Source organism: Helianthus annuus, chromosome 2, assembly GCF_002127325.2.
Source record: "Helianthus annuus cultivar XRQ/B chromosome 2, HanXRQr2.0-SUNRISE, whole genome shotgun sequence".
NCBI classification, from domain to species: Eukaryota; Viridiplantae; Streptophyta; class Magnoliopsida; order Asterales; family Asteraceae; genus Helianthus; species Helianthus annuus.
In genome coordinates, this window is record NC_035434.2 from 97,189,476 (window position 1) to 97,261,564 (window position 72,089).

Consider the following 72,089-nt stretch of genomic DNA (forward strand, 5'->3'; position numbering starts at 1 on the left):
CCCTCTCCCTCCTCTCGGCCGAGATCACCACCACCCCCACATCCGTTTTTCGGTTCAAGTCTTGACATTCCAAGGGTATACAAGTGTCGGTGGTTACGTACAACGGAGCTCGGAACAAACGGAACGCGGAGGACCTCTACCGTTTGCTATTATCCACGCAGTTTTCGACTAGTTTCTTCCCTAGCCCCGAGCTAGAGGTATAACGTTTAAAACTCATTTTTGGTCATGTCTAAAGTGGTTAAAAAGATATTTGTCGGTTGAATGTCGGTAACCCGCTTGATGGAACTTTAAAGTTTGCTAAAACGTGAATATCGTTGGTTAAAAGCTCAAAACGCGTGTAAATGTCGTAGTACTTGAATATGTTGATTAATATGGCCTGATCTACGATGTGGTGGCTCTCATCATCGTTTAACCCGACTTTGTTCGGATCGCGTATCTTGACATACACTTGTTTCTTGTGTACAAGGGTTAAAAGGTGAAACTCCACCACACGGGAAACATGAACTTGTGTAAAAATGTTTTAACATGAAAAATAGTATTTAAAACAAGCCGATCTACGTATGTACAAGTGGTATATTCGTAGGACCGGGTGTCGAGAAAATCATGTTTTAATAAAAATGGATAAAGTGTTAACAAATACGATTTCTATAAACTACAAGTATAGAAACACTTGTAGAATAAAAGATCCGACAAAATAACAATGTTTACAAAAATTGTCGGGAAGTTGTAAGAAGTAAGTTGTTCTAAAAACGAGGTTTTTGCAAGACTGAGTTATGCTATATATAGATCCACTAAAAATAACGAGATCTACACCGTAGTTTTTGTAAAAACTACAAGTTCATGAAACAACGCGGTTTTACATTCTAGTCTTCTATTTGATGTGTTGAAAATTGATTTGGTTGATTTGATAAATTGTTGAGATGATTTGTAAAAGAAAATGATACGCTTGAAAGCGTGGCCACCTCCAGTTACAGGGGAAACTCTGGCGAAATTTTCTAAAAATCTAACACTTAGAATTATTTAACAAGTGTTAGACTACTTTGACATGTTTTCAAAAATATATTTTCGCCACAACTTTATTTATAAATAATCGGAGGTGGGATTTTCACAAAACTAAAAGTGATAAATATTTATTCGGTAAATATATTTTGTCACTTCACTGTTTATGATTATTTTGTGAAAATGTATAAATATTATTTTTAGAGTAAAAATAATATTTACTAACCTTGTCAAGCCCGAAATAATACAAACGCCTTCACGGCAAACATATAAGTTACAACGGTAATTTCTATTACCACCTAATCACCAAAACGTAACTTACGCTTTATTCGGAAGTGTTCATAAGCACGTATATTGTCAATATATTATTTTGGGAAAATATTATGAGAAAAAGGAAATATATTATTTTTGAGAAAAATAAATATATTTTGGAATAAGAAATAAAATATATTAAGTGGGACTTAATAAAATGATATAAATACACATGTATTTAAATCCCCCATCCTTGGGAAGGAGAATGCGTATCAAATATATACACGGAACGGTTGCCTAACTGTTTCCAATGATGTAAACTATGAAGCTAAAGCACGGCCATCCGTCTAATAGAATTAGCACATGTAGGTCGTTGCACAGCACTTGGATATTGGATTGCTTGATTTTGTGACGCGCTCACTGTGAGTTCATGTCCCCCTTTTCTCTTAACTGTTTTCAGTTTTATAAACTGCGGGGGTGAAATACATGTTACAATGATTATGGATATGTTATACATGGTATGATTAGCATAAGGAGGGTTATTACTTAGATCATGTGAGTGGGTAGGCAGAAACTTGAGGCCATTAATCCTCGTTGAGGACCGAGGGACAGGAGCGGTAGATCTATCTGGGTGTAGCGAGCCCAGCCTCAGGTCCAGCATAACGGACCTCGGGGTGACTTAGTGCCCGACGCATAAATCCGCTAGGTTTGAGTCATCCCTACTTGCACTTCACACATATCAGTGGACTTGCAACCCATTGGTGATCTCTTTTATTTCCTTATTTGCTACATACCAGGGTTTTTGATAAAGATAAAGGTTTATTTACTCATTTTTCGCATGAACTCGCTCAACATTATTGTTGATTTTTCAACTTACATGTATTTCAGGGAATTAAGGATCTGGCACGGTTTAGCAGGATTTCCCGCTGCATTTAGATTCAGAGTCATCCGGGTTCAAGGCTTATGGCTCTTTCCTGGACAAGCCATAGCCCCTGAACCATGTTTATTTATGTTGCATTATGGTAGTAGTTGTACTGTTTAAGACAAGTAATGGTTGTTGGGTGTTTACCCATTTAGACAATGTTTGACAATTTTATTTTCAATGGATGACTTTGCATGATTTTAAATTCATATAGCTTGTTATGGTTAAGCTATGGTATTAAGAAGTCACACCAAATTAACCACGCTTCCGCAAAGCCAGGGTGTGACATATCCGACATCAAACACAAATCAAAATTTTTCCAAATTGCGGGGTTACGCTTGGTTTCTAAAATCAAAACAACTCCTTCTTCCGATGCCATATTGTTCTTCCGGGTTTGAATGTGTTTTACAGAGAAAGAAGAGTGATGGATTGGATGATGCAAATTGAAATGTTTGAGGAAAAAAATCGATTTTTATATTTGAAAACCGGTTCTAACGGTACAAATTAAAAAAAAAAACAGCTTTTTCTGTTAAGAACCGGTTCTTAACAGTAGTCGTCAGCAACTTTTCTGAAATACGCAGTGGAACCGGTTCCAAATAGTACCCGTAACCGGTTCTACATAGTACCCGGACCCGGTTCTATTGTACCCGAAACCGGTTCCACCGGTTATAAAAAAAATGATGTGTACCCGAGTTATACCCGGACCCGGTTCCACTGACAACCCGGTTCCATTCACTTGTATCCATACCCGGTTCCGGGTTGGAACCGGTTCCGGGTTTTAAAAATACCCGATAATGCCCACCTCTATTAGGAACAATGAGTAAGAATGTAATGAACTTATGGCGTGTTTAGTATCTTTAGATGATATTTTGGATATATTTCAATAAAAAAACTTGTAGGGCACAATTTTAAATATGTTTGTAATTTGTAATGACGTTTGACCTGTTTTTGATGATTTATAAATTTTAGTTTGATGTTCTTTTGTCTTAAATGATCCGACCTGACCTGCTATAAATCGATATTTTTATACAGGTAGGGGCCTAAAATATTTGAAAATATTCCGCACCCCCAGGAAAAATTCTTGGGTCCGCCACTGCTCTAGTAATCTCCTTATATACATCAAAGGGAAAACCTAATTTGTTAACAAGAGTAATATAATATAGATGATTATAATAGCTACATAATTAAATATAATATACCAATATATTTAATCTTACCAAATCTATAAAGGTCCATTTGTTACATAGAAACACAATATCAATAACATATGTATCCCATCCACTTTTAGACAACGTTATATCTATTTATTCACCCTGCTTCCTCATCACATATGTACACCCCTATTTTTCTCACTTCATATGGGCAATGTGCGCTACCACGTAAAACAACATAGAGCAACATGCCTAAAACAAGGGAGGTTAATGGATGCTCGTGGATGTAAATTTGATATGTACAACATGCCTAGTTGCCATTCGGTGTATCGCCCGAGTCCTGTCAATCAAAAACCGCAATCATAAATGATGTTTCCATATGATATGAAAAAAAAAATCATAAACTACTTTATTATTTTTGTACAGTTAACAACTATAGCATATGGATTAAACTTGTTATTTTGATGAGTAGTTTGTAGTTTTTGAAATTGTATCTCCAGGTTATATTGATTTTTGTGGATTAAATTGTAAAACTGATTCAACCGAATTGTAATTTGGTTTTGAACTGTTTGAATACATATTTATGTAATAAAAACTGTGGTGTGAATATTTGATACGTCACATTCCTATCATGAAATGTGTGATTTTAGCTAAATACTCACACCACCATAATGCAAACGTTCATCTTTGGAAAAGATTTTAACATGTAGGGGCGTTAATCTTGAGGTTGGTGGATTTCGGGTTGGCAGGTTAAACTATTTAACCTAAACACGACTTATATTATTATTTGTGTCGAAAACAACTCTAACCGGCACGCTTAAATTTAGGGATGAACGTTTTTTATCGAGTACCGGTATTCGTTTCAAACCGATACCGATCGTCCACCATCAGTATTGGTATTCTTTTTTTCATTTTTTCGGCTTTGGTATTTCCAATAACACAAGTACTGATCGGTACGCCGACAAAACATTGTATGGTATTCGGTTTGTACCTTTACTCATTTATACCGATCTCATCCCTACTTAAATCGTGTAAACCAAAGATGATATCAAAACGTGTCAAACAGGTTGGGGGGTTGTAAACATGTTAACCAAATTGAGTTGTAAAAAAAATGGATTAAATGGTTAGTGGGTCAACTTGTCTAATTGAACATGCCAAACAATTAAACAGGTCAGCTCAAACACGACCTTATGACAACCTAAAACCCGATTATTTTTGTGTTGTGTTTCGAGTGGTGTGAGAAATTGCTATCACTGGAGATATATATATATATATATATATATTTGGCCAAATGTTGTATTCATGGTCCTACTTTTGGTTAGTGGGTCAACTTGGCTAAATACAGGTGGTGCTATCATCGAGAACTTTAACTACTATGCCAGAAAAGTTGTCTACTTGCCTCTCATTTCCCAACCATTGCTGGTCCTATTTTCCTAATAAAGAAGAAAGTGTCCAAAAAATGTAGAGGCCTTTGTAACAGTTCATTAGATATAAAATGCAATAACAAAATTAATTATTTTCTCAAAAGCTATTGTATGTAACTACTAAGATTCCCCGCGCGATGTGGCAGTGTACGCATGAAACATATCATAATGTTTACAATAGTATCGACCTAATTAAATAAAAAGTTAAAACCACAAGTTGTGAGTTACAATATGTTGCGGACAATATCACATTGGTATCAGATTGGTAAATGAATCGAAAAATATCGATACCGACTTGTATGAAAAAAACCATAAACACAATAGCGGTACCAAAGTTGTTCAGATGGTATCAACTCGTTTGGGTATAAAAAACGTGTATCACAAAATTAAAAAAAAAAACTTATTTATAATGGTTTAATCACACAAATGTTGTCTCATGTATAACCCAAAGGTACTCAGTATCGGTTGGGTAAAAGATGATCGAAAAATATCAGAAACGACTTGTATAAGAAAACCATAAACACGAATAATGGTACTGATGTTCGATGTTCAGGTGGTATACGCTCGTTTCGGTAAAATATTATGTGTATTTTAAAATTTAAAAACTTATTTATAATGGTTTAGTTACACAAAAGTTGCCTCATGTAACCCAAAGATACTTGGTATAGTTGTGCTTTGTTAGTATATATAATATAATATAATTGTAAAGGAATAATGCATTATTTTTGTACTTTTAACAAGCATTCACATGATATTATACGAAAGTTTGACCTAAGAAAAGCCAAATGGCCCTTTTACTGAAAGAGAAAAAAAATTTTTTTTTGCACAAAACGTACCCATGTCGAGTCCCTAGTGTGTCTGTGTGGAGTGTGTTTTTCACACAGATTTTCACGTGACTGGCATTTTCGCCCTAAGAGTACATGTTCTTTTTTGGATTTTGAAAAGTTAATGTTTAATTTAGGCTAGTTGACTAGTAATATATTTCTTTTGGAAAACTTTCCCTTAAATGTGAATCAAGTATTGTTCATTTTAGTAGTTGTATATAGGGCTGTAAACGAACCGAACGTTCAGCAAACAGTTTGTGAACTGTTCGGTGGGAAGTTCGTTTATGTTCGTTCGTTTAATAAACGAACGAACATGAACAAGAAATTCCGTTCGATTAGTTAAATGAATGAACATGAACAAAGGTCTCGTTCGTTCAATTGTGTTCGTGAACGTTCGGTAAGGTGTTCGTGAACATTCTTTCATTTGCGTTCGTTTATGTTCGTATGTTCGTGTTTTAGTTAAAGATTTTTATACTTTCATATATTTTATCTATATTTTTTATACTATTAAACTTTTATTTATATCATTACCCTAACAATTCAACTAGGAAACTATCTTTCACACTGTTTATGCACCATTTCCCTTTCTTTTCTCATTATTTACATCGACGAATATGATCTACCTCCGTTCCACAATAAGGGATTCAAGCTCTAGTGCTACTCTCTGGGCCATCCACCTTTATCCTTCATCGCGTTGCCAAATTTATTTGTGTTCGCTTGCGTTTGTGAACCGTTCGTGAACACGCTCATTTCCTTAATGAACTAACACGAACATAAAATCTCGTTCGGTAAGTGTTCATGAACCGTTCGTGAACACATTTATTTCCTTAATGTGTTCGTGTTCGTTCGGTTCGTTTACAGCCCTAGTTGTACATATACAGAGGTTAAGGGAAAAATCATAACATTTTCGCAAGCAAAAGGGGAATATCAAGAGATTTTCATTTTCTCCTTATAGAAGAATATCATTAGGCCTGTATATGAACCAAGCGTTCAGTGAACCATTCATGAACGTCCAGAAGAAAGTTTGCTTATGTTTGTTTATACAGTAAATGAACGGACACAAACAACATTTTTTGTTTATTTAGTTATACAAATGAGCATGAACACATGTCTTGTTCTTTCATTTATGTACATGAACATTCCTTTATGTTCTTCAGTTTACGTTTGTTTAAGTTCGATACTCTGTAATTTCATTTAACTTTTCAGGTCCATTCAGAATTTAGTATAGTTATATGAAATTAAATTATTATCCATTACCATTTAGTTTATTTTTTTTAAATTTATTTTGACACAAGAGATTCATGTTCAAGTTTACTTTTAATTGGTGTTCACTTAGTTATGTTATGGTTGTTAATCTATGTTCATTTTTGTTTGTCCGTTTAGGTTCGTGAACCGTTCGTTTATATTATTAACGAACAAAGCTGAACACGTTCATTTCCTATACAAACGAACACAAACAAGAAAAACCCATGTTTGATCGTTTGCTAAGTTATTAACGAATGAACATGACCAGCCTCGTTTTGTTCGGTTCATTTACATGCCTAACGCGTGATTTTATCTGTCATTAATTATGTCAATCTCTTATTGGTTTGACACTTAAGATCACTCCACTTACATTACGACTACAACGAATATTTCTGTGGGTCAAATGACCATTTAGATGATTATTATGGTCAACGTGGCCATACGGGCAACTTTCTAATATTATTTTCTTCACTGTAGGAATAAGTTAATTACAAAGAGTTCCAGCAGTTTTTAGTTTTACCTGGATTTCCTGGAGGAGCCCTTCAAGTTCCATTTTGATTGCAGAAAACGGAAGGCGGTTATCAGGATCAGCATCCCAGCCTTTCTGCATCAACTCCACCAGTTTTGGGTGCGTATTCACGGGAACATCTGGCCGGAGGCCCTGCAATATTCATCAGCACGTCCGTGTCATATAATTAATCATTAACCTCTTAAACTAATATACACTACATGCTGCTTTTATTACGAAATACGTGGAGAGTCTTGACCTTTCTTACTCCCAAGGCTGCTTGCAATGGTGTCATGTTTTCATAAGGAACCTACAACCTCAAATATTTGTAAAATTTCTATGTATAAGAATAATAACTCTTAGTTTATCAAAACCATGATTAAACAAATATTAAAGTTGTGTGTTACCTTGGCTGTCACGAGCTCCCACAAAACAATCGCAAAACTGAAGACGTCCGCCTTTTGATCATATAGTTGATGATTTATAACCTACAAACCGAGATAATGTACAAGGACAACAATGAAATAAATCTAAAAAGTACAAAGGCAACAATGAAATAAATCTGAAAAGTACAAGGACAACAATGAAATAAACCGAGAATTTCTTAAATTTACAAACCAAACAAGATTTTTATGTCAACCATCACAGATTTGATTCCTTTGAAAGATTCCAACTCCTTCAAATTCAAAGAGCAAGAACGACAAACCTCAGGAGCCATCCATCTGTACGTTCCAGTCTCGGCAGTCATAACTCCCCCTTGAGTCAGAAATCGAGCCACCCCAAAATCTGCCACCTTCACAACCTAAGAAATATATAAAAATAATAATTAACAAGCTGAAAGGAGCTAAATACAACACCTTTACAGTGATGAAATGAATAACTAAGATTAATATATAAGCATTTAAGCTATTATCTAGGTTGTCGTTACCCAACATTAGTGATGTTTGCCTTATTGAAGGCCACCTGCTTGGTGTAAGCTGCATTTTACCTGGCCCCACTCCCTATTGGTGGGACCCATGAGTTTCCCTAACGGGCTCTCGCAGTACCAAAAAGAAATAGAGGTTTTTGAGTTTGATCCTTTTTTGGTGTGAACAAAGATGATTTGTCCAAATTAAAAGTAGCCAGAGTTTAGCTACTTTTACGTGCATTTCAATTTTTGGATACACAAATACTGTATGACTTTAGGAATTTTCTCTAGGATGATGTTCACTTTCCTCCAAAATGACTTCATTGGATGATGAAGTAGATCAGTTGACCAAGTCAAATGCCGAAGGTACCTGTTCAAGGCTGGCAGCAACGTCAACTGACAGGGACAAAAAGGTGATTGAGACAGGAGAGTCGTATAACAGCAGGCAGGCAAGATGGTCAAAAGAGGTGCTTTGTCTATATGGGGTCCAGAACGTCTCTTGCACAAAAAGGGAACGCAAGCCCAAGGCTATAAAGCGCACACCCAGACGGAGCAAAATAGCACCCACAGGATCTCCACAAATACCGAACCAAGGAAGGGATGTATAAGTGGGCGTAAGATACAACACTCAATCTCATAATCTATCACCAATACTCTCTCGTTTACAACTTGATATTAAATTACCGAAGCCCATACTTATTCTCACACCGGATGCTGACCGCAGGAGGCTCCTTCCTGCAGTGAGACTAACGGTGTTCTCTTCTTAGTAGGTTCGGCGTGTATCGGAAAACCGCGCACAACCCATCCTCCATATCCGTAATTCTTCAAACCCCATTTACGCAGGAGCAACATTGAACATGGCAACTTAAGCAACCATGTGCTTCATATCTAGCAGATGTTCGTACATCATATTATATCAACGCCTAATGATATACGAAAATAACTACATATGCTAAATGTACACATGTGCAGTTGACAATATACTAGTTTCCAAGAGCTGAAATATAAGTCTGGGAATACTTACATTTTGGCTGTCCATAAGCAAATTTGCAGTCTTCAGATCCCTATGTATTATGTTATTTTTGTGCAAATATTCCATTCCTTTGCAGACATCTATAGCAAACTTTACCAACTGGGGAAGCATTAATGTGTTATGGTTCTTATGAAGATACTCATAAAGACTCCCTCCAGACATGTATTCTGCAAGCACCATCAGAAATTATTTTGAATCCTAAAAGAACATGAATACTGGCTGTATCAAGCATTAGCAAGAATGACAAACATATGCACACACTTGTATAGGGGCATGCTTGTTTGAGAACCAATAATACGTTGAACCCCGAGAATAACATAATGCACTTGTACATAGTGCAAAAAAGATAAGTAGAAGTAGTGAGAGAGAAACAGACGTGGTTACATAACCGTCTTCTGTATCACATTCAAAGCATTAAAATGCATTATAAGGTTCTCAACATATTATTGGTTTTGAAAAGAACGTCCCTCTCTCCCTCTATATATACACACACACACACTTATAAAATGGAAGCAAACGAGAGTTCAAGAAGCTTTTACCTGTTATTATGCACAAAGGAGGTTGCTTTGTGCATGCACCGATAAAACGAACAATATTGCTATGATGAACCTCTCTGCAAAGACACACACACATAAGGCTTCTTATGAAAAAGAAACAAGTTATGACAAGTGCTATATCTATGGTCAAAATGTTTAATATTATGTGTTATGTGTAAATCATTTATAGCTATAAAACATGCAAAGCATAATTGTGTTGTGAAGATTATTTAAACTATAACCATTAAAGTCTTAATATGTAACCTCAGCTATGATGAAAACAATACCGGAGCATGGCTACTTCATGAGAGAATTCATCCTCCAATGTTTGATTTAAATGTTCAGATCTAAGAATCTTGACAGCAACATCCTGACCCAGGTACTCTCCACGAAATCTATCCAAAAGCATATTAATAGTATGTTATATCAAGATACTAACAAAAATACTGTAATGACATGCAGCAGTAACTGGAAAACATTATTCACTTACAAATCTCCACAGGATCCAGATGCAATTCTTTCACCAATGTTCAGTAATCTTCTATCTATCTCGGCATCTACAAAATCAGCTTCTTTCTCTACAGCTGATTTGGAATGTGAAGAACCAGACCATGAACCCTGCAAGAACATAACAAATTAACAATCCTTTTTTACCCTCAAAAAACATAACAATTTCTTGCTGTTGAGAATTTAGGTGACTTCAACTACAACATAAAACTAACGAACGTATTCTAAACTACAACAGAAGGAGCAAAGGTCATTCAAGTTTCCCCGCACTCATGCAGGTTCATTCCTAATAGTTAAAGAACTAATTCATCATTATAGTCCAAATGATAGATTCCAAATAGTATTCTAGTTTTTGAGATGCACATTTATGTCCTGATTACTGATTAGAAAGTGAGGATAGTTGGCACCAAGCACTAACTACTGTTTACTTAAATCATGTGTGTCAAGCTTAATGTACAACTTTTTGCCACTGACTAATAAGATCATTTTTTTAAACTTATCCCAATAAGCACATACAGTAGTTATCATAATATAGTTAGAGCATGAGCATATGGTGAATAAAGTACCTCGCTTCTAGCAATCGCTTTCTCCATTGCTTCATGTAAAGCCTCTGTTTCCTGACCATAACATTACAAAACCAGACACTTTAGAGCTCAGTACAGACCGCTGTCATAAAAAGCTATAAAAAGTACTGGACAATCTAAAAACACGTCATAATGAGGACCTGAAAGGGCCATCCATCCACCACAAATACGTCCAAAGAATAGCCATCGGTTGTTGAAAACACATGTGCTTCACGGATGTTGAGATCTATGTCAGAAAGCAAAGCTGAAAGCTACAAGAGAGAAAAAAGATAAGTTATGATCGTGTTTTAAGATCTATGTCAAAAATAAAATCACCAACTTTGAATTGAGCAGGATACCATTATTTCATCACTAACTCCAACTTCAAAAACTGAAATGAATCAAATTCTAGACAGATAAACCGTGGAAAATTAACAGTGACGTGAAAGGTTCAAGACATTTTGATCAATAGAAGGGCACACAAAATGCTGAATTGCAAAGCTGTCATGCAGCGACAAAATCTGATAGAGTAAAACATGTATTATTTCACCCAGATTACCTGACTGAGGAGCTTAGGCTTGTCAAGAGCAGAAAATATCACTTCATGAATTGGCATAACTGGAATATCCACTCTGCAGATATTCATGACATGGCAATTTATTCCCCTCATATAAAGATAAATCTGTAAATTTAATATAAAAAGAACAAACACAAACAACAAATTCACACTGGTGTGCAAGTTATGTTCAAAACAGGAGCCTATAACTTGTATCTAAATGTCATGCAAGAATGGGTCACCAACACCATATAATTTATACACATACACACACACATATACGTGTATGTGTGTGTATGGTCGGTTCAAAGGAGAACCACTAAATATTTAGGAACCACAGGTGATACACTGTATACTACACTACAATATGTTAATGCTTCTACAGATAGTGTATTCAACAGTGAAGAATACAATATAACTCCTAATGATTCAACAAACAATGTATTCACCCCTGAATAAATAAAATGGCTATAAATGCTGTTGGTTGTCATTTGAACCCACCCCGATATACATATACAAAGATTCCAAAGAACCTACTAAACCAGGGTCATTTATTTTTGTAATTTTCCAAGATTCTTTAAGAACTAAGATGGCTTTTCAACAAAACACCATAATGGTGAACAGTAAAAGAATGCATACACCAAAACTCTCTTACACAGTACCTTCTAGAAGATTCTCCTTCAAGATTCTCTCCATCCTTATCATCACAACTTTTTCTGACCTCCAAATTTAGGTCCTCAAGTTTAAAGCAAGGTTCAAAACCCCCCTCTGTTATTTCTTGTTGGTCACCATCATCGACATCTCCTCTAGTCCAAAAGTGCTGCAAGGCACAATTTTAGGGGCAAGCTTAGAAACGGTATTAGGATAAAATAAACTTGTTAAAGCCACACTTAAACAGTATTCAGGCTACAAAATGGATTAAGAAAGAGATAGATTTCAGACTGAATACTATATATGTTAAGTTGTTTGTTTTAATTTTTGGAAAGACTAATGAGGAACATAACATTCATAGCTTAATTGATGATGTGTAGTGTGAAACTTTAACTAAAAATCATTACCTCCAAAAGGCGAACATGGAAAACTAATCGATTCTCAGGATTTCTTGCGAGCACAAGAAGCTTCTGATGCAGAAGCACGTCTTCAACCCTATCCATGTTGACATCCAGTGCATAACTGATGCATTAAAAGTGTTAGAAACAACACATTTGCTTTGACTGGGCGATAACTACTTTTAGTAATTTAGTACATATAAATCTCAAATTAATATAAATCATAAATCAAAAACATAACCTAAACTGGACACATTATCCACCCAATTTTGGTGAAAAAAAAAAAAAACTCAAAGTAAGCTTACTGTTTAGAACAAGATTAAATCGGTACGAGTTTACAAACATATTACCACACCTTGCACATCATTAATTAATTCTCCCCAAAATAGATTAAAAACTCCAGTCCAAACATGAAAAACAATGCATTTGAGTACAAAGACATCACACACAATCTCCATTAGCTCAATAAAAACAAATTATTACCTAATTTGATTCCAATCATACAAACACAAAGCGTTAGCAACACATTCTCCAATACAAAATCAATTTCAACCAAAATTATGCACCTTGAAGTCTAAAACACATCCGTTAAGTAACAAACATATGAACAAATCGATACAAATCCGTAAAAAACTTATATTAATAATATACCTAGCAGGAAACCGACTAAAGTGAGCTTCCAACTCATCACGAAACTCAGGATGATTAGTAGCATCTTCGTTGCCAATCTCCACCAACCGATTATACACATCATTCACTACTTCATTACCGCTAAAACTTCCGAAACTCCGCGGCGGTGAACGACTCTCACCGACTCCTTCAATCAGATCCATAAACTCACTATGTTCCGTACGTATATCTATCTATATTATGTATTAACAGTGTATCTATGTGTATATATATTTGTTTGAATGTATAACCGTTTACTACATCATATACGAAGTTACGAACAATCTACAAGCAATATGAAGCTAAGCGATGAGAAATGTTACGGTAACAGCATCGCCAGCGGTGAGATCGGAGGTTCACCGGAGAACTTGGACGGTTAGTTGACGGAATCTACGAAGGATTTGGGAAATTGGACAACTGCTTTGAAAACTTTTTGGAAAATGGCAGCTTTTTTGAGAGCGAGAGAGAGAGGGGGGGCCTGCTGAATGTTGTCGTCAGTGTGTGTTTGTGTGTGAGAGAGAAAGAGTGTAGAGAGGGGAAGTTGACGTGAAAGTGAAATGACGAAAAAGGGCACGGTACTGGATTTTATTTACTGGGAATATAAGCACGGCTTCGTTTATAAGGTCGAAGGATTCGGGTTTTGAATATCTAGATTTTTAAAAATATCTAAATTTGTGGTGTATTAAAATTTTATTACTGGAGGATTTTTCGTGTGATTGATAAAGCACTTCAACAATTGTTTATAAAATTTTTGAAAACTAAATTATAGATAAATCTCCTACTAAATATCATTAACTTTATTTTGTTCTATTTAATTATAGATAATTATTATTGGTTTTTTTTTACATATTTCCTCTTCTTAAGATGCCTTATTACATATTTACCTCATCTTTAAAATCAATAACATATTTCCCCTTTTGATAAGAAATTACCCATTTACCCTTTTTGTGTTTTACATTAAAAAGTCGGCGAGGATTTGTTCTACATAGCCACATCGTTCCTGCGAGTAAACCTCCGGCAACGACTTGTTCTACCTGCGAACCAACCCTAAGGTGACGGAGACGACAACGCAACGAACATGGCGAACCAGCCATAACCAAAGTTTGTTCGTCTAAGGCATGGAGCGCTAATCAATTCGTTTTACACATTTTGCTCCGGTTAGGATTCTTGTGATTCTGGGTGTGCATTATTGAAGATCTAGGATAATTTTCTGCTATTGATTGCATCTGTTTGAGTGTGTTACGTCGTAAAAATCCTAGCAGGTGATCCTTCGGTGATGTGTGCACGAGGTGGTTATGTGCTGGTTGGTGAAATTTAAATTTGTTGATTAATAAACAGTATCTTAATTTCATGGAGCTAGAGAAAGTTATTGTTTTGTGTCAGTGATTGCAAAATTGTTATCTCAAGGCTTCATCGTCCATTGTCACTGATGTCATTAGATTAGCTCTTGAACCAAAACAAATATAATAATCAGGGATGGGTTTTGAAAAAGTTCATTAGGGGTAAAATAGGAATTTCATAGAGTAATTTTAATAAAAAGGATAAATATATAATATATATGACTTAGTAAGGGGAAATATGTAATATATATGAATTAGGAAGGGGAAATATGTAATTGATTTTAAGGGTTGGGTAAATATGTAATAAGGCATCTTAGGAAGGGGAAATATGTAAAAAACCCATTATTGTTTAGTTTAAATTTAATGTATACCTTTCATTTATAATATTACTAGGTTTGAACCCCATGTATTATACAGGCTGCATAAATGTAATTTTATATAATAAATAATAAAAAAGATATATCTTTATAAAACTCGTGTATTGCACGTGTTGAATAAAATATAATGTCATATGTTAACACGTACAGTCATCAAGATTTATCTTTTAAAAATGAACTGTGATGAGTAATTTACTTATTATAAAATTTTAGTTTGTTTTTTATTTATTATTAGGTAAAAAAAACATATGTATTACATGGGGTTGAATCCCGTTTTTTATACATTCAAATTATGGGATACAATGACTTTATTTAGTTTTATGCACCTTCATGCTTATTAGTTTATTTTATTCATAAAACACCCGTCTCAAATTTGTATTCAAAAGAGTTTACGGTACAAAAGTTGGAGATTGATCCTTTCGCTTTTATACATTTCATTATTTTTTATGAATTATACCGTAAAATCTATCCTAGATGTTAATGCAATGTGTGATAAATAATAGGTTTAAACCAATTATAACAGTACGCCTAACATTACAAAGATAAAACTAAGTTGTCTAGAATTAACATTTGAATGAATTGTAAAAACATGTATAATTTGATAAAAGCATATGCCCCGAACCTAAAATAATTATCTATTCTATTGAAAAAAAAAACAATAATATAATTATTAAGTATATATCAAACGGGAACCCTTGACTCCTAATTTACCATAATTTCAATCACCGAACTCCAAAATATATATATCTACTCATAATACGCGGGGTATAACTTTATAATTAAATAAAAAACAAACGTTTATCCTTATCTAAATATTTGTTTAAAATTATTTATAGAAAAACAAATATTTATTCTTATTAAATTTTGTTTAAAATTATTATTATTATTATTATTACTATTATTATTATTATTTCATATAAGAGATAAATAGAAAAGTAAGGTGAGAAAGCACCAAAAAGTGACATGTGTTCGAAAAGATTTTTGTTTATTAATATAGGAAGATTTATTTGATTTTCTATATCATATATTATATTTATTGTTTATATTAGTTAGCGTGTCATATAACAGTTACAATTTTTAGTTTCTTTTTACCTAAATTATTACTTTTTTTACTTTTTATCTGTAATATAAAAATTTACTCTTATCTTTTCCGATGATTTAATTATCTCTAATAAACTTTAAACTTTTACTATAGTATATATAGGGGAAGGTTCAAATGAAAACCACTAGTTATTGTGAAAACTCGAAAACTAATTAAAAAAGCTAAAAAATATACCAATTTTTTGTTTTTGCAAACCAATTTTCGCAGGGTTTTTTATATAAAAAAATTTCAAAAAAAAAAAATTTTATGTAGTGCACATGTGTAATAATACACATGTGTATGTGTAGTATGTGTACTACAATTTTTTTTTTGAAAAAAAAGTTTTTTTTATATATAAAAACCTATGATTTTTATAAAAAAATTGAAAAAAAATTTGTGTGTTTTTAGGCTTTTTTTAGTTAGTTTTCGAGTTTTCACAATAAAAGTGGTTTTCATTTGAAACATCCCCAGTATATATAATGCTAGACATAAAATTCAAAAATATTTTGGATGACATCAATAACTTAAGACATAATATAATTATATGTATAATATTCACTTTTTAATAAAATAAAACCAAATAAAATTACAAATATAAAATCATTTATTTTACTAACAGTTATAAAGTCTTATTTTTTTAATAATTCAAAAAATATATAACTAAAAACATATGACATTATAATAAAGTTAATCGATTTATCATTATACAACCTCCCAACTATTCAATCATATTTTTTCAATCTTATATTAACTAAACAAATAAAAAATAATATAAAAATCTTATCATACTTTAAATGTCTAATAGAATACTTCTATTTTTCTAATAAAATATTATCCTTAAATTTAAATTGTTAATTTAAGATATTTTTAAATAACCAAATTATTTATCACCAAAACCAAACTTTATATTAATATATTATTTATTTTTACTTTCATTATTAAAAAAAATTAATATATCGATTTTATTACATAATAACTTTTTTATTATTTGGTATATAAAATTACATTTATTAAACCCGTACAATACATATGTTTCTTATAGATATAATTTTTTATTATTAAATATATAAAATTACATTTATTCAACACGTGCAATAAATGAAGTTTTTAAAGATATATTGTTTTATTATTTAGTATATAAATTCATTTATATTCAACCCATGTAACACACGGGGTTATAACCTAGTATAAAATAAAGTAAATATGAAATTGTATAAAACAAAAATAGTTTTGACATAATTTAGTTAAATAGGAAATATTTCTTAATTTAGGTAAAACTTAAATATACATACATATATATATATAGGGAGGGGCTCATGCGAGAACTCCATTTATTGAGAGAACCGCGAGAACCAATGTGAACACAACCTAAAATAGCTAAAAAAACCTAAAAAAAACCTAAACCCCCCCCCCCCCCCAAAAAAAAAAAAAAAAAACCCTAAACCCCCCCAAAGCTAAATGCTAAAAACTAAAACCCCCAAAAAACCTAAAAAAAACCTAACCCCACCCTAAAAAAAAAACCTAAACCCCCCTCCCCCTCCCCCCCCCCCCCCAAGCTAAAATGCTAAAAACTAAACCCCCAAAAAACCTAAAAAAAAAATCTAAAAAAATCAAAAAAAAATCTAAATTTTTTTTTTAATATTTTTTATGCTCAAATCGCTACTTTTAGTAGCCAAATTTTTTTTTAAAATTTTTTTTGGCTTCGAAAAGTAGCGATTTTTATATAAAAAATATTAAAAAAAAATTGTGTGATTTTTAGCTATTTTTAGGCATTTTTGGTTGTGTTCACATTGGTTCTCGCGGTTCTCTCAATAAGAGGTGGTTCTCGCATGATCTTCTCCCTATATATATATATATATATATATATATATATATATATATATATATATATATATATATATAGTGGAGAGTTCAAATGAGAATAAATTTTTTGTAAGAATAAAAAAAGAAGAAATTTCAACCAATAAGAAAGCTTCATTTTACTTTATTTAATTTTTGCATTTAATATTAGTATAATGGTATATTGGTAAACTTAGATGGATCATGAATTGGTAGTCTTACTTTTTAATAGCCAACTACATTAAATATGCAACTTATTTTAAAAAAAACATATTTTTCAATATATATATATATATATAATCTAAAGTGTAGCATAAATTACGAGGTGTGTATGATGAATTACGAGCTATGTAGGATCAATTTCAATATGTGTAGAATAAATTTCAAAACGTGTAGGATGAATTTTGATGTGTGTAAGCAAAAATTTAAGTGTGGAGGATGATAGTGTTTATGACTAATTAATTAGTCAAAGATAATAATAAATGAGTTGAGAGAAAAACTATTTAATGTTTTACATTTATACCCTTTGTTCCTTTTCTTCTTAATTTAATTTTCTTCTCAAATGAGCCTTCCCCTATATATATATATATATATATATATATATATATATATTAATAAAAGTACTAGAAAATTTACAATAGAATGGCAAGCAAACGAGCAACAAGTTGCACGCAATCCCCTTTTGGATAGCAAACCCGATCTTACCGAAAACAAAACGTTGGTTCCTCGACGTCGAAAAATTGTTATTAACGACCCTCTGCACTATGTTCAAGAAACTGATAGCTTCGGAAGCAGTGGAACCAAATGTATCAAAGGCAAAAGGAATCAAGACATGTTAGTTCTTAGCACAAGCATTTCTTGCTTAGCAACTTTCTCTAATTCTACCTTCAACACAGCCTGGCTAGACACAAGTCTGTTTTCTCTCAGGCCAACAAGGGGGACACTCTAGTAAGATCCACACAGGCGTGTTTCCCACTTGCCCAACCAAACACGAAAACACCCACTAGGCGGAGAATGGACCTCCATTCATGCGAGTTTGTCAGGAAATTCACAAGAGCCTCTTTTTGGTGGAGATCTTTGCCCGCTTAAGCACATCGGGTAGGACATCACTGACCAAGTCATGTCTATATTTAAAGCCCAACAGCTCTTTGCAATGGACCACATGCTCCCCAAAATTTTCCAAGCAAACCTTTGTTTCCAGTCGATGAGCCTTACCCAGCTCCATAAATTTTTATAACTAGTCAGGCAAATCGATTTAGTTTGTCGTTTTCTTAAAATCTTAGTTAACAATTCAATATGGAATTTTCATGGGAACTTAAACACTGTACTTTTGAATTAAGTATCAAAAGTGTCTACTTGTTTATATTATAAAAAATCAACCAATGCATTGGTCATTTGTAAAAGATGAATAAGTCGAGCCTTATTTTGTTAAAATATGCACATCATGTATAAGTCACTTATACACAACATGTATAAGTTACAGATGCATATGAGGCAGAACTCATGTTTCTTAGGAGCATTTCCAATCTCCATGGAGATCAAGGTCCTTCACCTTGTAATTTTAAGGCGAACCCTTCTAAATACAAAAACCCCATGGGTGCAAAAATAAACCCACTTACCAAAACCAACCCCCACCCTCTCTTTTTCTCGAACTTCTCACCATCCTCCACGGAAGGCTCATGTGGATGGAAACCACCCCGTTCCTCACCATGTTGTCGTCCTCTCTTCCACCTCAGATCATAAATGTTTGTATGCTCACCATTATAATAGGTCTAATGTATCCATGGTTAATAGTTGTCATATGTATGTCCATGTATCAGAGTAATGAATATAGGGTTATTTCACAAACGATTAGGGTGCTTGCAGTCTGTTTTGACAAAAGTTTTTTTGTGATATTGGAAAAAGTGATAGACTAAGGGTTGGTCAGTTGGTTCCAAAACCATAATTGCATATTCAAAAACTGAACAAATAATAATAACAAAGGTAATCATTCGGGTTGGTTTACACGGACGGTTTAAAAGTTCTAAATCGTGAATTGGATCGTTAAACATGGGTTTTCAAACCAAAGTGATAAGTAGGTGATGTGTGGAAGATGTAGGGTTTCAAGGGACGAGGGTGAGGTGTGGGTGGTGGTCGTAGGTGATTGATGTGTGTAAAATGCAACATATAAATTACATCAAATAAGGCATAAAACTAACCCTTTTTAAGTACTAATGTTGGAAAAAGAGTGTTTTTGTCTTCCTTTTGTATTTTCAGGATGAAATAAGCTCAAATTCACAAAAGAAGCAAAAAGACAGCTAATTCTAACAAAAATACAAGAAAAGGAATAAAAGTAGACTGCCCGAACCCTCAACGGCATCTTCCCAAGCAAAGAAGAGAAAACAGAAGCCTGAACACGCCCCGTGCTCAGCCAGCACGGGGCCGTGCCCAAGAAGCAGCAGAAAAGACAAACCTGTAGAAGCTTCTATTACCCACCACGGGGCCGTGTCCAGTGGGCACGGGGGCGTGGTGAAAGTACAGCAGGCGCATTAATTGTAATTGCGAATTACAATTAATGAAGAGAGATAGTGTCAGACGGGCACGGGGGCGTGTCCAGCGGACACGGGGCCGTGCCCAGCCTTCTGTTCAGCCTATAAATAGGAGTGCTTGGTTTCATTCCAATCCATCCCTTGGCACACCACCTCTCTCACACTTCATCCACCACCCACCACCACCATAACACCATCATCCACCACCATCATCCATTGTCCATCGTAGAGTGTGTGAGTCGTCTCGGGATCCAAGATTGATAGTAAGAGTTCTTGACAATCAAGGCCATGTTTGCCTAAGTCTCTTACATCACTTGGTGAAGACAAGTGTTTAGTATAATACTTTTTATTTTTAATCTTTTGCACTTTTTATTTGGTTTTGTATTAATGACTTTAATAACTAGTTGCTTATGTTGAAGGTGATCTTTCCTTATCGTTTGTCCGTGGTGTCTTGGCATTATTTTACTGTCTATATAAAATAAAAGATTTTCACCATTCATATCTCTTAAGATAATCTCTTAAACAAGTGCAAAAGTGCGAAAATAATCAAAGGTTATACTAATACACGAGTCGGAACCAAGTGATTCATCTTGTCTATCTGTTTTTATTTTATTTTTCTTTTTCAGCATTTACTTAGTTTTATTTTCTTAGTTAAAAACATTTTTTCTAACTTTTGATTTGATTAGACGTTGAGGATAAACCGGTATTAAAAGCTCTTGTGTCCTTGGATGACCTCGGTATCTTACCAACACTATACTACGTCCACGATGGGTGCACTTGCCCATATGTGTGTTTAGTGTTAGTGAATATCGTGTTTTATAAATTTAAAACTTGGCTAAAGGTGTAAAAAGGGCTTAATTGTATATCTAAATTATATTACACTACACACGCATCAAGTTTTTGGCGCCGCTGCCGGGGACACAAGGATTTTAAGAAAGTTAGGAATCAACGGCCTAATCATATTTTTATTCTTCTTTTTAATTTTTAGGATTTTCTTAGTTTTTCAGCTTCTGCAGAGCTCAGCACGGGCCGTGCCCGCTGAACACGCCCCCGTGCTCAATCATTGGAACTGGCAATCCTGTTTTAAGTCAGACAGCAAGCTGAACACGGGGCCGTGCTCACTCAACACGCCCCCGTGCCCAAGATTCTCTTAGTGAAAACAGAACCGTTAGATCCCGGCGGTTGGTAATTTCTGACACAAACATGAGTGATAGTAATTCTTTTTACTTTCGGCACTCTTATGGTATGTGGTGTCAATTATGTGGAGGCGAACATGAAGAATTAAAATGTTATTTTCTAAATTACAGGCCCCACTATATAGACCCACCAATTCCTTATAACCTTAAGAGGGGCGAAAGTAAAAATAAGCACCATCTCTCCCTCGAATGCGCCCAACCAGATATTCTAGGAGAAATGCTCCTTGACGAGTTATTTCAACTAGAAGAACTAATTCTAAATTGGTCAAAAGAACTTAGGAAGGATTTTATTGATCCGCCCCAAGACGATGACCATGAGGAAATGTTGGAACCGCATTCCGACAACCTCGTTGCTCCCGAAAATACCTTCATACCTAGAAAAGACTTGGACGATAGTAGTCCCTGTGCCGATTATGCCGTGAAGGACTCTCCATCGACTTCGTTCGATGCATACATAGACCTGAGCGATTCGGCATACACCTTCTTTAACGAGAGCCCGGGAAAGGGTTGGACTTGTCCACCTAGAATGAAAATAGGAATTACCCTCACCGACAACCTCTTGCGTTCTCGCCTTAGTATAGGACAATTAAGGTATCTTAGGCATTTTGAGGTTGTTCCATCCAGTAAAGAACCACCCGATATGAATAAAATCCTTAGGGACAACAAAACTACATAAGACAGTCTCCAGACACGGGGCCGTGTCCGGTCAACACGCCCCCATGCTCACCCAGAAGATTCTCTGCTGATTTTGTCAGAATACGGACAAAATGTGTCAGGATCTTCTCTGCACACGGGGCCGTGTCCAGCGGACACGGGGCCGTGTCCAGCGTGCTGTCGTTTTCTTTAAATGCAGCCTGATTCCTGCTCATTTTTGACCACTTCACTAGACAGAGATTCCTGGGATCTTCACATATACCATCCTAGGTAAGTGCTAAAAGAAGGTTCCCAAGGACCATCTTGTCCCTTCCACTTTTGTTCATTTCCCCTTCTTTCAAAATTTTTTCAACATCTCCTCCATGGAAGCTTGGAAACTCCATGATTCCAACCTTCTATGTAGAGTTTGTAAGATTATTTGCTACGGATTCTTGTTTGAAGTTAGTTGTATAACTTTGTTTTAAATTATCTAAGCTTAAACCACAGTTAAAAATTATGAAAATAATTTAAAACCCCAAGAATCCTTAGCCAAAAATCCTGCAGACAACTGAACACGGGGCCGTGCCCAGCGAGCACGGGGCCGTGTTCGAGGTACTGTTTTGCAAAAATTTAGCTGTCTTCGGTTTCTTTCACAGAAAATGGCCAGCAGAACTAGCGGATCATCTTCAAGAAGTAACCGAAATAGGAGAAGGTCGTCCACAGCAGAAGACTCCCTAGTGAACTACGTTTACGCCTTAAGGGAGGCCATAGATGAAATGACGGGAGTAGAAGAAGCGTTAGTGGACCGTATTAACCATCTGACGGTGGGGTTGGAAGGCTGTCTTCGAGAAGTGAACCTCCTGCACCAGAGGTTAAACCTTCTCGCTTCCCCGCCTTTGGTTCCCGTAATAACCCAAAGAGCGTGGAATGTAGTGCCCGAGGTCATCATTCCGGCCGAATGGTATGCCATGCACCAAGTACCTCAGCAAAGGGTGGTGCAAGGAGTCCCGGTGAATGTTCCTCCTCAAGCCGCTGAGGAAAATGAAGCCGCTTTCTTCCTTCCAAGGGAGATAGAAGAGTGGCTTTGAACAATAACCGAGGAACCATTGGCTAAAGGTCTTACTACATCGGGAAACTATTCCCGAAATTTTCTTAAATAAGTAGAACCCTTTATGATAACCTTGTGTATCCCCCTAGTTATTTAGTTAAGTTTTTAGAAACTATATGTATTTCTCTATGTTTGCAATGAATTGATGGTTTCTAAGGTTTGATGGTTTATAATAAATAAAACACACTCATGGTGATAATGGATGAAAAAGGGAACGAGAAAAATGGCCCCATGCACAAAGAACGAAGCAGCCCGACACAAATCTCCATTACAAAAGGCTCAACACGGGCCGTGCTCAACCAACACGGCCCCGTGCTGAGCCACCTGCAGAAAAACGCCCAGTTCAAGTAACTGGACACGGGCCGTGTTCACCAGACACGCCCCCGTGTCCAGGCTTCGGTCTCATTTCTTTAATTTTTGTTACTGGCACCTGAACACGGGGCCGTGTCCAGACTGATAGTAACATAAATCTTTGCTTTTTAATACCACATTACACATCCAATCAACCTAAAAATTTATTTTTGGGACACATTGAGGACAATGTGTAATTTAAGTGTGTGGGGGGGAGGTTAACACTTTGAAATTTTGCAAGTCCTAATAACAAGCCTTAAACAAAACTCTATTGGAACCGCTAAACACCCCAAATTTTTTTATAAAAATTTTTCAATTTTTACTTGTCTAAAGTTTAATTAGGAATCACAAGATTAATAAGGTTATATTTTTATAAAATTTACAACCGAGAGCGTCGTGATAACAAGAACCAACATAGGAAAATTATGAAACGGCATAACAAGTCTCGTTAAAATTTGATTATATATACTTGATCACATTAAAAACCCATTCCCACAAAAGTGAGTTTTGAGCCTTTATTGAGCATACAAATTTACATCTTTAGACTAAATGCTCATTTTTCGTTTCTTGTGTGAATAGCTGCTTGGTTCTTACAACTCTAGAACTTTCCACGACGATTCATTCCCGGTCCTTACCAACTTAAACCCAAGTAAGTAAATGATGGAGGCATTAGGACTAACCATTTTTCTTTCTACACCATTATTTTTCATTTTTTTACCACCTACCCAAGAATCCCCCTAGTTAACCCCTTTGAGCCTAAACCTTTCGTTTCTTTACCCTAAACCCTTTTTACCCACCAAAAACCCTTTTTATTTTTCACCCTTTATTTTAGTATCAAGCTCGGTTTTTCGCAAGCTCGTTCTTTTATGTGACTAAAAAAATATATATATATATGATGAAGTTAAAAACAAACAAGGTATGCAAACAAAAGCTTGTTTGGAGAAATACTTCAAAATAAAAAGTCACTAAAAACAAAGTGTGTTACGAAAACCGAGGCTTTTTACGCTTTTCGCCCTTTTACTAACCATTAACCCAACCACCCACCTTTAACCCAAGCCTAACCCTTCACCCAAAAAGTCCTCTTGATATTTACAAAGGTATAAAGTTAAAAAGGAGGAGGATTGATTGCTTGGCAAGCCTATGGAAGGCGTAAGTTCCATGCCGCTCTCGAGTGATTCACTAAAAAAATACACCTTCGGCCGAGTGTTGAGTGATTTCTCCCGTGAGGTATGTGAACTTGTATATAAATGAAATTTAAAAAAAAAGGCATGTTATGCCCAAATAAGTAATTTATCCTATGAAACGTTCTAAATAAATTATAACGAATAGGATTGTAAATAACTAAAAATAAAACCCAAAAAGATCTTGGATTCCCGACACTCTATGACAAGCCAAAAACCTTCTCTTCTACCCATTCCATTTGGGTGTGTAAGCCACATTTAAAGAGTTTTGCTTGAGGACAAGCAAAAGTTCAAGTGTGGGGGTATTTGATGTGTGTAAAATGCAACATATAAATTACATCAAATAAGGCATAAAACTAACCCTTTTTAAGTACTAATGTTGGAAAAAGAGTGTTTTTGTCTTCCTTTTGTATTTTCAGGATGAAATGAGCTCAAATTCACAAAAGAAGCAAAAAGACAGCTAATTCTAACAAAAATACAAGAAGAGGAATAAAAGTAGACTGCCTGAACCCTCTGTGACAACTCGAATTTCTAAGATTTCTATTTCGCATTTATTGCACGTTCATTGTTTGTGTAGTTAATTATTTGCACAATTGATTGCTATGGGATTTTATACGTTTTGATACAATGAATCGTATTGTGTGATTGTGCATGGTTGTTTGTTAATTGTGATAGACTTGTCAAATATGTGAACTTGGTGGTGAAACTGTGAAATTGTTGTGAGATGGTGTGCTTGTGTAAAATATAATAATTCAGGGTGTATAGAGTAATTAGTGAAAATTTAATTATACTTAACCCTAATCCTTCACTAAACCACACACAAAAATCCAAGCACGTAGTTCACATTCTCTGGCAATCATCACCAAATCATTGGCAAGACATTCATCACTTCTGTTTCCACATTCTCTCTAGAATCATCCAAGGTAAATTGTTAATGTTTGATTGTTGTTTTAATTCTTGATTCTTGATTATGTGTTCATGAAAACCCTAGTTCCTTATGTAATATATTCTGTGATTTTGATTTGATTCTGGATAATTGTGATAATGATGATGATGATTAGTTGCATGCTTGATAGTTTGTCCTTGTGATAATTGTTGTGGTTAAGTATCTGTTGATTGATTTGATCTTGCACTATGAAATCATGAAATTAGGGTTTCTCTAGTCGTAAGAATGTAACTGTTGAATAAAGAAAACGTAACTGCTTCGATTGCAGAGAATGAATGATTGAATGTACATGATAGTCTGAGTTTTGGGTAAAGCATAAAGGTCCGAATTTTATATCATGATTGTTGTCTGAGGTTTAAACAAGCACATGGTCCGATTTTTGGTAACATGATATGTGGTCCGAATTCTTTTGATATATGTGATACGAACTTTATGTAAGATATAAAGGAGGTCCGAGTTTTATTGAACAAGCATAAGGTCCCAACTAAAAACATGATGATGTCCGAACTTTGCTAGATCCCATGATGTCCGACTTTTGACAAGAATGCAGTCTCATCCGAGTTTCATGAAAACTAAAAGGGTCCGACTTTTGAAACCCTTGTAGTCCGAGTTTTGTATGTTGTTATGTAACCGAGTTTTGCTTGTAACATCGTCTGAGGTTCCATATGTTGAAGAGTCCGAGTTTTAGTAATGTTGTCTGACCTTTAACTCTAATAGGGGGTCCGAGTTTCATGTTGTTTGAATGTGTCTGAACTTTAAAACAAACTAAAGGGGTCCGAGTTTTACCTTAAGGTCCGAAGTTTTGGCCCCCAAACCCTTGTCCGACCTTTATGCTTGAAAGGGGGTCCGACTTTGTGACCCTTGCCCTCTTTGTCCGACTTTTAACCCTTCACACCTCTTATCCGAGTTTTAAACCCCCACCCCCTATGGTCCGACTTTCATGACTGTTATCTTGTCTGAGTTTTGAACAGGGGAAACCCCCCCCCTCACTTCTTGTCCGACTTTTGAGGGCAAGGCCCTGTCCGAATGTTATGTGTAATAATAGTCCAACTTATGTATGCTTTGTACAGGATGCATGATCATGTTTCTGTTAGTTCCATTAAGTGTGTAACCCTGATTTAAGTGGGTTGTGTTGTTAAAGTTATCGACTCTGTACGTATGAATAAATAAATAAGGGTGTTGGATTATGACAAACACCAGTAGTTAAGCTTTCTGAATGCTTCTGTATATAATTGCATGCAACTGTTCATTTCTGCATATAACTGTATGATTCGATATATGATTGTATGAAGTTGAATGCAACTGTATGATCCTGCATGCGTGAACATTCTATGTGATATTATCATGTACACAATAAACACACAAAACACAGTTGCTTGAATATCAAGGCTTTGTAAGCCCTAAGTGATGCAAACACTTACATCGTATCATGTGAAACATATCCTAGGTCTTGTGTAACGGACTTAGACATTTGGTAAACCCTAGAGCATAGCATACCGAGCAAACCAAGGTGAGTTCACACAGCCAAGGCATGGGGTTCCCAGGGTGGGAATGGGATTGATTTATTCATTTGTACTTCTCTAGATATTGGAACGTAATGATATGATCCTCGGGTGAGGAAGGTGATTGGTTAAGATACTGCTAGACTAGTGATGCTTATAGAACTGATCTTCGCACACACACCGGGGTTGGCTGCGATAATATGACTGATCTTCGCACACATGCCAGGGTTGGTTGCGATAATATGACTAATCTTCGCACACATGCCTAGGAAGGCTGCGAACTATACACTAAAACTTCGCACAGGTGCCGGGTGGCCGCGATACAAACATACCTAGTCTAGAATACTTGAGAACTTTCCCTAATCTTCGCATACATGCCTAGAGGGCTGCGATACGAACTATTACGATACATGACTTAATGAACGAATACAATGCTTACTATACAATTACAAATACCGAACTTTAAACTGTGAACTCGCTCAACTAGTTGTTGATCCTCTGTTACATGCCTTACAGGTCGTTAGATACATGGATCTTGCACAGGGAGGAGCATGTCGTTGTGGAGCATGGATCGTGGATGCCATGTTAAAACATTTAAACATTTGAACTTGTGTTACACATTGGGTTTTCATACTTACGCTTCCGCTACACTTTGAAACTATAATCATGTTTTGAACACCTATCGTATTGAATGACTGGTTTACATTTATTTTATTTGATATTAATTACATGTTCTATATGATTGGTGGCTTGATCCTGGTCAGTCACGCTCCCAAGCGGTGATACTCCGCAGGTGGAATTTGGGGGTGTGACAGATTGGTATCAGAGCCATTGGTTATAGAGAACTTGGTTTTAATATGGGAAAACGTTTTTATTAAAACCAGACTATAACCAGAACAGTGCTCTCAACGATCCACAACGACGCTTCGCTCCACGTGCAAGACTCAACATCCTAGGTAATAAGGTTTATATTTATTGCCTACATGCTAGAATTGCATAGAACTTTGCTCGTAGTATGCTTAGATTTCCTTGCTCATTACTTGTTATTGCTTGAGAACACCTATGTGCTTACACTCTTCTGTCATCGCACTACTCGCGAACCATTCTCACTTACGTTACATTTGCTATGAAGATCATGGCCGGATATATCAACATGACACAAGCCCAGTTGACGGCTCTCATTAACGAACGAATTGCTGCGGCACTTGCAGCCATACAAGCAGGAGGTAAACCCTGCAGTCGTAACTAGGATCTTTAGATCCTACACTCTTAAACCAACTCTTATGTTTAACCTTGCCCTATTCTCTTACACAATAGGTCAACACGCTCAGTCACCTGTTTACACCTTCAAAAACCTCAAGGATTGTCGATCTAGCACCTTCAGTGGTACTGAGGGAGTTGTAGGCCTCCTCCATTGGTTCGAGAGGCTCGAAACTGACTTCGAGGTGCATGATTGCCCTGAGTCACGTAGGGTAAAGTTTGCTACTGGAACACTCGAAGGTGATGCATTAACCTGGTGGGAAGCACAGGTTCAAATGTTAGGACTGGCAGCTGCTAATGCTACTCCCTGGAACAAGTTCAAGGACCTAATTAAGGAAGAGTTTTGCAGTAGAGAAGACATCCACAAACTAGAGGTAGAGTTCCTCAACCTACAGATGGTGGGGTCTGAAATTGAAGCTTATACGAGGAGATCAAACGAATTAGCCACATTTTGTCCTACTATGGTAGACCCTCCCACCAAACGCATCGAACTGTATCTCAAGGGTCTGGTGCCCGAAATTCAGAGTCATATTACCGTAGCTAATCTTGGCACTATCCAGCAAGCCACTCGACTGGCTCATCGTCTCACATACCAGGCTGTAGAACAGAACAAACTACCGAAACGTGCTAAGACTGCTACTGCATGTGCTTCCAGAGATAACAAACGCAAGCGGGATGAAAACCTGAGCACGGGATTAATTTTGGTCCAGCCTCTGACGCAGCAGCAAGAGATAGATGACTACCAGAGCCCCAGACAGCAGTTTTTCTAGTAGTCATGGGCTGAAAAGATATCAAGGAATTCACCCATGGTGCAACAATTGTAACAGACACCACGGTGGCCAGTGCAACAAGGGTCGTTGCCAGCGGTGTCTCAAGATTGGTCATGAAGCTAAGGATTGTCGAAACTCACGTCCTGTAACTCAAGAACAACAACGACCGCCTCAATCTTCCCAGAACCAGCAACTGCAACTACCAGCTCCACAGAACACACAGCAGCAGCCATAGCGTGGAAACCGGGGATGTTTCCAGTGTGGGGCTGAAGGTCATTTTAAACGCGATTGCCCTCAATTAAACCAGGACCAGACTCAGAACCACAACCATGGAAACAGGGGCGACAGTAGGGATAGCGTTGGGGAAATAATGGAAACAATGACGCCGGGGCAGCGTGTACATGATTGGTCAGGGTGACGCAAGGAACAATCTTAACGTAATAATGGGTAAGTTTCTTCTCGACGACTTTTATGTTACTGTCTTGCTTGATTTGGGTGTGGATACCAGTTTGCTGTTCTTAAAAGATAGTCAATTGTTGCAACGTACACCAACTCCCTTGAACACCAAACCTGTCGTAGTGTTAGCTTATGGCACAAGTCTAGAGGCCACACATAGTTCAGGGTTGTAATATTATCCTCGCTGGGTAGACGTTCCCTATCGACTTCATTCATATAGGTCAGGAGCAGCACCTATAGCTCGCGCACCGTATCGTTTGGCTCCAACGGAACTGGAAGAACTGTCTAAGCAACTACAAGAGCTCTTGGATAAGGGCTTCATTCGTCCAAGCTCTTCGCCTTGGGGAGCTCCAGTATTATTCATGAAAAAGAAGGATGGCACTTTCAGAATGTGCATAGACTACCGCGAGCTGAACAAGGTCACAGTGAAGAACCGTTATCCTCTTCCACGCATTGACGACTTATTCGACCAGTTGCAAGGGTCGAGCTACTACTCCAAGTTTGATCTACGGTCTGGTTACCATCAGCTGAGGGTCCGGGATGAGGACGTCTCCAAGACAGCATTCAGAACTCACTACGGTCACCACGAGTTTCTAGTCATGCCATTTGGGCTTACGAACGCGCTTGCAGTTTTCATGGATCTTATGAACAGGGTGTGCAAACCCTATCTAGACAAGTTCGTCATTGTCTTCATCGACGACATTCTGATATACTCCAAGAGTCAGGAGGAACACGAGCAGCATTTACGTCTTATCTTGGAACTTCTTCAAAAGGAGCAATTGTACGCCAAGTTTTCAAAATGCGACTTCTGACTTCGTGAAGTCCACTTCTTAGGCCATGTGGTGAACAGGGATGGGATTCATGTCGATCCATCCAAGGTAGACTCGATCAGGAACTGGCCTGCACTGCGTACGCCAACAGAAATACGCCAATTCTTGGGTTTGGCGGGGTACTACAGACGATTCATCAAGGATTTCTCGAAGATCGCACAGCCGCTTACTATGCTAACACAGAAAGGTGTCACCTACCGTTGGGGAGATTCCCAGGAAACCGCTTTTCAGTACTTAAAGGATAGGCTTTGCAGCGCACCTATTCTATCATTGCCAGAGGGCACGGACGATTTGTAGTATATTGTGACGCGTCGATACAGGGGCTTGGTTGTGTATTGATGCAGCGGGATAAAGTTATTGCCTACGTGATGTGCGTAAAGTGTGTTATATTTTTGATGAGTATTTAAGCCCCTTTTTTTTTACACTTTTAGCCAAGTTTTAAATTTATAAAACACGATATTCACTAACACTAAACACACATATGGGCAAGTGCACCCATCGTGGACGTAGTATAGTGTTGGTAAGATACCGAGGTCGTCCAAGGACACAAGAGCTTTTAATACCGGTTTATCCTCAACGTCTAATCAAATCAAAAAGTTAGAAAAATGTTTTAAACTAAGAAAAATAAAAACTAACTAAATGCTGAAAATAAAAATAAAATAAAAAACAGATAGACAAGATGAATCACTTGGATCCGACACGTGTATTAGTATAACCTTTGATTATTTTCGCACTTTTGCACTTGTTTAAGAGATTATCTTAGTTATTGTAGTAGGCCCCTCTTTTGAAGGCGACGTTACCCTCAACCCAGTAGTTTGAGTCAGCAAGGATACAATCCTAAAGGGTCGGATTATTGAAAGATAATGAATTAAGTTATTAATGCAAATTGTGGTAGGCCCCGCTTTTGGCGGTGACGTTACCCTCGGCTAAGTAGTCTGAGTCAGCAGGGATACAGTCCTAAATAGCCGGGTTATAGTATTAATAGTAGTTAACTTATGAGGGGGTCAAAGAGTTTGGATCCCCGCCATCCAATACCTATGGGCATTGAAGGAGATCCTACTAAATTTGACCCAGGTCCCAAGCAGGACCTCTAAACGCTGAACAAGGGCAAGACCCTTACCAAACCGTTCCCTTAACCCCTGACCAGGTAGCCAACATACCTCCATATAGACCGTGGAGATATGAATGGTGAAAATCTTTTATTTTATATAGACAGTAAAATAATGCCAAGACACCACGGACAAACGATAAGGAAAGATCACCTTCAACATAAGTAACTAGTTATTAAAGTCATTAATATAAAACCAAATAAAAAGTGCAAAAGATTAAAAATAAAAAGTATTATACTAAACATTTGTCTTCACCAAGTGATGTAAGAGACTTAGGCAAACATGGCCTTGATTGTCAAGAACTCTTACGATCAATCTTGGATCCCGAGATGACTCACACACTCTACGATGGACAATGGATGATGGTGGTGGATGATGGTGTTATGGTGGTGGTGGGTGGTGGATGAAGTATGAGAGAGGTGGTGTGCCAAGGGATGAAATGGAATGAAGCCAAGCACCCCTATTTATAGGCTGAACAGAAGGCTGGACACGGCCCCGTGTCCGCTGGACACGGCCCCGTGCCCGTCTGACATTCTCTCTCTTCATTAATTGTAATTCGCAATTACAATTAATGCGCCTGCTGTACTTTCACCACGCCCCCGTGCACGGCCCCGTGGTGGGCAATGGAAGCTTCTACTGGTTTGTCTTTTCTGCTGCTTCCTGGGCACGCCCCCGTGTTCGCTGGACACGGGGCGTGTTCAGACTCTGTTTCTTCTCCTTTGCCTTGGGAGGTGCCGTTGAGGGTCCGGGCAGTCTACTTTTGTTCCTTTTCTTGTATTTATGCTAGAATTAGCTGTCTTTTTGCTTCTTTTGTGATTTTGAGCTCATTTCATCCTGAAAATACAAAAGGAAGACAAAAACACTCTTTTTCCAACATTAGTACTTAAAAAGGGTTAGTTTTATGCCTTAATTGATGTGATTTATATGTTGCATTTTACACACATCAAATACCCCCACACTTGAACTTTTGCTTGTCCTCAAGCAAAACTCTTTAAATGTGGCTTACACTCCCAAATGGAATAGGTAGGAGAGAAGTGTTTTTTTTTTTTTTTTTTTTTTTTTTTTTTTTTTTTTTTTTAGCTTGTCCTAGAGTGTCGGGAATCCAAGGTCTTTAATAGGTTTTATTTTTATTTATTTACAATCCTATTCGTCATGATTTATTTTGAACGTTTCATAAGATAAATTACTTATTTGGGCATAGCATGCCTTATTAAAATTCCATTTATATACAAGTTCACATACCTCACGGGAGATCACTCAACACTCGGCCGAAGGTGTATATTTTAGTGAATCACTCGAGAGCGGCACGGAACTTACGCCTTCCATAGGCTTGCCAAGCAATCAATCCTCCTCCTTTTTAACTTTTTACCTTTGTAAATATCAAGAGGACTTTTGGGTGAAGGGTTAGTCTTGGGTTAAAGGTGGGTGGTTGGGTTAGTTGGTTAGTAAAAAGGGCGAAAATCGTAAAAAGCGTCGGTTTTCGTAAAATACCTTGTTTTTAGTGACTTTTTATTTTGAAGTATTTCTCCAAACAAGCTTTTTTATAGCTTTTGTTTGTTTTTGACTTCATCATCATTTTTTTTTCACATGAAAAGGCGAGTTTACGAAAAACCGAGCTTGTTACTAAAATAAAGGGTGAAAAATAAAAAGGTTTTTGGTGGGTAAAAAGGGTTTTTGGGGTAATGAAATGAAAGGTTTAGGCTCAAAGGGGCTATCTAGGGGGATTTTTGGGTAGGTGATAAAAAATGAAAAATAATGGTTTTGAAAGAAAATGGTTAGTCCTAATGCCTCCATCATTTACTTACTTGGGTTTAAGTTGGTAAGGACCGGGAATGTATTGTCGTGGCAAGTTCTAGATTTGTAAGAATCGAGCGGCTATTCACACAAGAAACGAAAAATGAGCATTTAGTCTAAATATGTATATTTTTATGCTCAATAAAGGCTCAAAACTCACTTTTGTGGGAATGGGTTTTTTTAATGTGACCAAGCATATATAATCAAATTTTTAACTAGACTTGTTATGCCGTTTCATAATTTTCTTATGTTGGTTCTTTTTTTTTTTATCACGACGCTATCGGTTGTAAACTTGTAAAATATAACCTTTTTAGAACTTGTTATTCCCAACTTAAACTAAGACAAGTAATTAAAAAAAATGAAAAAGTTTTTGAAAAAATTTGGGGTGTTTAGCAGTTCCAATAGAGTTTTGTGTAAGGCTTGTGTTTAGGATTTTGCAAAATTTCAAGGTTTTAGCATCCCCCCCACACTTAAATTACACATTGTCCTCAATGTGTCCAAAAATAATGTTTTTGGTTGATTAGAATGTGTAAAAGTGGGTTTAAAAGCAAAGTTTTGTGTTACTGGCATCCTGGACACGGCCCCGTGTTGACCGGGCATGGCCCCGTGGTCAAGTGCCAGTAACAAAAATTAGAGAATTGAAACAGAAGCCTGGACACGGGGGCGTGTCCGCTGAACACGGCCCGTGTCCAGTTACCTGAACTGGGTGATTTTCTGCAGGGGGCTCAGCACGGGGCCGTGTTGGTTGGGCACGGCCCGTGTTGAGCCTTCTGTGATGGAGATTTGTGTCGGGTTGCTCTGTTCTTTGTGCATGGTTCCATTTTTCTCGTTCCCTTTTTCATCCATTACCACCATGAGTGTGTTTTATTCGTTAAAACAACCTTCAATCTTAAAAACCATCATAACATTACTAATCATGGAGAGACATTACATAAAGATAAAGATAAAAATTACCTAAATATTAAACTTATGGAGTTCTAGCCCTATGTTTTATTTTAATTTAGCAAAATTTCCAAGAAGCTACTAATCTTGGTTAGATAAGGCTTTTTTAGAACTCCTACTTCCGGGTGTGGTTCTCCTCATATGTCGGCAAGCCACTCCTCTACCTCCCTTGGAAGGAGAAAAGAGGGCTCGTTCGCATTGGTTTGAGGAGTTTCAACTTCCGCTGGAACTTCTTGTGGGTTTTCCATGGGAGGTTCTGCGGGAAAGTCTCCCCACCCGGTAGGGTTGTTAACACCGAGTGCCAAGTTCCAGTCTTGTTGTGGAAGGACTGGTTCCATAGGAGGTGCTACCAAAATGTTTAACCTTTGGTGCAAAAGGTTAATCTCTTGGAAGCTGCTTTCAAGTCCCATTGTAAGATCGTTAATACGGTCAATGAGGACCTCCTCTACTGACGTCATTTCGTCGAGAGCTTCCCTTAGTGCTATCACGTAGTGCACAAGTGTAGCTTCAACGGAGGGCCTCCTCCCCCTTCGGCTGTTTGAGGAATGAACGGATGATGTTTCGCTGTTTTCACTCGCCATTCTACGAAAAATAAACCAAAAGCAGTTTATATGACGAAACAGTTTCTGGACACGGCCCCGTGCTCATTGAGCACGGCCCCGTGTTCATCTTTCTGCAGAATTTTGGAGCAAGGAATCTTGGGTTTTTAAGTTATTTCCTGAGTTTATGCAAGCTTTTTGACAGTAAATAACTCTAAACAATGTTACATAACATGTTTTTACCAAGATTCCATGATCAAAACTCATTGTTCCCTACCACAAAGATTGAAAATTCAAACTTTTCATGGTAGTTCTTGAAGAAAGATGAAGAAGAAGGAAATGTCTAGAAGAGGAAAGGACAAGATGGGTTGTTGGAAACTTCTTTTAGACTTACCTAGGATTGTTTGAGAGAAGATTCCTTCAAATCTCTGTCCCAAGTTGGTCCAAATGTGCAGGATTTTTGGCTGCATTTATAGAAAACGACAGCCTGCTGGACACGGCCCCGTGTCTGCTGGACACGGCCCCGTGTGCAGATAAAATTCTGACACAGTTTGTCCGTATTCTGACGTTCTGATCAGAAGGGAATCTTTTGGTGGACACGGGGGCGTGTTGGCCGGGCACGGCCCCGTGTCGGAAAGCTGTTTTATGAAGTTTTGTATCTACTAAGGAGCTAATCTATATCGGGTGGCTCTTGACTTGTTGGAACAACCCCAAAGTGCCTAAGATACCTTAATTGTCCCATACTAAGGCGAGAACGCAAGAGGTTGTCGGTGAGGGTAATTCCTATTTTCATTCTAGGTGGACAAGTCCAACCCTTTCCCGGGCTCTCGTTAAAGAAGGTGTATGCCGAATCGCTCAGGTCTATGTATGCACCGAACGAGGTCGATGGGGAGTCCTTCACGGCACAATCGGCACAGGGACGACTATCGTCCACGTCTTTTCTAGGTAAGAAGGTATTTTCGGGAGCAACGAGGTTGTTGGAATGCGGTTCCAACATTTCCTCATGGTCATCATCTTGGGATGGATCTAAAAAATCCTTCCTAAGTTCTTCTGACCAATTGAGAAGTAGTTCTTCTAGTTGAAATAACTCGTCAAGGAGCATTTCTCCTAGAATATCTGGCTGGGCGCATTCGAGGGAGAAATAGTGCTTATTTTTACTTTCGCCCCTCTTAAGGTTACAAGGAATCGGTGGGTCTATATAGTGGGGCCTATAAGTGAGAAAATAACATTTTAATTCCTCATGTTCGCCTCCACATATTCGACACCACAAACCATTAGAGTGCCGAAAGTAAAAAGAATTACTATCACTCATGTTTGTGTCAGAAATTACCAACCGCCGGGATCTAACGGTTCTGTTTTCAGCAACTGAATCTTGGGCACGGGGGCGTGTTGAGTGGACACGGCCCCGTGTTCAGCCTACTGTCTGACTTAAAACAGGATTGCCAGTTCCAATGATTGAGCACGGGGCGTGTTCAGCAGGCACGGCCCCGTGTTGAGCTCTGCAGAAGCTGAAAAACTAAAAAAAAAATCCTAAAAAATTAAAGAAAAATAAAAATATGATTAGGCCGCTGATTCCTAACTTTCTTAAAATCCTTGTGTCCCTGGCAACGGCGCCAAAAACTTGATGTACGTAAAGTGTGTTATATTTTTGATGAGTATTTAAGCCCCTTTTTTTTACACTTTTAGCCAAGTTTTAAATTTATAAAACACGATATTCACTAACACTAAACACACATATGGGCAAGTGCACCCATCGTGGACGTAGTATAGTGTTGGTAAGATACCGAGGTCGTCCAAGGACACAAGAGCTTTTAATACCGGTTTATCCTCAACGTCTAATCAAATCAAAAAGTTAGAAAAATGTTTTAAACTAAGAAAAATAAAAACTAACTAAATGCTGAAAATAAAAATAAAATAAAAACAGATAGACAAGATGAATCACTTGGATCCGACACGTGTATTAGTATAACCTCTGATTATTTTCGCACTTTTGCACTTGTTTAAGAGATTATCTTAGTTATTGTAGTAGGCCCCTCTTTTGAAGGCGACGTTACCCTCAACCCAGTAGTTTGAGTCAGCAAGGATACAATCCTAAAGGGTCGGATTATTGAAAGATAATGAATTAAGTTATTAATGCAAATTGTGGTAGGCCCCGCTTTTGGCGGTGACGTTACCCTCGGCTAAGTAGTCTGAGTCAGCAGGGATACAGTCCTAAATAGCCGGGTTATAGTATTAATAGTAGTTAACTTATGAGGGGGTCAAAGAGTTTGGATCCCCGCCATCCAATACCTATGGGCATTGAAGGAGATCCTACTAAATTTGACCCAGGTCCCAAGCAGGACCTCTAAACGCTGAACAAGGGCAAGACCCTTACCAAACCGTTCCCTTAACCCCCGACCAGGTAGCCAACATACCTCCATATAGACCGTGGAGATATGAATGGTGAAAATCTTTTATTTTATATAGACAGTAAAATAATGCCAAGACACCACGGACAAACGATAAGGAAAGATCACCTTCAACATAAGTAACTAGTTATTAAAGTCATTAATACAAAACCAAATAAAAAGTGCAAAAGATTAAAAATAAAAAGTATTATACTAAACACTTGTCTTCACCAAGTGATGTAAGAGACTTAGGCAAACATGGCCTTGATTGTCAAGAACTCTTACGATCAATCTTGGATCCCGAGACGACTCACACACTCTACGATGGACAATGGATGATGGTGGTGGATGATGGTGTTATGGTGGTGGTGGGTGGTGGATGAAGTGTGAGAGAGGTGGTGTGCCAAGGGATGAAATGGAATGAAGCCAAGCACCCCTATTTATAGGCTGAACAGAAAGCTGGACACGGCCCCGTGTCCGCTGGACACGGCCCCGTGCCCGTCTGACATTCTCTCTCTTCATTAATTGTAATTCGCAATTACAATTAATGCGCCTGCTGTACTTTCACCACGCCCCCGTGCCCGCTGGACACGGCCCCGTGGTGGGCAATGGAAGCTTCTACTGGTTTGTCTTTTCTACTGCTTCCTGGGCACGCCCCCGTGTTCGCTGGACACGGGGCGTGTTCAGACTCTGTTTCTTCTCCTTTGCCTTGGGAGGTGCCGTTGAGGGTCCGGGCAGTCTACTTTTGTTCCTTTTCTTGTATTTATGCTAGAATTAGCTGTCTTTTTTGCTTCTTTTGTGATTTTGAGCTCATTTCATCCTGAAAATACAAAAGGAAGACAAAAACACTCTTTTTCCAACATTAGTACTTAAAAAGGGTTAGTTTTATGCCTTAATTGATGTGATTTATATGTTGCATTTTACACACATCACTACGCTTCGCGGCAACTCAAAGTTCATGAACGGAACCATACGACGCACGATTTAGAGCTGGGAGCCGTTGTTTTCGCGCTCAAGATATGGCGACACTACCTGTACGGTACCAAGTGCACTATTTACACCGATCACAGGAGTCTCGAGCATATCTTCAACCAGAAGGAATTGAATATGCGTCAACGACGATGGGTCGAGCTACTTAGTGATTATGAATGCGCTATCAAGTACCATCCAGGCAAAGCCAATGTTGTGGCAGACGCTCTCAGTCGAAAAGATACTTTACCTAGGCGTGTACGAGCTTTGCAGCTCACTATTCAGTCTGATCTCCCTGCACAAATACGAGATGCTCAGGTGGAAGCATTGAAACAAGAAAACGTGAAGGCTGAAGCCTTACGTGGTTCGAGACAACGATTAGAGCAGAAGGAAGACGGTGCTTACTATGTAACGGGGCGTATTTGGGTCCCACTCTATGGCGGTTTACGCGAGCTTGTGATGGATGAAGCGCACAAGTCTCGCTACTCGGTACATCCAGGGTCGGATAAAATGTACCACGACATCAGAACAACGTATTGGTGGCCAAACATGAAAGCCCTCATCGCAACTTACGTCGGCAAGTGTTTGACTTGTGCGAGAGTCAAAGTTGAATACCAGAAACCTCCAGGCCTACTGCAGCAACCCAAGATACCACAATGGAAATGGGAAGAAATTTCCATGGATTTCGTTACAGGCCTGCCTAGATCCCAGCGCGGGAATGATACTATTTGGGTGATCGTGGATCGACTCACCAAGTCTGCTCACTTCCTAGCCATCAAAGAAACAGACAAGTTTTCCACACTAGCGGACCTATACGTAAAGGAAATAGTCTCGAGGCACGGGGTGCCCACATCTATCATTTCGGATCGCGATGCACGATTCACGTCAGAACTATGGCAAGCAATGCACAAAGATTTTGGCTCTCGATTAGACAAGAGCACAGCTTACCACCCTCAGACGGATCGGCAGTCTGAGCGTAAGATCCAGACTCTAGAAGACATGCTTCGGGCATGTGTTTTCGTACAACAACGGTTATCACACCAGCATACAAGCCGCTCCATTCGAGGCATTGTACGAGCGTAAATGCCGGTCACCTCTCTGTTGGGCAGAGGTGGGGGATAGTCAACTCACGGGTCCAGAACTCATAGTGGACACCACAGAAAAGATTGCACAAATACGACAACGCATGGCGGCAGCACGCGACCGTCAGAAAGCCTACGCGGATAAGCGTAGGAAGCCATTGGAATTTCAGGTCGGGGACCGGGTTTTACTCAAAGTCTCACCCTGGAAGGGTGTGGTTCGATTTAGTAAACGAGGCAAGCTCAATCCACGGTATGTTGGACCGCTCGAAATCACTGAAAGAATAGGCCAAGTAGCCTACAGACTGAACCTACCAGCTGAACTCGGTGCAGTTCACAATGTATTCCACGTGTCGAATCTGAAGAAGTGCCTATCAGATGAGACCGTCATAGTTCCTTTTAAGGAACTCACTATCGACGAGCGGTTGCAGTTCGTCGAGGAACCAGTTGAAATCACGGACCGGGATGTTAAGGTCCTCAAACAAAAGAGAATCCCTCTTGTCCGAGTTCGTTGGAACTCCAAACGTGGCCCAGAGTACACCTAGGAACGCGAAGATCAGATGACAGAAAAGTACCCCCAGTTATTCGAAACCAATGCAACTACTACTGAGGCTGAAGCTCCTACTGCGGAATTTCGGGACGAAATTCCAAATCAACGGGGGGATGATGTGACACCCCAGGAAAACCAGTAAACGATACGACTTACCAAGCTTCCTCAGTAACCGCATGCAAAATTTCGGGACGAAATTTCTTTCAAGTTGGGGATAATGTGACAACTCGAATTTCCAAGATTTCTATTTCGCATTTATTGCACGTTCATTGTTTGTGTAGTTAATTATTTGCACAATTGATTGCTATGGGATTTTATACGTTTTGATACAATGAATCGTATTGTGTGATTGTGCATGGTTGTTTGTTAATTGTGATAGACTTGTCAAATATGTGAACTTGGTGGTGAAACTGTGAAATTGTTGTGAGATGGTGTGCTTGTGTAAAATATAATAATTCAGGGTGTATAGAGTAATTAGTGAAAATTTAATTATACTTAACCCTAATCCTTCACTAAACCACACACAAAAATCCAAGCACGTAGTTCACATTCTCTGGCAATCATCACCAAATCATTGGCAAGACATTCATCACTTCTGTTTCCACATTCTCTCTAGAATCATCCAAGGTAAATTGTTAATGTTTGATTGTTGTTTTAATTCTTGATTCTTGATTATGTGTTCATGAAAACCCTAGTTCCTTATGTAATATATTCTGTGATTTTGATTTGATTCTGGATAATTGTGATAATGATGATGATGATGATTAGTTGCATGCTTGATAGTTTGTCCTTGTGATAATTGTTGTGGTTAAGTATCTGTTGATTGATTTGATCTTGCACTATGAAATCATGAAATTAGGGTTTCTCTAGTCGTAAGAATGTAACTGTTGAATAAAGAAAACGTAACTGCTTCGATTGCAGAGAATGAATGATTGAATGTATATGATAGTCTGAGTTTTGGGTAAAGCATAAAGGTCCGAATTTTATATCATGATTGTTGTCTGAGGTTTAAACAAGCACATGGTCCGATTTTTGGTAACATGATATGTGGTCCGAATTCTTTTGATATATGTGATACGAACTTTATGTAAGATATAAAGGAGGTCCGAGTTTTATTGAACAAGCATAAGGTCCCAACTAAAAATATGATGATGTCCGAACTTTGCTAGATCCCATGATGTCCGACTTTTGACAAGAATGCAGTCTCATCCGAGTTTCATGAAAACTAAAAGGGTCCGACTTTTGAAACCCTTGTAGTCCGAGTTTTGTATGTTGTTATGTAACCGAGTTTTGCTTGTAACATCGTCTGAGGTTCCATATGTTGAAGAGTCCGAGTTTTAGTAATGTTGTCTGACCTTTAACTCTAATAGGAGGTCCGAGTTTCATGTTGTTTGAATGTGTCCGAACTTTAAAACAAACTAAAGGGGTCCGAGTTTTACCTTAAGGTCCGAAGTTTTGGCCCCCAAACCCTTGTCCGACCTTTATGCTTGAAAGGGGGTCCGACTTTGTGACCCTTGCCCTCTTTGTCCGACTTTCAACCCTTCACACCTCTTATCCGAGTTTTAAACCCCCACCCCCTATGGTCCGACTTTCATGACTGTTATCTTGTCTGAGTTTTGAACAGGGGAAACCCCCCCCCCCCCTCACTTCTTGTCCGAATTTTGAGGGCAAGGCCCTGTCCGAATGTTATGTGTAATAATAGTCCAACTTATGTATGCTTTGTACAGGATGCATGATCATGTTTCTGTTAGTTCCATTAAGTGTGTAACCCTGATTTAAGTGGGTTGCGTTGTTAAAGTTATCGACTCTGTACGTATGAATAAATAAATAAGGGTGTTGGATTATGACAAACACCAGTAGTTAAGCTTTCTGAATGCTTCTGTATATAATTGCATGCAATTGTTCATTTCTGCATACAACTGTATGATTCGATATATGATTGTATGAAGTTGAATGCAACTGTATGATCCTGCATGCGTGAACATTCTATGTGATATTATCATGTACACAATAAACACACAAAACACAGTTGCTTGAATATCAAGGCTTTGTAAGCCCTAAGTGATGCAAACACTTACATCGTATCATGTGAAACATATCCTAGGTCTTGTGTAACGGACTTAGACATTTGGTAAACCCTAGAGCATAGCATACCAAGCAAACCAAGGTGAGTTCACACAGCCAAGGCATGGGGTTCCCAGGGTGGGAATGGGATTGATTTATTCATTTGTACTTCTCTAGATATTGGAACGTAATGATATGATCCTTGGGTGAGGAAGGTGATTGGTTAAGATACTGCTAGACTAGTGATGCTTATAAAACTGATCTTCGCACACACGCCGGGGTTGGCTCCGATAATATGACTGATCTTCGCACACATGCCAGGGTTGGCTGCGATAATATGACTAATCTTCGCACACATGCCTAGGAAGGCTGCGAACTATACACTAAAACTTCGCACAGGTGCCGGGTGGCCGCGATACAAACATACCTAGTCTAGAATACTTGAGAACTTTCCCTAATCTTCGCATACATGCCTAGAGGGCTGCGATACGGACTATTACGATACATGACTTAATGAACGAATACAATGCTTACTATACAATTACAAATACCGAACTTTAAATTGTGAACTCGCTCAACTAGTTGTTGATCCTCTGTTACATGCCTTGCAGGTCGTTAGATACATGGATCTTGCACAGGGAGGAGCATGTCGTTGTGGAGCATGGATCGTGGATGCCATGTTAAAACATTTAAACATTTGAACTTGTGTTACACATTGGGTTTTCATACTTACGCTTCCGCTACACTTTGAAACTATAATCATGTTTTGAAACCTATCGTATTGAATGACTGGTTTACATTTATTTTATTTGATATTAATTACATGTTCTATATGATTGGTGGCTTGATCCTGGTCAGTCACGCTCCCAAGCGGTGATACTCCGCAGGTGGAATTTGGGGGTGTGACACCCTCAACGACATCTTCCCAAGCAAAGAAGAGAAAACAGAAGCCTGAACACGCCCCGTGCTCAGCCAGCACGGGGCCGTGCCCAAGAAGCAGCAGAAAAGACAAACCTGTAGAAGCTTCTATTACCCACCACGGGGCCGTGTCCAGTGGGCACGGGGGCGTGGTGAAAGTACAGCAGGCGCATTAATTGTAGTTGCGAATTACAATTAATGAAGAGAGATAGTGTCAGACGGGCACGGGGGCGTGTCCAGCGGACACGGGGCCGTGCCCAGCCTTCTGTTCAGCCTATAAATAGGAGTGCTTGGTTTCATTCCAATCCATCCCTTGGCACACCACCTCTCTCACACTTCATCCACCACCCACCACCACCATAACACCATCATCCACCACCATCATCCATTGTCCATCGTAGAGTGTGTGAGTCGTCTCGGGATCCAAGATTGATAGTAAGAGTTCTTGACAATCAAGGCCATGTTTGCCTAAGTCTCTTACATCACTTGGTGAAGACAAGTGTTTAGTATAATACTTTTTATTTTAATCTTTTGCACTTTTTATTTGGTTTTGTATTAATGACTTTAATAACTAGTTGCTTATGTTGAAGGTGATCTTTCCTTATCGTTTGTCCGTGGTGTCTTGGCATTATTTTACTGTCTATATAAAATAAAAGATTTTCACCATTCATATCTCCACGGTCTATATGGAGGTATGTTGGCTACCTGGTCGGGGGTTAAGGGAACGGTTTGGTAAGGGTCTTGCCCTTGTTCAGCGTTTAGAGGTCCTGCAAGGGACCTGGGTCAAATTTAGTAGGATCTCCTTCAATGCCCATAGGTATTGGATGGCGGGGATCCAAACTCTTTGACCCCCTCATAAGTTAACTACTATTAATACTATAACCCGGCTATTTAGGACTGTATCCCTGCTGACTCAGACTACTTAGCCGAGGGTAACGTCACCGCCAAAAGCGGGGCCTACCACAATTTGCATTAATAACTTAATTCATTATCTTCCAATAATCCAACCCTTTAGGATTGTATCCTTGCTGACTCAAGCTACTGGGTTGAGGGTAACGTCGCCTTCAAAAGAGGGGCCTACTACAATAACTAAGATAATCTCTTAAACAAGTGCAAAAGTGCGAAAATAATCAAAGGTTATACTAATACACGAGTCGGAACCAAGTGATTCATCTTGTCTATCTGTTTTTATTTTATTTTTATTTTTCAGCATTTACTTAGTTTTATTTTCTTAGTTAAAAACATTTTTCTAACTTTTGATTTGATTAGACGTTGAGGATAAACCGGTATTAAAAGCTCTTGTGTCCTTGGACGACCTCGGTATCTTACCAACACTATACTACGTCCACGATGGGTGCACTTGCCCATATGTGTGTTTAGTGTTAGTGAATATCGTGTTTTATAAATTTAAAACTTGGCTAAAGGTGTAAAAAGGGCTTAATATATATCTAAATTATATTACACTACACACGCATCAGTGATGAATAGGAGGATAACGATAAAGGAGAATTTTATGAAAAGTTTAATGTATGTTTGGGATGTGGAGGTGGACTCATCTGAACTAGAGGGCAAGGAAGGTGATGTGGTGGGTGGGTGAAGGAGGTGGTTATGATGAAGGCAAAGGAATGGTAGGAGGTATAATTGGAGGGGGTGTCAGAGCTATGAGCGTAGGTTGAGATTGTAGTATAGTAAGTCGATTTAAGAAAGTTTCAACCATGGGTAAAGGATCTCGACTCTTTTTGGATTTTTGGTAGAGAAATACGTTTGGGATGATTTCTACATGCCGTGAGTGGAAATACGACGAGACGTGGGATCATGACACTTGTATGCCAATTTAGAAGAGGAATATCCAAGAAATATACATCGAGCGAAATGAGAGTGAAGTTTTGACTTTGCATAGGGATGTAACAATGGATAGAAAAGACAACCAAATGGTTTATTTTTGTGTAGGTGGGTGATTTGCAATACATAAGGACATATGGACTCTTGGAATCTAGAATCATTGTAAGGACCAATTGATGAGATATACAATGGATTGATATACATGAGACTAAATAGAAAGTAAAGATTAGCATAATGGTGGATACCTATTATTCAACAATGTGCTTGTCTTCTCTGGGCATGTAACACCTTGTAAAATCGTGTCTAATGATGTGTTGACACGTGTACTAAACCCTAATGAAGTCAAACGTTGACTATGGGTGACTAATTTTGTCAAAATTTAAAACTATGAATGTGGAGGACTAAAAGTGTCAACATGCTTAAACTAAGCCTCTGAATGACCTTACACGGTATTCGTATTCTCTTATAAAGCCACTTGTTGGATACACGGAACCGTTTACGATAAAATTCATAAGTTATACATCGAAGGGTTAAAAGTGCCAATATGTTAATTCTTATCTCTGAGTGACCTTTTAACGAACCCGGAGCATCATGATGTTCAATCATACTCTCGGGAATGCCTATATTGGCCGTTTAAGGCTTTGATGCCATTAAATGATAATACACACAAGTTTGTGCGTTAAAAGGACTAAAAGCATCAACGTGTAAATCTACACCTTTGACCGACCTTTTAAACGAACCGTGAACTCTGTGATGCCCCGGTCGTACTCCCGGGTGCGCCTAAGATTGGCCATTAATGACTTTCATACCTTAAAATAATATTATAAGTGAGACTAGAAAATAATATGCTAAAAATGTAAAATCATGAAAGTTGAAAATGTGAATAAAAGAATTGGAGGGCCATAACTGCGCAGGATCGACAATTTGTTCGACTAACCCTGAGGGTAGTTATTTCTTTAAGATTGATTTGGGAAGTAGTTGGATTAACCATCTCACCCTAAATAAATTCTCCTATAACTAATAGTTGTTATATAAGTATCAAGGTTGCTCCTTTAGAGGCCTTGTATGGAAGAAAATGTCAAACGCCCGTTATTGGGAAGAAATTGGGAAGGCCCAACTATCAGGACCTGAAATTGTCCTGGAGACGACGGATAAGAACATACGAATCCGCGATCGTTTAGAAACTGCCAGTAATCGGCAGGAGAGCAATGCTGACAAGAGGCGCAAACCTCTTAAACTTTCAAGAATGGAACAAGGTTCTACTGAAAATGCCACCTTAAAAGGTGTGATACGTTTCAACATGAAGGGCGAGTTGAGCCCTGGATGTTTAGGACCATTCGAGATAATCGAATGTGTCGAATCTAAAGCTTATAAGCTAAACTTACCAAAGGAGCTTGGTGGAGTTCACAATTGTTAGTGCATGCATCTGTCGACTTCGTCTTGTATCGAGTCTTGTTCTAGATAGGATAAATCAGGGCACGTTTTACGAGAAAATTATAAAGTTTAGTGTGATTCAAGCTGATTCCGCTTGAAAGTGCTCATGGCAGTTTCAAGCGAATTCATAAGACTTGATTCCGCTTGAGTTGTTTAGTGGAGATTTCGCTTGAAGTGATGATTCCGCTTGAGCATGTTCAAGCGGAATCAGAGTGCCTATATATAGTGTGTCCGAGCGAAATCAGAATTAGTTGTGTAGGTTCTTGAAAATCATACCGAGGTGCTGCCGGTTTGATTCTTGGGTGTAATAGCTGTTAAATCAATCAAATCAGTGTTTAAAGTGAAGATTAAGCTGTTTCTAAGTCTATTTCTTGTTTTTCCGCACCTGAAATAGATCAAAACTTCTCTGAACGACTCATTCGGGTCAGCTACACGATCCTACAAGTGGTATCAGAGCTCAGGAGGGGGAGTTCTGCAGATTACAACTAGATTTTATTGCATTTTCTATCTTCTACACCTTCTTTCGTCATTTCAGCAAGATTTCACGGTCAAAAAGGGTTCAATTTTTCACAGCTTGTGTAAAAGTGCAAATTAACAAAGCCTAGAAAGTTACAGATCGAAATTCACATTAAAAATGGCAAAAATGAACTTGAGAAGTGATTCCGCTCGAAAGTACAGTTTTTGATTCCGCTCGAAACAATGATATTGTTTGTTTGATTCCGCTCGAAAGTACCTGATTCCGCTTCAAACGTGAGATTCCGCTTGAAAAGGTTCAAGCGAAATCAGTGAGTTAGCTGCAATCAGATTCCGCTTGAAGGGCATTTGAGTGATTCCGCTTCAAAGAATTTTGTTGGTTATTTCGCTTGAAAGTTAGTTAGTGATTTCGCCCCAACTGCTTATTTCGCTTGAAAGGGAAACTTTGCTATTTCTCTTGAACTGTATCTTGGTTATTCCTCTTGAACTTGACTGGTTTAGAAATTTGATCACTGAAACATGGATAACGATTTTTACAACGCGTTTGCTACTCCATCTACTCCGGCTTCCATTGCTCAGAACATGAATCTGTAAAACGAGACTGGAACTTTGCAAAATCCCCCGAAGCTAATGAGCATAGAAGAGTATTACGGATGGAAAGACAGATTCAAAAACTGGGTTCAAGCTAACCATCTTAGATCTTGGGAGTGCATTTTGAAGAAGTATGTCTTACCACGTACTGATTTGCAAGTTGAGAAAGCAATATCTGAGTTTACTATTCAAGAACGAGACATGTATAAAGCTGAAAAGATGATGATTAGTTTACTTCAGCAAGCTATCAAAGAAGACATCTTCGTATTGCTTCAACATGACAAGACATCAAAATCAATTTGGGATGCTCTTCGAATCAAGTTTGAGGGTAGTGAGAATATGATTAAGAGCAAAAAGGCACTACTCAAGAAAGAATTTGATCTTTTTACCAGTTTGCCCGGGGAAGATACAAAGAAGCTTATCGAAAGATACTGCCACTTGGTGCGATCCATGTCGATGCTAAGTATAACAAAAGATCGTGAAGAGTGGGTTGACAAGCTAGCTGATGCGTTACTGCAAAAGGAATGGGGTACTTACTTGATGATTCTAAAGAACACTAGGGTTTATGATGGGTTAACGATTTCTCAATTTATTGAGAAGATAGAGGGTCAAGATCTGGAACAGCAAAAGATTGCGAGGATGACTAGTCCGAGTGGTCAACAAGACGTGAAAATGTATTACAAAGGTAGTATTCCAGAAGTTGAAAGAAGCCCGAAAATCCAAACTGCTTTTAATGCTGGAGATTCATCTGAAAAGGTTGAGCAAAGTTCAATCAAAAGCAGTGGATTCTCTTCTTACCCAAGTGTTAATCCGAAAGATAAAACATCAAGCTTTCGACATCAAAGTACTAAAAGTGGAAATGGTTATGTGATACAGTGCAACATTGCTTTGAATCTTCCAGATGGTCAAAGTTTTTCTGAGGAAACAGCAAAAGATCACATGGCTTTACTTGGTTTCGTACTTCTATCATATGAAGGTTTGGTTGCAGGGCGGATCGGGAATCCTATGCTTACAAAAGAGGATTACGATCAGATTGACGCCAAAGAGATGGAACTAATGGACATCAAATGGTGTCTAGCTAGTGTCCTGAGAAGAGCAGAGAAATTCAAGCTGATTACCGGAAGAAATGACTTTCTTGATGCACATGTTTCTACTTTAGGTTTTGATAAATCTAAAGTTACTTGTTTTAAATGCAGGGAGAAAGGTCATTTCAAGAGGGAATGCAAGAATAGAGAAGCGAATGATGCAAAGAATCCGTTCGGAAAAGATGACTACTACCGGAAAGCCATATACCAACAAGTTGGTCAGCAACAACAACAAGAACCACAAGTGGCTCATGGTAGAAAAGTGATTGAGGATTCAAAGAGAGCATGTTTGGGAAATCAAGAAAGTTTTAACTGGAACTTTCAGGATGATGAAAGGCTACCAGAAGGTTTTAGTTGGGATATGTTTACAGATGAAAAGGGAGATTTCAAAGCATTCATTGCTAAGATAGTAAAAGAACCGGATACGTTTACTGAATGGATGAAATCTATTGGTGTGACTGTGAAGATTGAAGAAGAAAAGTCTGTTTCATCTGAAGAAAATTCACAGTGTTCAGATGAAAGTTCAGAAAGAGAAGCTTTCTTTGATCAGACACCATCTGATTCTGGTTTTTCAGATGACTGTTCTGACAAATCAGTAGAGTTTGAACAATCTCCAACTGATGACAGCAGTGATGATGAGGAAGAAACACATATTAATATTGCAAAATCTCATCTCTCTCCTGAAAGTTTTCATTTTTATTTTGCAGATCGCTTGGAGAAGCTGAAAGAGAGAAGAGCAACGAAAGAGCAAAACAGGAGAAGTCTGAAAGTGTTGCTCAAAAAGATGAGATTGTTCAAAATGAAGAAGTTAAAAGTGTTGCTGAGATTGTTGAAACAGAAAAGAAAAGTGAAAATATGGATCAAGAAGAAGATTTTGATTTTAATGATAAAGTTCAATTTGCTAAAGAAGTGTTTCAAACAATCAAAAGAGTAGTTGAAGAAAATAAAAAAGTTGTTGAAATGGAGAAAATTATCGAAGTTGAAAAGATTGTGGAAGTTATCAAACCATGTTCAAAGTGTCTAGAATCTTGCAAGGAATGTGTAGCTAAAGATGAAAAGTTGGCTGAGTATGAGAAGATGAAAGAACAATTACTGTTCAACCTTAACTATGTGAAAGAATCTTATGACGTTTTGAACCGAACAATAACTGGTCTTCAAAAGACAAACTCTGAGAGAGAAGACGCATTGATAATGATGAATGCTACAATGATGACAAAGCAAAAAGCTATAAACTATTACATCGAGGAATGTGCAAAGCTGAAACAAGAGTTGGAGAAAGAGAAAATTGAAAATGAGAGGATCAGACGATTATTGCAGAGTTATTCTAGTTCTGATTATCTTATTGATCGAATTTATCCGACTGTTGCAGGTTTTGAAGCATTCAAGGATGAAAAGCCTAAGAATAAGGATACTGGTAAGAAACAGACTGTTAGCTATAACAAGTGTCCGCCTCCGATCTGGGAAGGCTATTCTCCCAGAAAGCCAAATGAGGAGCAAGTCGAAAAGGCAGTCAATATAAAGTTAGAAACTGATTCAACTGATGAATTACCAGAAAACATTGACGTCACTTTCACATCGTCTGACACTGATCATGAGTCTGAGTTAATAAAAAAGGTGGTCGATCAGGTGTTGGATACAGATGAGGAGTCTGAGTCAAAGTCTGAGTCTGGAGGGTCAAGTTCGTCAGTCAACAGTTCAAAACTGATGGTTAAAAGGGCATACAGTAAAGAGTTTTTGTTATCAAAATCAAATTTGGATGATGAAACATTTGAAGTAGCATACAATTTAAATGATTCGGACAAATTATATTCTGACAAAGAGTTTCCAATAAGAAGTGTTCGTATTGACATGATCAAAAAGGTTTTCAAAATGACAGAAATTAATATTTCTGAAATAAAAGATTTAAATCTTACTGTGTTGGATCTGAGTTTGATTCTGACTGTATTTTGTGTTTGTAATTAAAGTGAAAATGAATGAGTGTGCAGCAGAATTAAGATGAAAACAAACTTTGCATACAATCAAACGAGAGTAATACTTTGATCAAACATCTTTACACAATGAATCGGAAGATTGAATTTAATTCAATAACGATTACAATGATTGATGAATGAATGCAAACTCCCCCTCAGCCATAGCTCAGTTGTTTGTTCGTGCAAAGAAGACGATGATGCAAAAGAGCTAATAGAACAGTACAAAGTACTGATCTATTTATAGGCACTTGCAAACTACTGAGCATCTTAGCTGATGTCACCATGAAAGTGACATCTAACCTCCTAACAAACTCCAACCTCTGATCTATACAAACACTGCCATGTTAACTACTGCTATTACATTACATTACAAAATAGACTATTGATCAGCTGCTGCAACCTTCTACTGTTGTGAACCCAGCAGCACTTGTCCGGATCAGCAGAGCTTGACTCAAAGCAGTAGATTGAATCAGCAGGGCTTTAGTCTTTCATCAGGTCTTTACTTGAGCAGCAGTTGTAGGTCAGCATTTAGCAAGATCAGCAGATAGGAGGTCAGCAGATGTTGAAATCACTTTCAAGGGGAGAGATTTATATGTAATCATCTGCTTATTCTGGATCCACTGCTCTAATCCAGTTTTGGCTTTAATTATCTGTTCCTCTGATAGGGTTCAATCCCAACAATCTCCCCCTGGAACAGATAATGCCAAAACTCTTCATTATTGTGGACATTTATTGCCTCATCAACAGTTCCCTTATCTGTCCTTTAAATTGTAGTTCAAAGTTACGGGCATCTGTGTCTTCATCATCCCTGCTAAGTGGAAGATCAAGGAGATCATGCAAATCTTCAAGACTCAGGCCAAGAGCTTGTTCCCTTGATATTTTCTCCACTTCTCCACCAGACCTGAGCAAAGTCAATACGCAGGTCTGTTTGTCAGTTTCCCACTTTTGTATTTTTGAGCCTGGTGGGTTTCTTGGGAGATATTTATTTGCAGAGGTATTTGGTGAGGCTGGCCTATTCATAACTGGCTGACCAGTATTTGCAGTTTGACCCAAACCAAGAGTTTCTATGATCATTTTCTTTATGCCTTCTTTTACAAGGTCATTTCCTTTTATCAACTCTTGGATGGTTTCAGCTCCTAACTGTTTGTGTGACCTTCTTTTATAGATGGCAGCACTAGTTGGAGCAGTGGTTCTCCTGATTTGCAGCTTGGATGGTCTTTTTGAAACCTCAGCTTCAGGATAGTCAGGCTTTTGAGGAACTTTTGGATCTTTCTTTCTTAATTCCTCCAACCTTTTGTAGGTGATCCTGACCACATCTTCTTTCCATCTAGCAATTTGTCTTTTGTTTCCATATTCAGCAGCAACCAGTTCTTCTCTCATTCTTTTCAGTTCTACCTGTTTGTTAGGTACATGCTTTCTAAACTTTGCCCAATCAGGAGGAGTGTGAGTGACTTTCCTTTTTATCATGTCTTGAATTCTTGCTGCTTCATTTTCAAGCTCAGGAACAGTCCACTCTTTGTACATGTATCTCTCTCCTTTGTACTTCTTGTGAGCCATGATGCTTTCAATGTAGTCTTTCTTCAAAGTTTCAGCTGCTCTTTCTGAAATTTGTTGACTGACATTTTTTTGCAAATCGTTCTAGGGAGTTGACTTGTGTGAGCAGATATTGATAGTTTCTAGAAATTTCTTTGTCAGATTTCCCTTATGTGTTTCTCTTTGAGATATCCTCTGCTTGCTTGGCCTTTATCTTTAAATATTCATCAATATTTTTAGGCCAGGGATATCCTTTTATTGATGGCAACTTCCTTTTGGCAGGGTCATCCTCATAGTAAAAAGATTTTATTTCTTCTCTAACAGCTTCTAGTTCAAGAGGAAATTGAACACCTGCAGGCGGTAAGGGCTTGTGCATTTGAACTGAAGAGAGAGCAACTGGTTTTGGTATTGTGATAAGAGCTAAAGATTTTGAAGATGTTTGGGATGGTGAAGTGTCATCATCTTTGAGAATTAGCCTTCTCCTCTTTGTTTGAGGAGGGGCTGATGATGTTTTGGATGGAACAGTGGTGGTGGATGTAGTGGCAGTGATTTGTGATTGACTAACAGTTGTTGAAACAACTGGTGTTCCAACCACTGTTGTCTTTACAGCAGATGTTATAACAACTGCTGTCTTCTGCCTTTTGGCAGGAGGTGATTTTGTTTTTGGTGGTGATGGTGGTATGGCAGTGGATGTAGTGTGTGTTGAAGTGGGAGCAGATGTTGAAACCACTGAAGTACCAACAATAGTGGATACAACAGGAGTTACAACAGCTTTAGGTGGTGGTTTTGAAACAGACTTTGAACGTCTGGTTGGAATGGATTTGGGTAGCCTTACTATTTTTGTAGGCTTCTTCTTTTCATCAACAAGATTTTCATCATCTTTTGACCCTGAAGTACCCTGATCCGGATAATCCACCCTGGCTTTCCTTTTGGCCTCTCTATCCCTTTTTACACTTGCAACTGCTTCTGCCAGTGCATTTGTGGTCACATCAATTTTCTTGTTTCCATCTGTCAGAGGGATCTGTTTGGTCATGTTTGCATTTTCTGGTGCAATGTAGAGACCATCCTCTATTCCCTTCTTTTTCCACTCCTAAATTTTCTCCCCCTTTTTGGCATTATCTGGGGGAAGTTGATCAATGAAGAGAACTGATGGAGAAGCAGTGCCAGTGGTGTGCAGGATCTGAGTTTTGAGAGCCTTTAGATCAGCATGAGTGTTTTTGAACCTTGACTCCATTACATTTCTCAGCTGTTGAACATGTTTTTCATGTTGCTGATCTGCTAGTTGTGCTTGATGATGGAGAAAAGGTTGAAATAGATTCCAGAGCTCATTTGTAGTAGATGCTTGTTGTGGAGCAGGTGCTTGAGGTGGAACAGCAGTGGATTGCATCTTTTGAGTTTTCAACACCTGCTGTAGCATGTTTTTAAGATCTGCAATAGATGTATCCAACTTTTCAATTCGTTCCGTCAAATCCTGATATTTTAAATCATCACCCAATTTAATGGGATCATCTGATTTCCCACTAACAGTGGTTTTATCAGTGGTAGAGGTAGGGAGTATACTCCAAACATTAACCACTGATGCCCCTTTTTCTTGGTACTGGGGTCTTCTCCCTTCAACACTTGACAACCTTTTGATGTTGTAAATAAATCCACTGGTGGTTGGCAGAGGTGCTATAAAAGGAATTGCCTCCAAGGAAGTCTTATTGATGTAACCACTGTCCAACTGTAAACCAGTGGGTTTAACAGTTGTAGTGGCTGCTTCACTTGGATGACCACCAAGAGTTACTTGTAACTCAAGGGGTGTAACCTCCTCAGGTTGTGTTGGTGGGTTAGCAAGGAATGATACATCAGGCTCAGTCAGTTGTTGAGGTATATTCTCATTAACAGGTGATTGAGAAGGACTGAGTAATGCCTGGTTCAAATCGATTGCATCCAACAAAAGTTGTGTTTTTGGTGGAATTGTGGATGTGAGGTGAGGTGTAGAAGGAGAAGTTGCCCCGGGCATTGGGCTGTGGATGATGGAAACGAGTGTTTCCAGAGCATCATAATGTGGTGGCCCTATGTGTACAACCTGTTCTTTTTGTGAAGAAGCAGGAGGAGTTTTGGTTACGGGTTGAGATATTTGTACCAACTGCTGTGAGGAAGTAGCAGCAGTGGTTTCTTGTGACATTTGTGTTGTCACAGGCAGTAGCTCTGGTATCTCATCCTCCAGAGTTGCCGTTTTGATTGGTTTGGGGGGTTTTTAATTTTTCTTTTTGTTTGGCTTTTTGGGATTTGTAGGTGTGGGTTTCAAAACAGTTGGTCTGCTGCTTTGATCATCTAGAGCAGTGGGCTCAGCAGCAGATACCTGAGGAGCAGTGGTAGCTGCTAAATTCTGCTCAGGCACCTCTGCTTGTGTTTTGCAAGGTGCTAACATTCTTGAAAAAGTTTCAGTTGTTAAGCTGTTTATTTGAGTAGATTCACCTTGATTTATTGCAGCTAAATCATCCTTACTGAATTTCTTTTCAAAATAGTAACTTAGAAACCTTGGAAACAGTAAGAATGACTTTGTTTCAACATTATTAACCAAATCTTTAAAGATTTCCCGAGAGTAGTTAAAATTTTCTTCTTGAAGAATTGCATACCCCAGATTTTGAATCTTTAAAGGGATTTCATTGAAAGAAGTGGTCTTGTTGGAAACACATAGTAGGAGGGTATGAAATAAAAATCTGGTAGCAGAAGGAAAATAACCTTTTTGTAAGGTAAGTTTCTTCATCATTGTGGCTTCATACCCTCTTTCAATGAAGTCAGTTTGTAACTCGTTTTTAGTGAAAGAAGTTTTACCTTTCTGATCATCGAGTTGAAAGACCTCTAAAATGGATTGTGGTGTGATTTGGATAGCTTTTCCCTTTATAGAAGAGTGTATGGTAGTTGCAGTGTCTCCTTGTTTTTCAAGGGTTGCATTCTTCCAGAACTCCCTTTGGGTCTCCAAATAGATTGATGCATTGGCGGTGAACAAAGTTTTGTACTTTGATTTTGCCATGATGTTAATGATGGAATCGAAAACATCGGTGGTTCCTGGTTTTGTGAGAAGACCCAGGAGATTGTGAGATGATTTATATGGGATTTCAGTGGAGATTGCCTTTTGAGAGGCTGTTTTCGATGATGATTTGGATGAGGGTTTTGCAGAAGACTTCGATTTTGTCATTTTTGAAGAGAATGATCGAAGAAATTTGTGAAAGATGAGATGAAAAACTGCTTTGAGAAGAGACTTTTTGAAGAATTCAATTCGATAGTAAAACCCTGTTTTGGTGGTGAGTGGGGGATTTTATAGGGAAGAAAGTGAATGCTGATGTGGCAGCCGTTACAAAAGGTCTGATCACTATGTACTGCCCACGTGACAACCCCTGGTGAAAGTGAAGGACAGTACTTTGATGAAAGTGAGACATGAAGGCAGTGGTAAGGAAGCAGTGGATGATTTTCACTATCAGTGGATAGCATATCAGTGGATAAGACACTGCTTTTGAACAACAGAGGTTATCAAAGGAATGAGAGAACAGGGGTTGACTTTCAGCAGTCGACAGACTTTTGGAGTAGAGCAGACTTTTGAACAATCAGTGGTTATGGCAGACTTTTAAGGATTTTAATGAAAATTTCATTTTTTTGCTATTTTTAAGGATGGATTTTTGATTTTCTGAAAACATTTTGTTGCTTTTATTCACAGAAAAACAAGATGTTGCTTGTTATTCCATGTTCAGCATCCCAATCCTAGAGACCAAGCTTTCAAAAGTGGCTGTATCAAGTGCTTTTGTGAGCACATCTGCCAGCTGGTCTTTAGTTGGGACATGATGCAGAGAAATTAAACCTTTTTCATAGCAATCCCTCACAAAGTGATGTCTAATGTCGATGTGTTTGGTGGTAGAGTGAGAAACTGGATTTTTGATGATATTTTCTGCTGCCTGGCTGTCCAACATGAGTGGTGTTTTTAAGGCAGTGATACCAAAATCCAGTAACTGATTTTGAAGCCACAGGAGTTGGGCTGTACAGCTTGCAGCAGCAATGTATTCAGCCTCAGCAGTGGATGTTGAAACTGCTGCTTGCTTTTTGCTTTGCCAAGAAACTAAGTAATCACCTAGAAACTGGCACCCTCCTGAAGTGGACTTCCTTGTGGTGTGACATCCAGCAAAGTCACTGTCTGAAAAACCTGAAAGCTTGATATTCCCATTAGCTGGATACCAGATACCAAGTGTGGGAGCACCTTTTATGTATCTGAAGATCCTTTTTACAACAATGAGATTTGATTTTCTGGGAGCTGATTGACTTCTTGCACAGACACATGTTGCAAACATGATGTCTGGTCTAGATGCAGTTAGGTACAATAAAGACCCAATCATGCTTCTATAGAGTGTTTGGTCAATCAGCTCATCCTTTTCATCAGACATGACCAGCTTATTTGTTGCCATGGGTGTGCTGCATGGTTTACAATCATTCATATCAAATTTGGTCAAAAGTTCTTTAACATATTTGCTTTGATGAATGAAAGTTCCATTTTGCATTTGCTGTACTTGGAGACCAAGAAAGCATTGCAGCTCACCCATTGCACTCATTTCAAACTCAGCTGTCATGAGTTCTCTAAACTCTTCACACATTTTGTTACATGTGCTTCCAAAAATAATGTCATCCACATAAATTTGGACAATCATTAAATCCTTCCCTCTCCATTTAAGAAACAGTGTTTTATCAATGGTACCTCTTTTGAAACCATTTGAGAGTAGGAAGTTGGAAAGAGTTTTATACCAGGCCCTTGGTGCTTGTTTCAGGCCATACAAGGCTTTGTTTAGCCTGTAGACATGATCAGGATAAAATGGATCCTCAAAACCTGGAGGTTGACATACATACACCTCTTCTTGAATTGTACCATAGAGGAAAGCACTTTTGATATCCATTTGAAACACCTTCATGTTGTGGTTGACAGCAAAGGCCAGGAACAGTCTAATGGCTTCCAATCTTGCAACAGGGGCGAATGTTTCATCATAATCAATCCCCTCTTCCTGTCTGTAACCTTGAACCACAAGCCTGGCTTTATTCTTGACAACAATGCCCCTTTCATCAGTTTTGTTCTTGAAGACCCACTTTGTGCCAATGGGACTGACCTCTTCTGGCAGTGGTACAAGCTCCCATACTTGTTGTCTTTTAAACTGTTGGAGCTCCTCTTGCATGGCTTCTACCCAGCTGTTGTCTTTCAGTGCCTCTTGGTACTTGACTGGCTGATGGAGTGATAGAAAACCAGCAAAAAGACAAATGTTTTGGGTTTGGCTTCTTGTGAGCACCCCTTCATTGATGTTGCCAATGATTTGATCAGGTGGATGAGATCTCAAGAAGATTAAATCTCCTTGGTATGGTATGATGGCATTTGTTGGTGAAGGCTGCAAATGTGTATCATCTGAGCTAACCACTGCTGGTGACTTTGATGACCTAGCAGTGGCTTCAAAAGGTGGTGGAATATGAGGTAATGAAGTGGACAACTGCTGACTTTTATCCACTGTTTGAGGACTTTTGTCAGCAGTGTTTGAGGATGTGGAAACAGTGGTGGATGGGCTACTTTGGTCAACAACTGTTGAGGTAGCAGTGGTTGAGCTTTGACAACTGTTTTGAACAGCTGGTGCCTTTCCCTTTGTGGCAGACCTTTGAGGGATGATGATTTCATACCCATAGTCTGGTGTTGTATCCTCTGATGGACCTGCACTGTTAGTCTTGACAGCAGTATTTTCAAAAGTAAATTTTTCAAGATCAAACAGATCTGCAGGATTTGCTGGGATTTTCATTGATGAAAGTTCATTGAACTTTACATTCAAAGTCTCCTCCACTGCCTTGGTCCGTGTATTGAACACTTTTATGCCTTGGCAGTGGTTGAGTATCCCAGATGATAACCACAATCAATTTTGGCAGCAAATTTTGAAATGGAATCTTTTAAGTTCAAAATAAAGCATGGGCAGCCAAACACCTTGAAATATGAGATCAGTGGTTTGATTTTATACAGAATTTCATAAGCAGTCTTTTTGTGCCTGGGGTTTATTAAAACTCTGTTCTGGACATAGCAAGCAGTGTTTACTGCCTCTGCCCAGAAAGTTAATGGCAAACCTGAATCTGCAAGCATAGTTCTGGCAGCCTCAATCAAAGTTCTGTTCTTTCTTTCAACCACCCCATTTTGCTCTGGTGTTCTAGGGATGCTGTACTGCCTTACAATCCCTTTCTTCACACAGAAGGCATCCAACTCCTTATTTTTAAATTCTGTGCCATTGTCACTCCTGAAGTTTTTCACTGGAAAGTCAAATTGCTTTTCAACCTGTGTCACAAAGTCTTGCAAAATGCCTGCAGTCTCATCTTTTGAGTGTAAAAAGAAAGTCCATGTAAACCTAGAAAAGTCATCAACAATAACCAAACAATATCTTTTCTTTTTGAGGCTCATGACTTGAACTGGGCCAAACAAATCCATGTGTAGCATTTGCAAACACTGGGTTGTTTTGGACTCTTCAATGGACTTGTAAGAACTTTTATGCTGTTTTCCTTTTAAACAGGAAATGCAATGTTCAGGACATGAAAACAATTTTTGTGGTAGGCCTCTCACCAAACCATTTTTTGAAATTTCACTGATTGTCTTAAGATTTGTGTGCCCCAGCCTTCTGTGCCAAAGTTCTGTCTCTTTGTTAGAGGCAGCTGAGAACAGACAGGCATCAGCTCTGGGATACTCTTTTGACATATCAACAACATAAACATTGCCACTTCTTTGAGCAACAAGTTTAGTTTGACCAGTTTTGATTATTGCTTCAATCTTTTTGACCATTTCTGGTCCAACAATCCTACAACAATCTTTTGTGAAGAATGACCCAAACCCTTTGTCACTCATTTGTGATACACTCAGAAGGTTGAATTTTAGATTGTCTATTAGATTGGCATTTTCAAATTTTACATTTCCAGATTGTACTGTACCAGACCCTAGAACTTTCCCTTTACTATTATTCCCAAAGGATATATCACCCCCTCCATGGATTTTAAAGTCTTTGAGGAGGGCTTTACATCCTGTCATGTGCCTGGAGCCTCCACTATCTACATACCAAAGACTATCAAAGCATGCAGAAGCTCCCTGCACATGAAGTAAAAGGATTAGTTCATTAAGGGCTCCAAAGCCAACAGGGCTTTGGATGGGGATTCAGCAGTGTCTGGTATGGATGCAGAGTGATGGACAGTGGTTAGGTCAGGGGTTTGGTCAGTTTTAGTACTGTTTCTTGCTAACCACTGTTGAGGGTCTTGACCAATCACCTGCTGATAACCAAAAGGATGCCTATTCACTTTAGGTTTAGAGGGCCTTTTGTAGGCCTCATAAACGTGTGGAATCCTTTGGTAAGACTGTTTTTCCTTGCCTTTTCTAAACTGATTGGCAGGGGGTGCATCAGTAACCTGAACATCTCTTTTGACAGATGTTTGGTTCAGCTGTTTTGTGACAGCTGTTTGAACTGGTACAAACAGTGGTTGTTTCTTGGTGAATTTGACAGATGATGATGATGATGGACTCAAGGATGTTTTAGCAAGGTACTCATTCTTTTTTACATCAAAGTTTTTGAGATACACACATGCTTGAGTTTTGTGGTTTGTTTTACCACAAACAATGTAACTTTCAGCTGGAACTATGACACTTGTTCTGTTTATATCATAGGCTTTTAAGTGGAAACAGTCTTTTGTTAGATGATTCCTTTTCTCACAGAATTCACAAAACAAGTTATCAATTTTTTCTTTCTTCTTTCTCTTTTCAGACTCCTTTGCAGCAGAGGTTTTAACCATTGCTGGGATGTCTTTGAGATGTATGACTTTAGCTTTTGGAGCTTTAACACCATCAGTTGATGTAAAGTCCATTGGCTTGAAATTTTCAAGAATATCACACTCATCAGACCATTTTGGTTTAAACTGATGATCTTCAAGCTCCTCAAAAGTAGAGGATCCCATTGGTCTGTCAAGTGTGATTTTGTTACCAAGTTTGTCAGTGATTTTCACTTCTTGGCCATTCTTGTTTGTGGGGATGAACTCAGTGAGTACATCAGTGGTTGGAACAGATTTTTCAAAAGCAGTGTTTTCATCATCATGTTTTCTATAACCAACCCCAAATTTCACATTGCTTTTTATCTGTTTTTCAAGCATAACCTCATACCCTTTGCATGATTCCACCCATCTCTCACATGTGATCTGGGTGGACTCTAACTCCTTTCTGCAAACTTGGTATTTTTCTACCAAAGTTTGGAGTTGGGTTTTGGTTATGCTCTGCTCTTCTTTCATGCTGCTAATCTCTTTGTCTTTTTCAGCCAATTTGTTTTTAAGGTCTTTTAGAGATCTTTCAAATTTGACTTCATCAGATAAGATTTTATCTCGAAGGTTTTCGTTCACCTCTTTGATGTTAGCAAAAGCAATAATGCAATTGTCAGAACATAGTTTTTCTAGAACTTGAGGTGATACCTTGGCAGCAGCCATCATTGCACAATCACATTGAGGATTTTCTTCATCATCAGCTCTTTCTTCTTTCTCACCTGCTTTTTCTTCTTTCTTTTCTTCCTTGTTCTCTTCGGACCATGGGTCTGTCAGTGGTTCAATCAGGGTACCTGAACTTTCTCCCAACAGTAGTTCTCCAGCCACAGCAGTAACCACTGCTTCAGTCACCTCATCCACTGTTTCAATACTCAGCTGTTCCTCTTCAGTTTCAACCCCCTCTTTTATTGACTCTAATGCCATCAAACAAAATTCATTATGAGAAGAAACATTTGAAGCATAGAGTGCAAAATTTTCATCACTAAGGTCTTCAGGCATACTGCTCCAGTCAACAAACCCTTGAGTGAAAAAACTTTGTTGATCTGGTTGTACTGCTGCTGAGGGACAGGTTGCACTTGTGCCTGAGGGACAGGGGTTTGAACATATTGGATATGTGGAACAGTGGTTTGGACATAGTGCACTGGCACAGGGGCAGCAGCATAGTGAGCAGTGTTCATTTGAGCTGATGGGGCATATTGGGCATAGTGCACAGTGCCTTGATTTTGAGGTCTAGGATTTGAGCTAGGATGAGTGATTATGGGACCAGTAGTTTGACTCCTACACTCCCTAGCGAAGTGTCCCAACCTATTACACTTGTAGCACTTGATTTTCGATTTATCCAACCCAACCCTTAGATTCCCATGCAAACCTGGGAATTTTCGCCCTGTTCTTTTATAAAATTTGCTAGTTCTAACACTTAGCAAGGCCAGTTGGTGCAAAATGTCCATTTCCTCTAAGTCAGTGGGATCAAAATGCTGTAAATCATTGAGTTCAAAGCTTAGATTGTCTGACATCTGGTTTTCGTTTGCAGTGAATGCAAAACTTGCAGTGTGAGGATCAGGGTTGTTAAAATTTGAACCAGCAGTTATGTCAATGAAGTGATCATAACCCTGATCCTTAGCACTACTCCCAGATTCTTCTTGACCCAGAAGAGCAGTGTTACCGAATGTATAATCATCAACGGTTTTTCCTGACTCTTGTAACTTCCTTTTCTGGTTCAACTCCCTTTCGTAGGTCAGGAGTCGACCGTGGAGTTGGGTCAAGGTCAGATCCTTGAACTCAGGTGAATTACGGGTGACAAAAGCTATGGTGTCCCATTTTTCTGGCAGTGACCTGAGGAACCTGCTATTTTGAGTTGAGTTTGTAAAAGTGGTTTTAACAAGCCTCAGTTCACTGATGAGACAACTGAAATGCTCAAATTGTTGCGTCAGTGATTCACCTTTAACATGACAGAATGTTTCATACTGTTGGTTCAGGATTTCCCTATTGTTTTCTATGACTTCTTCGGTTCCCCCAAACTGTTCCTTAAGCGCGTCCCATAACTCTTTGGCACTGTTACAGTGTAACAGTCCAGCATATATTTCATTTGGCAGCACTGATGCTATGATGCTAAACGCTTTAGCATCTAGTTCGATCTTTTGAAAGTCGGTTTCGGTATAGTTTTCAACTGGTTTTGGAACGAACTTTTTAGTATTTCAGCGCTTAGCACTGTAGGAACATGGGGACCAAAGACGACAGACCTCCAACAACCTGTGCTTTGTTGAGCGAGGATGTGACCCATCCTCCTCTGCCAGATGTTGTACTCATTTCCTTTTAGCATAGGTGGTTTAAAAAGAGAGCCGATGTTGTTTTTATCATCCTGAGATTGTGAAGTCATTCTTGTTGTTTTACAGACACTGAGAAATCAACTTTAATGGTGATTAATCCTTGCTCTGTTTTTCAACAAACGAACAAACGATCAGTATCAACTGTTATGAGCTGAACTATTTACATCAAAATGATTGTTAAATCAAATTTGACTGTCCAGGCTCTGATACCAATTGTTGGATATGAGTTTGATTCTGATTGTATTTTGTGTTTGTAATTAAAGTGAAAATGAATGAGTGTGCAGCGGAATTAAGATGAAAACAAACTTTGCATACAATCAAACGAGAGTAATACTTTGATCAAACATCTTTACACAATGAATCGGAAGATTGAATTTATTTCAATAACGATTACAATGATTGATGAATGAATGCAAACTCCCCCTCAGCCAGAGCTCAGTTGTTTGTTCGTGCAAAGAAGACGATGATGCAAAAGAGCTAATAGAACAGTACAAAGTACTGATCTATTTATAGGCACTTGCAAACTACTGAGCATCTTAGCTGACGTCACCATGAAAGTGACATCTAACCTCCTAACAAACTCTAACCTCTGATCTATACAAACACTGCCATGTTAACTACTTCTATTACATTACATTACAAAACAGACTATTGATCAGCTGCTGCAACTTTCTACTGTTGTGAACCCAGCAGCACTTGTCCGGATCAGCAGAGCTTGACTCAAAGCAGTAGATTGAATCAGCAGGGCTTTAGTCTTTCATCAGGTCTTTACTTGAGCAGCAGTTGTAGGTCAGCATTTAGCAAGATCAGCAAATAGGAGGTCAGCAGATGTTGAAATCACTTTCAAGGGGAGAGATTTGTATGTAATCATCTGCTTATTCTGGATCCACTGCTCTGATCCAGTTTTGGCTTTAATTATCTGTTCCTCTGATAGGGTTCAATCCCAACATACTGGAAAACCTAAAAAAATACACTTCAAGAGTTCAACAACGGTTAAACAAGAAAAAGGGTTACAATTCTGGTTCTGGTTTTCAAAAGAAACCAAACCATAATGGTAGCTATAAAAAGAAAGGTTTGGGTTTTACACCACCTGAAAATTATATAAATGAGAAAAATTCTAAAACCAAATTTGTTTCAGGTGGAAGTGCTGAGGAAGAACAGAAGAAACCTTTCTGGAGACAATCAAACCAGGAGTTCTTGCTGAAAAGAAAAGGAAAGGAACTGGAGTGTTTCATCCTAAAGAGACTCGAACCTGTTTCAAATGCAATGAAGTTGGTCACATTGCATCAACTTATTCTCAAACGACAAAGACAAAACAGGGAGTTTCTAAGAAACTAAAAGAAAAAGTTGTCGATGATGAACCACCAACTGAAAATTTCAAAACGTTTGAAAATTCGATTCATGAAGTTGGTGAGTGCTCAAAGAAAAACTTTTACAAAAAGAAAGCGAAAGACAACCAAGTGTGGGTTGTTAAGAAGGGTGATGAGAAAGTTGGCGATGAACCTGATTCCACAAAATCAGAGGAGCCACAAGTTGAGGTTAAAAAAGAAAAATCTGTGTCTTCAAAAGATGATGTTGAAATTCCATCTTTGAAGTTTGAAAAAATTAAGCAAAAAGTTGGTAAGGTTGAGATCTCAAATCAATTCTTTTCTGATCAGAAGGAATTTGATATTGAGAAAGCATTCAATGGGAATGTTAAGAAAATTTTTGAGAAAATGATTGATGGGAAAGTAAAAGGGGTTAAAGATTTTTATGCGACAAAGAAAGCAACCTATAACCCTACTGAGCAAGAGTTGAAAACACCCAAGGTTAGTAAGACTTGGGTGGAAATTCTTTTCCCTTGAAAAATCCGGACTATGCCGGAGATCCCAAGTTTGTAATCGTGGATCAGGTATCGGCATCATTCATGTTTAAATAGATTGTGTGAATGAATTTTCATGTGGTAAATTTTTACAGGTGAAGGACTATGCCGGAGCTTCCAGGTTGGTAAGTGCAAAGCAGGAATCGGCATCTTGATTGGTAAAATGGTTTGTGTAGATGTTTTATTCCTACATGTGGTTATATGTTTTGGATATTCTTACAAGTGGTAAGAGGTTGGATCTTACAAGTGATTCATCAAGGTCATTAGTTTGAACTTGATGTAATCCTCATATAAGTGATTGGATGAACAAGATGATGAACCAATCCCTACAAGTGGTTAAAACAAACTTATTTTCCGGAAAAATCATTTTGATTAAAACAAATTTAAGTGTTTTGAAATCATAATGAGAAAATAGTTTGTTGAAAGGGGGAGTTCTTTATGCCTAGTGGATGGCGAATTGAGGTTATTTGATATCGGTTGTCAACTTTCCGTATAGTTTGTTTTTAATTTTTGTTTCTACAAAGTGGGTCAAGAGCTCAGTTTGTTTTCAAATTTCTTTAAATGTGTTTGCATTTTAGGGGGAGTAAAAATTTCAGAAAATCCAAAAACATTAGAAAATTTGAAAAAGTCAAAAACATGATAAAATCAAAAACGAGTTTTGTTGTCAAAAAGACGAAATGATAGTACATCAGTGGACTGTCACAACATGCTAAAGAAATGTAAAGTAAAAATGTGATAAACAATCTCACTAAGGATATGCCAGTAGGTGTTTGCACATTTAGTAAATTATGACGAGATATAAACCTAAATTCAAACTTGCTTATTTTGTGGGGCACAATTTCTTGGATATATGGGTAACCCCCGAAATCTTATTTGAAAGGTCCCTCTTTCTGAGATACTAGGCCTTTATACTCAGTGATATCTGGGGTTTTATCCCGGGACTCCTGCTGAATGGAAATTCTGACCTAGTCCCCGTATAATACTTTCTCCAAATGTTTTGAAATATAAGTTCGCCCTCAGCAAATTGATGAAACAATAAAATTGATAGCCATTGCTGTTGAAACAAAAGATCCTCTAATAGGGACACACCAAAAGTCGAGCCATCATCTCTTTGCTGAACGGAAGTTCTGACCTGAGCTCTCACGGTTTCGCATCTAATCCCTTTATAGATATCATCTGTGGTATACTCACCTGTAAGACTGAATATTGGGATCTGGATACGGGAGTATATTCAAGTAGTGGGACATGCGAATAAGTTTAAGTTTATTAGACATTAATATCGTATCTTGGATCAGTTGAACTTTGTGTGAAAATTTAAGTGGATCAATATACTGACAATCTAGGTGAATTGTTTAAAACTTAAAATGAAATGAAGGTTAACGGTGTTAGTGATTTGTCTCAAAAATCTGATATGATCCTCTTACACAAACTCACAAAAATAGTATCTGTAAATATTTCTTTATTGCATTACATTTCTCTTAGTTCAAAACTCCAAAAAGATTTTTAGCGTGTTTTAGCATAAATTTTGAAAAATTCAAAAAGATTTTTGACAACTGGGATTGAAAAGTTGATTTTCAAAATTCCGAGTGCTAAACATGATGACCAATTTGTGAGAGGGAGTTTGTTCTTAAATGAATGTGTTTTTAAACAAATTTACATGTGGTTCATCAGAGGTTTGTTTTGATTTGATGGAGAGTTTGAGTTAATGCATACATATTGAGATTAAATGAGGAATTTATTGTGAGGTAGAGATTGTGCAGATAACCTGAGCTGAACGTGAGCCTGGTGACGATCTTGGAACAACGTCAAAGCTGAGTGTTAGTAGAGCCAGGTTGATCGATCCTGAGAAGCTTAAGCTTGAAGAGTCAGGTTCTGATACCTGAGAACTCAATGGACAAGGTTTGGACTAGGCAACGATTTGAACCTGTGAAAGCCAGATGTCGATCCTGAAGCAGATGATGCTGATGATCTTAAGGAATGCCAACACATTGCTAAGGGGAGTCTGTTGATGTTGTTAAAGATAGTGAAGCCCAGAGACTGATCAAGACTGAAGATGCAAAGACTCGACACGTTCGACTCGTCAACATCTGAGGGGGAGTCTGTTAGTGCATGCATCTGTCGACTTCATCTTGTATCGAGTCTTGTTCTAGATAGGATAAATCAGGGCACATTTTAAGAGAAAATTGTAAAGTTTAGTGTGATTCAAGCTGATTCCACTTGAAAGTGCTCATGGCAGTTTCAAGCGAAATCATAAGACTTGATTCTGCTTGAGTTGTTTAGTGGAGATTTCGCTTGAAGTGATGATTCCGCTTGAGCATGTTCAAGCAGAATCAGAGTGCCTATATATAGTGTGTCCGAGCGAAATCAGAATTAGTTGTGTAGGTTCTTGAAAATCATACCGAGGTGCTTCCGGTTTGATTCTTGGGTGTAATAGTTGTTAAATCAATCAAATCAGTGTTTAAAGTGAAGATTAAGCTGTTTCTAAGTCTATTTCTTGTTTTTCCGCACCTGAAATAGATCAAAACTTCTCTGAACGACTCATTCGGGTCAGCTACACGATCCTACAACAATGTGTTCCACACTTGTGATTTAAAGAAATGTCTAGCCGATGAGTCGCTAGCTATGTAGCCTAAAGATGTGCAGATAAATAAAAACCTGTGGTTTGTTGAGAAACCAGTATCGATTAAGGATCAACAGGTTAAGAAGCTCCGACGGAAACATGTACCTATTATAAAGGTTAAGCAGGATGCCTGTAGAGGTCCCAAATATACATGGGTGGTCAAGTTCATTTTTGCGATAAAAGTACCCCCATCTTCTTGAACAAATCTTGGGGTCGAGATTTCTTTTAAGGGGGTGAGGATGTAACACCTCGTAAAATCGTGTCCAATGATGTGTTGACACGTGTACTAAACCCTAATGAAGTCAAACATTGACAATGAGGGACTAATTTTGTCAAAATCTAAAACTATGAGTGTGGTGGACTAAAAGTGTCAACTTGCTTAAACTAAGCCTCTGAATGACCTTACACGGTATTCGTATTCTCTTATAAAGCCACTTGTTGGATAAAGAAAACTGTTTACGATAAAAATCATAAGTTATACATCGAAAGGTTCAAAGTGCCAACATGTTAATTCTTACCTCTGAGTGACCTTTTAACGAACCCGGAGCATCAAAATGTTTAATCATACTCTCCGGAATGCCTAATATTGTCCGTTTAAGGCTTTGATGCCATTAAACGATAATACGCACAAGTTTGTGCGTTGAAAGGACTAAAAGCGTTAACGTGTAAATCTACACCTTTGAGCGACCTTTTAAACAAACTGGGAACTCCGTGATGCTCGATCGTACTCCTAGGTGTGCCTAAGATTGGCCACTAACGACGTCTGTACCTTAAAATAATATTATAAGTGAGACTAGAAAATAATATGCTAAAAATGTAAAATCATGAAAGTTGAAAATGTGTATAAAAGAATTGGAGGGCCATAACTGCCAAAACCCAAACTTGTGGCTGGGCCGGACTCGCTCGCAGGCTGCGAGCCATTAACAGCAACTATATTTTTTTTGTGAGTTTTATTTCATTACTTGAAGCCCAAACATAACTAAAACCATTTTAATCAAACCATGGACTTGTAAATTGTTTTGGGACACCTGTTATGATCTCATGAGGTCCCTAAACACTTGGAAAGATCTTGTTCACTTCCAAATCCTATAAATAGAGGTGTTCTTCACCATATTTCCTTGCACCTTTTCATTCTTTCTTCCTATCTCTCAACTTGGAAGTTCCTGAACTATTTGGGAGCATCCTCTGAGTTCTTTTAAGTCCATAGGACCACTTGTAAGTGTTCCTTTCGTGACTAGTTCATTTATTAGGCTTTTAAAGCCAAAAAGACGAGCGTTTACGATAAACGCTTTGACTTTTAGTTAGATTTTAAAAGATCAAGCCATTGTTCGCAACGAACATGGCTACGTGATTGTAATTAGGTAGGTGTTAATCTCTCAAAAGGGCACCTCCTAAGAATCACGTTTGCTTGGTCAATTGACGAGTCAACGAATTAATATTTTAAAAAGTCAACGGGTAAATTTTTTAAATAATTACGATCTGAGTTTAGAAGTGTTCTAAAATATGTTTTATCACTTAAACAACTTGGTAATAATTATTATAACATGTGTAAACATGTTCGGCTCGTCAATTCCAATTTTAGGGTCGGTTCGCAACCGAAAGTCGCGAAGTTTGACTTCTGCTTTGACTTTCGACTATGAACCGAATTAGAACTAGTTTGCTACTGATTGAAGGTTCCGTTGTGATCATAATATGATGTAGCATAACTCCCTAAGGTTATGTTACATGTCATATAGTAAACTGAGATGATATTGCAAGTTCCGTTATTATGCTTAAAGTTGACTAAATTGCCCTTTTTGTTAAAAATGAGATTTTAGGCATACATGAACATGCAAATAAATTATATTCTGATATGTTAACATGTTTAGCATATTTTGATGTCATAAATCTGGTCATAAACTGAGTTTGCTTAATAATTGTAAATTATGCTTTTGAAAGGACTAAAATGCCCTTTTTACATCTAAAATGGTTTTAAGCATAATTTCTTGGTAGAACTTATTTTCTACTGACGTGATATCATTATTAGGATTATTTGGGATGTCAAGTTAGATTATATACTACGTTTATCCACAAGTTCTTGTTAAATATTCCTAAATGACGATAATGCCCCTTAAGGCACTTAAAATGGTTTTTATACATAATAATTATACCAAACCTTTTACCTAATGATATGTTATAACAATTAACATATTTTAACTATTCAAATCTGGTCATAACATTAGATTTACTAAAACATCATTAATATCGTCATTTAACGACTTTTACACCATTTAGGCGCATAGTATGGTTTTAAACCATACTTATCACCCAAGACTTGTTACCTACTGATTTTATAAATCATTTTAAATGTTTTTGCAATAGGTATAAGACATGAACTCAGAATCCCAAATAAGTCCTTAAAACTATGTGTGAAATGACCAAAATGCCCCTATAGTGCATAGTTTTGGCCTTAAAGCATAAACCACACATATAATTGATATCCTAGTGATATTATATCGTAAAGTAAATATTTTCCAGAATGTTCATGACCATAACATTAGTTTACTTGCAAGCTCCTTTTATAAGTCAGAAAATGACCAAAACACCCATATGAGGCTTAATTCGATTTTAAAACCTTAATGGGCATACATGTTAGTATCCTACTGATATTATAACATGTTTAAAGCATAATGACTTGTGGAACTTGTATATGACTCATAGGGTTACTTGTTATCGCTTATATGCGTACGGTTCTAATTTACGTAAGTTTACCGAAACGGGTTTAACCTTATCATTTTTACATCAAAATCCAGAATGTATTTAGTTTACCCATATTGTACAAGTCTTCATACTTGTTGGGTCTAAATTACATTCTATCCCGGTCATCATTTAATCAAGCGTATCGTACCGTATTACATACTTAAAACTAGCCGGTCTAAGTCTATGACTTAATTAAGACCCGGTAGCATTCTAATTGGTTATTTATACCATCATTCCAGACTAGAGCCTTCCGGTAAATTGTACCTACGCTTATTTAGTTGAATACGACTGAGTCATTAACCTATTTTCCCTATATAGGCTTGGGATACGGTAAAATAATTACCGCATGGTCGGGTATGGGATTCGAAAACCAATGTGTCGAGAAATTCAAATAACCCGTTTTAATTCGTATTGCTTGACTTAAACATTGGGGGTTAATGCGAACGTGTCCTGGATATCCTTGACTCATTTAATTGTAAGTGGCCACGACCTAAGCACGGGGTGTAGGCATACACCTGACAGATGCGATATGGTTTATTATTCTCCAAAAAGGGAATAAGGTATAAATTTTGTTACCCAAATATGGTTTTCCCGGAAAGGGATAAGTGGTGTGTCGGTTAATCATGAACTGACATTGTTTCCGGGCCCCGTATGTAGAGCAAATATGTAAAACTGATAACATGAGATATAGTTTGTACCAAGTATAAAAGATTTTTCATGCCTTATGCACCTAAATCAATTTTTGAAAATGTTTTCAAAATGTGTCGGTTGATTGTATTTACCAGTGAAAACTGACGTATTTTCAAAGGACTAAGTGACATGTGCAAATACGTAAATAGGCTGGAAGCTGCTCGAATTTGTTAGACGAGGAATTTGCAACTCCTTTGCATAACCCTATAAGTATTGTGACAACTCGAGTTTCCAGGATTCCTTATTCGCATTTATTGCACGTTGACTGTTTAGTTGTTTGATTTGTTTGACTTGTAACTGTACACGTTGTGTTATGATGAAACGTACTGTGATTGTTGCATGTATGTGATTGATGTTATAACATGAAACTTGTTAGAAAACTTAAACTGTTTAACACATGAAAGAACCCCACGAAACAGAAGTCTGTTTCGTCACTTCAATCTCGACGAAATGGATTGTGTTTCGCCATAGCTCAATTCGACGAAACGGAATGTTTCGCCATCTACATCTCGACGAAACAGGCCGTTTCACCGGCCCAGTGATCCGCGAAGCCCATTAAGGGCCCAACACGTTAAGTTGAATATTAAAACGTGAAACACATTCAGTTTCACACCTTCCGAACAAACATCAAACCCTAGAGCTCTCTTTCCCTGCTGACGGCAACTACGTGTCCCCGGATCTTCTTGTAATCGATCTCGTTAACATACGGATCATCGCGGTTAGTGTGAAACCTTTGCATGATTGTTTGATTGATATCTTGATTAATTATATTTGCTTGAAATCATTAGGGATCGATGCTAGATAATGGTTATGTTCATGATTGGTTGATAATTTGACAATATTAGAATCTATCTTATCGGTTACAATTCTGTGTATCGAAATCGGATTGGTTGTTACTGATGATCAGACTAGAATATTGATGATATTGAATCTGTGATTATACCCCCATGTTATGGTCAACATATGCGTAGATTACCTAAGGTTAACACATGATTTTGTTATGGTACCCATGATTCTGATGATTTCCGTATGATGATTCGGTTTGATGATGGATAAATGATTGATGTATAATGAACTGATGATTAGGGTTTCTTTAAATGCGTAACTGTTGATGGCGATTATTGTTAGTTGACGTAACCGATGTTTTGACGAAACGGCTATCACGGCGAAACAGATGTGTTTCGCCAACACCAGTCTTGAAGAAACGAATACGACGAAACAGATGTGTTTCTCCATGGGCAGGCACGGCGAAACAGATGTGATTCGCCAAGGATAATTATGACGAAAGGGATGGGTTTCGTCGAAGGGGATTCACGGCGAAACAGGGGTGTTTCGCCGGATGAGTAAACTTCACAATAGCTTGGTTAAATTCTGTTAAAGTTAACTGAGTTAGTTAACTGTCATCAAATGTGAAGCATAACTTGAATGAACTTGAATACTTGATACATGCTACTTGGTGATCTTTGATGCGATATTCACTATGATTGTGCTTATACGTGAACTTCGTGAATACAAACTGATTACGTTTATGTGCATACTTTAGGACTTGATTGATTAACTGTGAGCGCATACTTAGCATACCGAGCAAACCAAGGTGAGTTCACACCCTTACCAAGGCATGGGATTTCCCGGTGGGTAGGGAATGGGATTGAAGGAATGGGATTGAACAATTACTTGTATTTACACTGTTACTAGACTATCTACCATCGTCCTCGGATGCGAAGGACCCTTACGTAAAACCTACGTATACTTGTAACTTATCACTGTCCTCAGGTTGCGAAGGGCACTTACGTAAAACCTACGTAAGCTTATACTCACTACTGCCTCGGGTTGTGAAGGGCACCTACGTAAAACCTACGTAACCCCCGCGTACCACTGTCCTCGGGATAAGAAGGACCCTTACATAAAACCTACGTAAACCTCGTACGTACTACTGTTCTCGGGTTAAGAAGAACACTTATGGTTACCTCTAGTCTAGTATATACACACATGGGAAGCCCCCACTAAAAGAACATACAATTGACTTAGTTAATAACGCATGGTGATGCAATGTACCTACTATTACGAACTTACTTACTGTAAACTCGCTCAACTAGTTGTTGACTTTCTGTTACATGCCTTGCAGGACCATAGGTACTCATGGAGCTTGCACGGGAGGCGCGATCGTTGTGGGAACATGGACTGTTGAGTTCCATG

At 38.1% G+C, this 72,089-nt stretch overlaps 1 protein-coding gene across 1 annotated transcript; it reads right to left on the reverse strand.

Moving 5' to 3' along the window:
- Positions 1-3,634: 3,634 nt before the first annotated feature.
- On the reverse strand, positions 3,635-13,309 carry LOC110889354 (serine/threonine-protein kinase STY46). Its single transcript, XM_022136873.1, has 15 exons — positions 13,128-13,309; positions 12,486-12,600; positions 12,090-12,259; positions 11,431-11,503; positions 11,033-11,143; positions 10,875-10,925; positions 10,292-10,419; positions 10,089-10,196; positions 9,805-9,878; positions 9,257-9,432; positions 8,032-8,127; positions 7,733-7,813; positions 7,585-7,635; positions 7,338-7,478; positions 3,635-3,664 (listed from the first exon to the last, which is right to left on the reverse strand). The coding sequence occupies exons 1-15, from the start codon at positions 13,307-13,309 to the stop codon at positions 3,635-3,637; spliced, it is 1,587 nt and encodes a 528-aa protein (XP_021992565.1).
- Between the last annotated feature and the right edge of the window lie 58,780 nt (positions 13,310-72,089).

What these genes read in the sequence shown, in the direction of transcription:
- LOC110889354 (XM_022136873.1), bottom strand. Translation starts at nt 13,309, where the DNA reads ATGGATCTGATTGAAGGAGTCGGTGAGAGTCGTTCACCGCCGCGGAGT. An exon ending in TTTAGTCGGTTTCCTGCTAG is followed by an intron (nt 12,601 to 13,127) that starts GTATATTATTAA and finishes TTAATGCATCAG; the next exon opens with TTATGCACTGGATGTCAACA. An exon ending in TCCATGTTCGCCTTTTGGAG is followed by an intron (nt 12,260 to 12,485) that starts GTAATGATTTTT and finishes TGCCCCTAAAAT; the next exon opens with TGTGCCTTGCAGCACTTTTG.